The sequence below is a fragment of the Colias philodice genome, chromosome 3 (assembly GCF_061535455.1).
Source record: "Colias philodice isolate Cphi_HAF_F1 chromosome 3, ilColPhil1 Martin Lab GWU primary, whole genome shotgun sequence".
NCBI classification, from domain to species: Eukaryota; Metazoa; Arthropoda; class Insecta; order Lepidoptera; family Pieridae; genus Colias; species Colias philodice.
In genome coordinates, this window is record NC_143088.1 from 2,931,250 (window position 1) to 3,003,126 (window position 71,877).

At 34.9% G+C, this 71,877-nt stretch overlaps 8 protein-coding genes across 8 annotated transcripts; 6 read left to right on the plus strand and 2 right to left on the minus strand.

Annotated features, from left to right (window-relative positions):
- Positions 1–3,055: 3,055 nt before the first annotated feature.
- LOC149489452 (chymotrypsin-2-like) lies at positions 3,056–10,027 on the plus strand. The gene is made up of 5 exons (XM_089715050.1): positions 3,056–3,107; positions 4,041–4,425; positions 4,849–5,091; positions 8,696–8,855; positions 9,866–10,027. Exons 1-5 carry the CDS (start codon positions 3,056–3,058, stop codon positions 10,025–10,027), a joined length of 1,002 nt encoding a protein of 333 aa, XP_089571176.1.
- A 4,495-nt stretch (positions 10,028–14,522) lies between these two features.
- Positions 14,523–17,106, minus strand: LOC149489453 (chymotrypsin-2-like). Its single transcript, XM_089715051.1, has 4 exons — positions 17,055–17,106; positions 16,461–16,614; positions 15,998–16,130; positions 14,523–14,666 (listed from the first exon to the last, which is right to left on the minus strand). The coding sequence occupies exons 1-4, from the start codon at positions 17,104–17,106 to the stop codon at positions 14,523–14,525; spliced, it is 483 nt and encodes a 160-aa protein (XP_089571177.1).
- Positions 17,107–20,922: 3,816 nt separating this feature from the next.
- LOC149489454 (chymotrypsin-2-like) lies at positions 20,923–25,491 on the plus strand. Its single transcript, XM_089715053.1, has 5 exons — positions 20,923–20,974; positions 22,877–23,261; positions 23,685–23,931; positions 24,158–24,313; positions 25,330–25,491. Exons 1-5 carry the CDS (start codon positions 20,923–20,925, stop codon positions 25,489–25,491), a joined length of 1,002 nt encoding a protein of 333 aa, XP_089571179.1.
- A 3,627-nt stretch (positions 25,492–29,118) lies between these two features.
- Positions 29,119–34,437, plus strand: LOC149489455 (uncharacterized). Its single transcript, XM_089713099.1, has one exon. The coding sequence runs from the start codon at positions 31,508–31,510 to the stop codon at positions 33,449–33,451; it is 1,944 nt and encodes a 647-aa protein (XP_089569225.1). The 5' UTR covers positions 29,119–31,507; the 3' UTR covers positions 33,452–34,437.
- A 2,697-nt stretch (positions 34,438–37,134) lies between these two features.
- Positions 37,135–40,714, plus strand: LOC149489456 (chymotrypsin-2-like). Its single transcript, XM_089715054.1, has 5 exons — positions 37,135–37,186; positions 38,120–38,504; positions 38,928–39,174; positions 39,401–39,556; positions 40,553–40,714. Exons 1-5 carry the CDS (start codon positions 37,135–37,137, stop codon positions 40,712–40,714), a joined length of 1,002 nt encoding a protein of 333 aa, XP_089571180.1.
- A 2,989-nt stretch (positions 40,715–43,703) lies between these two features.
- On the minus strand, positions 43,704–46,647 carry LOC149489457 (uncharacterized). Its single transcript, XM_089715055.1, has 5 exons — positions 46,596–46,647; positions 46,002–46,155; positions 45,425–45,671; positions 45,039–45,100; positions 43,704–44,739 (listed from the first exon to the last, which is right to left on the minus strand). The coding sequence occupies exons 1-5, from the start codon at positions 46,645–46,647 to the stop codon at positions 43,704–43,706; spliced, it is 1,551 nt and encodes a 516-aa protein (XP_089571181.1).
- A 3,857-nt stretch (positions 46,648–50,504) lies between these two features.
- LOC149489458 (chymotrypsin-2-like) lies at positions 50,505–54,180 on the plus strand. Its single transcript, XM_089715056.1, has 5 exons — positions 50,505–50,556; positions 51,572–51,956; positions 52,380–52,626; positions 52,853–53,008; positions 54,019–54,180. The coding sequence occupies exons 1-5, from the start codon at positions 50,505–50,507 to the stop codon at positions 54,178–54,180; spliced, it is 1,002 nt and encodes a 333-aa protein (XP_089571182.1).
- Positions 54,181–66,678: 12,498 nt separating this feature from the next.
- Positions 66,679–70,272, plus strand: LOC149489459 (chymotrypsin-2-like). Its single transcript, XM_089715057.1, has 5 exons — positions 66,679–66,730; positions 67,664–68,048; positions 68,472–68,718; positions 68,945–69,100; positions 70,111–70,272. The coding sequence occupies exons 1-5, from the start codon at positions 66,679–66,681 to the stop codon at positions 70,270–70,272; spliced, it is 1,002 nt and encodes a 333-aa protein (XP_089571183.1).
- The last annotated feature ends 1,605 nt before the right edge of the window (positions 70,273–71,877 follow it).

Here is a 71,877-nt window from a genome sequence, read left to right on the forward strand (position 1 = left end):
ATAGGTATTTATAAAGTAAAATTTTAGTATTGTAATGAATTTTCATTGACACGAGAAAAAGATTAAGAATTAGATACTTTTAACTCGCAAAAAAGGTGGACATGGCTAACGACCAAATGGAAGGGACCAGTATTGGGAAAAAGAAAAGTTGGACGTCCACTCAAAAGGTGGGCTGTTGATGTTATAGAGATTGCGGGAAAGAATTGAATAAATAAAGGAATAGATAGAAACCTGTAGAAGAAAATGGAGGAGGCCTTTACGACGAGATCCATACCTCATTAAATAAATAAATCATACTAACATTAACTAACTAGAATAACAACATACTAACAATACTAATAATCATTTTAATTAATGTAAATTTGAGAGATATGGAATAAATAAGGTTTTATTATTTGTATTATTATAACTCTCATAAAACCCAAGAACGCTTTAATCGTTATCCCCACGGAAATTAGATGTTTCACCACGATAAAAAGTAGCCTACCTCAATATCTAGACAACCATCTTCGGACACAAAAATCATTAAAAATCCAGTACGATGTAAGAAATTATTATATTTAACACGCTTTCTTTTATTATCTTAAACTTCTTTAACACTCCTGTCAGTAAAAGCGAGCAAATATGACTTCATGGTGATTGAAGCTAAACAAAAATCGAATTAAAGGAGAATGGCGAACTCCCATAGGACTTTGGGCCTGATCGTTACACTGATGATTTATGTGGGGTTAAAGAAATAAAAATATACAGATTCTATAAATATAACAATTAAAGATCCTGTTCTATGGGATAGCAGAGATATTGAGCATGTAACGTCACTAAAATTGAGGTTAGGTTTGCTCGAGTTCAATGAATAGCTTTGTTTCTTTCTAAGTAGAGGTAAGTTTATATCCTATAATATACATTATTTAGATAAAGAGTGTAACAGAAGAACAGTTAGGTAATAGAGATATTGGATCGAATTTTTATTCTTTTAGAGTACCTACCAAAAGGGGAATAAGTACAATTTTAAGGGACTTTTAGGGCCGGCGCAGATATCATCATTGTCATACTATTATCGACATTGTTCTTAATAATATTCAATCTGAGCCGGCCCCTCATTGTAATTTCTCTATCTATCTGTCCATACTAATATTAAAAAGCTGAAGAACTTGCTAATCTCAGGAACTACGTGTCTGATTAGAAAAATTATTTCGGTGTTACATAGCCCATTTATCGAGAAAGGCTTATCATCACGCTAAGAACAACAGGAGCGGAGCACTGCGAGTAAAACCGCGGGGCAGAGCGAGTAGAATATGAAATTAATAGTACCTACTTGCATATTAATATTTTTCAAAATGCTTGTGAAGTCAACATAATATAATATGTACATAAGTGTTAAAATATTATGTGCTTACATTAATATTTATACGCTTGCTTGGAAATTAAGACGATTAGGTTTGGTAAGAGATGTATATTATCAAATCTTGATAATAAAATACCTGTTTGGAGAAAACAGATGTTCAATACTATAGAAATTGCCAAACAGTTCAATTATTACAATATCTAGGACCAAATCAATAGAGAAAAAAGTCGATTAACACCATTGCAGCGATTATTTTTTGTGTTAAAAAACAAAAGATATGACAAACCTCTAAATAAGAAAATAAATGAGTACACATATCGAAGGTTAGACTTTAAATTGTAAATGTTAAACCTCAATTGTAAATTGTAAATGTCCTTCTAGAAGAAGTCTCTGAATAATTAAATGTCTCAGGAGTTTGAGTTAATTAAAAAGTAAAAAAAGCCTAAAACAACTAATAATTTTCCATTTCATTTACTATCAAGATTAGAATTAAAATATGTAAATCATCTTACAATTTAAATTGTACATTCGCCCTTAAGGCTCATACATCATGCAAAATTTCCTCATAATCAAATAGTTCAGGATCCATCGCCCATTTTTGCAAGTGATTACTATCAAGCTAATTTTTCGTGAGTAGCTTTATTTTGATGAGACGCACAATAATTTCCTGTACGAAACTCTCGATTGTGGTAGCTAACAGAGGTAACAAGGATAAAATGTTTTGATTTGATGGTTCTCAAATATTTGTCGCGATATGCATCAATCCTCAGGCCTCAGGGACAATTGCAGCTCGGGCCGAAAATACCTAGAAAAATTACGCAAATTAGACGTTCCGTAGTCCCCTGTTTCCTCCTCCAAAACTGGACCGATTTAATTAAGTCTTTCATAATTTAGTAGAGAAAAGTATAAGCTATTTTCTTAGGTTTTGCTTATTTTATATAATGTTCAAAAATTAGTTTTATGGAAGACGGAACATAACGGAAAATCTGTCCTATTTCTTACGTTTTGAAAGATTCATATCTATTTTAATAATTATTTAGATATAACAAAAATGAAAACGTAGGAACATGGCTAAAGTTACTATATATTAATATTAAAAAATATATTGCTCTAGTGGCACAATCAAGAGAGGAAACAGGGAACTACGTTTGTATGGAAAAACGGCTCTTTTGTCTGCTCTAACATGTTCAACACTGATTGCAGCAAACTTCAAAACAAGTTAACAACTAAGAAATAATGATGAGGTAAATTATGAAACGTTCATACCTATATCAAAAAAATGTCAAATAAAGTTAAGAGATCGCGAAGCGCGAGACGAATCGCCTATTGTACATAATATTATGGATACATAATATAATATAGGCTTTGTGCCTTATTTTTGATGGTCCCGTTTAACCCTTTAGGTCCGCAACCCTTAAATATAAAAATGAAGCTTTTTCACTATAACATGTACTTAAGTACAAAGCTTAATTCAATTAATTTAGTTTATATAAAAAATATGGAAAATAAAAGATATCCTCTGTACAAAATTTAGCTTTGGAATGGTAAAACATTTTTTTAATTCGCTGCTGCTAAAATATACATAAGAATACAGAGACGTTAATTATAAAAATAATTTATCCAAACGTCGTGTGGATCCTTCCTTACTTTCAATAATCATATAAATTAGCAGAAAATTCGATTGCTACTATTAATCGAGCAGACATCACGATGTTGAAATTGTTTGTTGTATTCTTGCTATCAACAACTTGGATAGCAAATGGTAAGTCTTTTTTTTTATATATTTTATAAAATATATTGTTTTTTATGTTTAACTAGCTGCGCTCCGCGGTTTTACCCGCGTGGCTCCTCTCCTGTTGGTCTGAGCGTGATGATATATAGCCTATAGCCTTCCTCAATAAATAAGCTGTCTAATATCGAAAGAATTTTTCAAATCGGACCATTAGTTCCTGAGATAAGCGCGTTCAAACAAACAAACTCTTCAGCTTTATAAAATTAGTATAGATTGAACAGTGGAGATACTCACCATACTCGTATAAGTGTATGTCCTAAATTACTTTATATATTAAAATTTAAATTGCTTTCAATCGTAAATTTCAAAATAGGAACATATAGCTGCTACGAATTCAATTGCATCTATTCACTGAAATTAAAAAAATCTGTAAACTTTTTACTATGCTGTTTTTATAACCCGATCTTATTTTTATGGCAACCGTTTTGCTACTTGTTCCGAAACATATTTAAGTCGACCATATTAAAGAAAACAGTACAAATAAACAATACAATACTAACTATTCCCCCAAAATCCAATACTATTTTAAATAACTTAAAATTAAGATAATAAATTAAATTACAGTTGTTACTATTTCTAAACTAAAGCCGATTTTGAAAATTGCTTCACCAGAAGAATTCTGTATTCTGCAATTTCTTTTCCTCTCAAAATAAATATTTTACTAAAATTTTCACGTCTGTTTCTATTGGTTGAAGCGTGATGTCAAATATAAATTAAAACGTTCCTCCACAAATGGACTATCCAACCCAAAATATATTTTCAATTAGATCTACTTTTTTCTTGAGATGAGGGCGTTCAAACAACTATAACACTAATTCTTAAGTCAGTATCAGTGTACATCATTCCAGATATACAAAAAGTTATATTAAGGTTCGGATTATAAATTAATAAAATTGATTGCAGGGGCTACTCTACAAGGCGACGATAAAGTGGCACCTTTTAGCGAAGACAATAATGAAGACTCCGATACAGTAGCAGTAGCAGAAGGAATGGCTTCATTTGAAGACAACGGTGAAATTAGTAAAATACGTTCAATTGAAGCTAATGCTGAAGAAGACGATGACATAGCACCTCCTTATGAAGGCAACGGAGAAGGAGACGGTGAAGAAGTACCATTAATTAGCAACAATGAAGTCGACACTAAAATAGTTGGAGGTGAAAAAGCACCAGACGGAGCGTACCCACACCAAGTATCGCTGAAGAGAAGCACTTGGACGGAATTCCACTTCTGCGGCGGTTCCATCATCTATTCAAAATGGGTGTTGACAGCTGCCCATTGCATGAAAGAGTAAATATCATGAATAACAAAATATTATGTAGTGGAAATGAAATCATTTTTTTTACTATTGTACTAGATTTCCGATTTTCCGCCCGCGGCTACGCCCGCGTTTGCAAAGGAAAACCCGCATAGTTCCCGTTCTCGTGGGATTTCCGGGATAAAAACTATCCTATGTGTTAATCCAAGTTACCCTCTATATGTGTGCTAAATTTCATTGTAATCGGTTCAGTAGTTTTTACGTGAAAGAGTAACAAACATCCATACATCCTTACAAACTTTCGCCTTCATAATATGTATTAGATGCTTTCATCTTAATAAATAATACGGTAGATAATATCCTATCCTAGAACCTCTTCATACTTGAAAGATTGGAAATTCTAAAATAAGAAAAAAAAATAGTCAACTCATTTCTTATACATATTATTTCTGTAGTTTACAGGCTAAACAAATAACAGTAGTGGCTGGAACCAACAAACTTTCATCAGGCGGCTCCAGATATGAAGTGGACAAAATAGTAAATCATGAGAAATTTAATAGATCATCGTTGCGTAACGATATCGCACTTATTAGGACAAAAATTGAATTCGAGTTCGGCTCGAAAATCGCTCCCATACCCTTGCCATCAAAGGAAACCCCTGATCGAGCAAGAACCACAGCAATTGGATGGGGATACATTAACGTGAGTCGCTCATAATAATATATTCGATACTAAATTGCAATAAATTATATATATTTTTCAAACTCGTTATTGAGACTGACGTAAAGGATCTCAATCGAAAGAGTACCTCATAACCAGTTATTTAAATACTTCGTCAAATTGAGCTTTATGCAATGAAAATTTTCATTTTTATAGAAATTTTTATACCTGACAATGTCTACTATAAAATAAATATTTAATCTTTCAGAACCGTAAAGAAATCTTGAAGTGGGAGTCGAGCATGCTTCGGCACGAATTGGGCCAGCTCGCACCGGGGAAGTTACCACACTCCCACAGAAAACCGGCGTGAAATAGCAGCATGCAAGTGCTGCTGTGTTTCGTTCGGTGAGTGGGAGGTCCGGAGGCCCATCCTATTCCCCACCCATCCCTATCCCTTCCTTACTCCCATCGCTAATCCTTTCCTTATCTCTCTTATAACTGACATAATGGCAGCGGAATTAAATAGTATTGTACCCCAGGAGGGTACCAACCTTCGTATTGTTGGCGAATCCCTCCCTGAGCGTTCGCGCTCAGGCTGCCCTGCGTACTCTGGGGAGGGCAAAATCCCGCTCAAGAACACCAACAAACGCAAACGGGCTCGTAATTCTACGAATACGCCTTTACTATCAGTAGACTTTTGTAATGTGAGGGGCCTACATTCTAATCTTAATCCTGTCCATCACCACCTGGAGACGGCAAAGCCTGCCTTGTTGTTCCTAACGGAGACACAAATTTGTCCTCCCTCCGACACATCATATCTTTGCTACCCAGGTTATAAACTGGAGCACACTTTCATCCCTCGAGCTGGTGTGTGTGTGTTTGTGAGGGAAGATATTTGTTATCGTCGCCTTAGCGGTTTTGAAGGCACTAACCTGTCTGTAATCTGGCTCCGAGTGGATTGCGGTGACCATCCTCGCATCTACGCGTGCTTATATCGATCGCACAGTGGTGATGCTGAAACTAACCGCCTTATCGAGCACCTCCAAACAACGGCTGATGCAGTACTTGAGCAAATCCCTTCATCAGAAATCATTGTTTTGGGCGACTTTAATGCCCACCATATCCAATGGTTAAGCTCACGCATAACTGATCACGCGGGGAGAGCGGTTCACGATTTTGCGATGGCTTATGGTCTTACGCAACTAGTCACCTCAATTACGAGGTTGCCTGACATAGCTGACCATACACCCTCCATACTAGACCTTCTGCTGACCTCTCACCCGACTAATTATCAGGTTAACGTCGATGCCCCTCTTGGGACTTCAGACCACTGCCTGATTCGGAGCATAGTGCCAATCTTGCGTCTATCTCGTCCCCGGTCACTTGGGAGCCGTCGCGTTTGGCACTATAGGTCAGCGGATTGGGATGGGATGCGTGAATTTTTCGCATCGTACCCCTGGAAGCAAGTTTGTTTTGCACCTGATCCTAGCGACTACGCTGACTCAGTTGCTGATGTGGTGTTGCAGGGAATGGAACTGTTCGTACCAAACTCTGTAATCCCCATCGGCGGCAAGTCCCAGCCCTGGTATGGTCGCTCTTGCAAAATGGCATCCCGCCAGAAGCAAGAGAGTTTCCATGCCTGGGCAAATGCTATGTCTAAAAAGGATCCAAATGCTGGAGCTCTTAAAAAACAGTATAATTCTGCTTCCAGGGTCTATAAGAGGGAAATAGCCAAATCAAAGTCCGAGTTTATTGGCAGCATTGGTGAGAAACTTATACGCTACCCTTCTGGGAGCCGTGCTTTCTGGTCACTCGCCAAAGCTGTCCAAGGCAACTTCTGCAAGCCATCATTACCACCTTTGCGCCGGGGAGATGATACTTTAGCCCACTCCTCCAAAGAGAAAGCCGATCTTCTGGGTGCTCTCTTTGCATCTAATTCAACCATGGATGACGGAGAGAAAGTACCGCCTGCTATCTCGCGGTGCAAGAGTTCTATGCCTAATGTGCATTTCAGACAGAATGCTGTGCGAAAGGCTCTTCTCTGTCTCGAAACACACAAAGCGAGTGGGCCTGATGGTATCCCCGCCGTTGTTCTCAAAACATGTGCTCCGGAACTGGCACCGGTTTTCACAGAGCTGTTTCGGTACTCCTATAACATTGGCGTAGTCCCTGCTTCGTGGAAGATTGCCTCAGTACACCCGATCCCTAAAAAAGGCGATTGTTCTGATCCATGCAACTACAGACCTATCGCGATTACCTCTTTACTCTCGAAAGTGATGGAAAGCATCATTAACGGCCAACTTCTGGGTTATTTGGAAGAAAACCAGTTGATTAGTGACCGACAGTATGGCTTTCGCCATGGACGGTCAGCTGGTGATCTCCTAGTTTACTTAACCCATCGTTGGGCTACGGCAATCGAGAGTAAAGGGGAGGCCTTAGCGGTTAGTCTGGACGTTGCAAAAGCCTTCGATCGGGTGTGGCATCGGGCTCTTCTATCGAAACTTCCAGCCTATGGACTCACAGAGAAATTATGTAAGTGGATTGCCAGCTTTCTTACATCTCGTAGTATCCGGGTCTTGGTTGACGGTTCGAGCTCTGTACTACTGCCTGTCAACGCTGGCGTCCCTCAAGGCTGCGTCCTTTCACCCACACTGTTCTTACTGCATATCAATGACATGTTACAAATCAGTAACATTCATTGCTATGCAGATGACAGTACTGGAGATGCTATATATTCCGGCCGCCCAAATATTTCTCGAGAACACGTCAATGCAAACCGAAACATACTTGTGTCCAATATTGAGGCTCTCCTTGGTGAAGTCTCTGAGTGGGGTCGACAAAATCTTGTCCAATTTAACCCTAGCAAGACGCAAGTATGTTCATTCACAGCCAAGAAAACCCCATTTCTCACAGCTCCCTTATTTGAGAACACTCCCCTAACAATAAAGCCTAGTATCGGAATTCTTGGTGTCGATATATCTGATGACGTTCAGTTCCGCTATCATTTGGAAGGCAAAGCTACTATAGCTTCTAAAAAAATGGGCGTCCTTAATGGAGCGAAGCAGTATTTCAGGCCAGGCCATCTCTTGTTACTTTATAAAGCGCAAATACGGCCTCATATGGAATACTGCTCCCATCTCTGGGCCGGCGCCCCACAATATCAACTCCTTCCACTCGATAGCGTGCAACGAAGAGCCGTCAGAGTTATCGGCAACCGGGCACTTACTGATCGGCTGGATTCACTTGCTTTACGACGAGACGTCGCATCTTTATGCGTATTCTATCGTCTGTACAATGGAGAGTGTTCTGACGAGTTGTTTGAACTGATACCTGCCGCAGAATTCCACCATCGTTCTGCCCGACACAAGGCAAAGTTTCATGCTCACCACTTAGATCTTTGGCGTACGAGTACAGTGCGTTTTTCTCGTAACTTTTTACCACGCACTACCAAATTATGGAATAGCCTCCCCGCAGCGACATTTCCTAATGTCTACAACTTGAGTGTCTTCAAGAAGAGAGTGCACCTCCATCTCAAAAAGTCGGCAACGCAACTACAGAAACCCCTGTAGATGAATATGGGCGGTGGACTCGCTTACGATCAGGCGCTCCACAAGCCCGTTTGCCCACTCTAATATAAAAAAAAAAAAAAAAAAAAAAAATACCGGACGATTTACAAATGCTAACTATGTATACATTATCTTTGGGTGGATGTAAGATAGACTACCGGAAATTCCAGAATCAATATCCGTTATCAGAGAGCCAAATATGCGCAATATCGAGACCACGAGCAGCTACATGTTCGGTGAATAGTTTCTTTTGCCTTTTTCAGATTTAGTATAAAATTGTGACGTGGTCTGTACAGATATACTACCAATTCACAACAGCATATTTCATACAGCATATTTTAGACTATAGTACATATCCATATGGCTTGCTACATTATATCGATATATAAATTAAATTATAATTAAATAAATAAAATAAATAAATATTCAGGACAATTTTCACACACGGCACGATCTGATCCCATACTAAGCTTTCGCTTGTGTTATGGAAACCAGATGGCTGATAAACATACATAAATGTATATTATTTTTAAAATAAATACATAGATAATTAACGCCCAGACACAGAGCAAACATCTATGTTCATCACACAAATATTTGCCCCGGGTGGGAATCGAACCCACGACCTCTGGCTTGGAAGGCAGGGCCACTACCAACCAAGCCAACCGGTCAGTCAATTAATATATTAATTTAAACCACCACCGCTCAATATAAATAACTAGCTTACCGCCCGCGGCTTCGCCCGCTTTGTCTAAAACCTAATAAATTATATACTAAAACCTTCCTCTTGAATCACTCTATCTATTAAAGAAACCGCATCAAAATCCGTTGCGTAGTTTTAAAGATTGAAGCATACAAAGGGACATAGGGACAGAGAAAGCGACTTTGTTTTATACTATGTAGTGATAAATGAAAATGAAACAAAGTTATATACAGACTATCTGAAACATAGCAAACGATGAAACCGGCCCCGAACCAATTAATTAAAAAAAATTGTGAGGGCGCACAATTTAAATTATTTCTTCAAACTTATCATTCAAATAATTTTCACGACTTCGAGCTTTATTTTATTGAAGTGAAACTTTATTAGGCGCGTTGAGGGTAAAATTTTAAGGTCATGGCAATACCGTCACGTCATGGAGTAAAGCGATAATTTTGGTATCTTTTAATCTTGCCAAAGAAGTTTCACTTCTGACACGTGTGCTCGCACACCGCTCTTTTTTACTGTATAACTTTATGTTTCCAGGGTGACTCTGGCGGTCCTCTTATTGCTGATGCAAATGGTGAGATCATAGGCATTGTGTCTTTTAACGTTAAACCTTGTGGTCTAAACTATCCAGATGTATTCACCAAGGTGTATTCTTTCGTCGATTGGATAAAAGATAAAACTGGTAATAATAAGGAATGAATTTACCAGAATAAAGATATAGTAGCCATTATGTATTAATCAATGAATAAAATATAGGCATTTAATTCGATTTTTTTATTTCTTGATATCGAGGTTTATCCTGAAATTATGTTTTCTTTTTTGAAGTGAAGCTTCCTTAGGCTCGTTGAGAGTAAAATTTCAAAGTCGCTTCTTGACAATACCGTCACGTAATGGAGTAATGCGACGATTTTGGTGTCATTGAATCTTGCCAAAGAAGTTTCACTTCTGAAACGTACTTTTTTAGTTACGAGCTATTGTAAAGCTGTCGTAAGCATGCTTTTCTATTGTGTAACTCTTATTTACAGCCGACCCTCGGTGAGAGAGCTCTTTCACTATCTTTATAGCTATAAGCAAAAAGCTTTGATTTAAGGCTGCAGTCTAGCAAAATTGCGTTTTCAACAAGTTATTTGACAATTTTTTCCCGGCTAATGAAATGATAAACTGAATTTTTTTTTCTTGTTTAGTAATAGTGTTATATACGCAATGCGCGTGAATTTTTTCACATTTATAAAGTTACTTTATGTTACCTTAATCAGGCCTTCAAGATAAGTCTCTTTCCCCCAAAATCATTTCGAGCTAAGTTTGTGCACTCACTACGTTGCAACCGATTACAATTTACACAATCTGATCAGCGCATTATTATCCTTATATAGTCGTTATTAAAAACTGCTGAATACAATTGCCGAAAAACTTATGATTTTCTTAATTAGAACGTTATAAATTCATTAAATTTCACATTTTTTGCCTCACAAAATCGATTGATAAATACTGCTAAAAGTTATTTTTTCCATTAATTTATTTGAGTTGGTTGAAGACCAATGAGTATTAATCCTTAAAAAAAATTTTTTTTTTAATTTTGATAATTCTTTAAATATTAAAAAAATATTTAAAATAATAAGGAAAAATCCTAGCGAATTTCTTTAGTCGCGCTCCTTGGGCCGGAGCGTTATGACGTGTGTTCTACGCTCGATTTTCCTTCATACCGAAGTGAATGTTGCTCTACTTCATTAAATTTAATATTTTTGTTAATTGATTATTTTTATCTTAGTTTTGTGCAAATATTCGTATTTTTAAACATTTGATTTCGATATGGAAAATAAACGAAAAAAATACGCGTGTAACTACTAGAAAAAAAATTATCTTCGAACATAAAGTTAATGAAACCAAATAGATTGCAAAGGTGATTGGCAACAATTTCTTTATTTTACGGGGTGTCAGTAAAGGGATGTATATTTCTTTAAAACTAAAGTAAGCTCATAAATTTTCTTATAATATAATTTTTTTGAAGTTCCAAAAATGTTTATTTTTCGTTTGAGAAATACGAAATATAATATAAACTTGTATTGAGAACTTGAACTTCCCAAGTTCATCCGGGGAAATCCCCATACGGGGAAAATGATATGTTTACTCCAAAATTGATCCGAGGTGTTTTAATTTTTTCTTCTAGTCATTTTCAACGTAGCGGCATGTTGTTTGATTATTAATTTTGTAACTTAAATACAGGATGTTGGTTTTATATTCTGATCTTACAGACGCGCTGACAAATTTTGTCCACCATTTCTAGTTTAGTCTACCAACTCTAAGTACCAATATTAAAACGAATGGATTATCATCACATCATCAAAATTCAGTGGGGTTGAGAACTAAACAAACAGAAGTAACAGAGACGCGAAGAATAAAAAAAGAGGACGAACACGATAATTCGTTGATGCTTTCCCTTTTCGACGTATTGTTAGGGTACATCACCAATCTGCAAAAAACAAAACTGATGATTCCCAATTGCTGATTAAAAATGAAAAACAAATAATCGACAACAGTGGTGAAAATTTGCTGATCACAATGAAACATCCTTCAGTGGTAGCAGATTTACTCATTTCAAATGTATCGGTAAACAGCGTAAAGGAGAGGAGGACAGGAAAACATTATGAATGTGGATGGTGGATTGTATACAGGGTGTAATCGATAAGTATGTGCAGCCTGCAGGCAATTATGACGTTATTATTGCAGGTATCAAAAAACTTAAAACTGATATCGAAATTACTTTACCTAATGAGCAAAATGACAATAATAACTTTTTAAAAGTATAACGAGAAATATCTAAAAAATTTACTTTATACACTCCCATATCAAAAAGGGAAAATGGGACTAGTAGAAGTTAAATGTCTAATTCCGGCAAAAGACATGAATGCGGAAGATGCGGTTAAAAAAAATTTAATATTTGAAATACAATGCAAAAAATAACACTTTTGTCATAGATAAGAATCATGACTATTTTTTCCAAATTCAGGGACAACTAAACGTTGCAGAAGCAGAAGTCTGCTTATTTGCTGTTTGGACTGGAGTGAATCATTCGTTAAAAATAGAATATATAAAAAAAGTATGTAACGTTTAGGCAAAATAAAATGATGGACCATTATCAAGATTTTACATAAATTGCCTACTGTCAGAATTGATTGATTCGAGACTTCAGCATTCGATGCCCATCAAGGACCCATCCTATATCATTCAAGCGATTGAAAAAAAAGAGATAAATCCAGTGCAACCGATAAAGCATCAGAATGCTAGCAAAATATTTATTAGGTTTATCAATATAAATCTATATATTATACATAATATAATAAATCTGTAGAAGACGCGAAGACTGACATCCGCGCGGACGGAGTCGCGGGCGGAAGCTAGTCAGAAATAAATATCTTTTGTTTTCATTTGCGTATTTTTCTATTTTATAATTTTTTAACACAAACATTACATTTTTTTTATTAAATACAAAATTTGTTTATCCGTTTTATTAGTTAAACTGAACAACTTTCACTAAGAAACTTAGGTCGAAAAAAATGTATAGAGTTATGCATTTTGTATGGAAAGCTTATTTTTTTTTATATTTCGTCCAAATTTCTTTGTAAAAGTTGATCAGTTATATAAACATGAAGTTGAAGATATCAATAGAAAGTATTCGCAAATTTTGTGTACTGATAAAAAAAAATCACCCGGTGTAATTTTCACGAAAATTGTTTCAAATTGTCATTTTTGGTACTTATTACGAATATTAAATTATACGAATGATTTAATTTTTAAAAATTAAGTGGAGCAACTTTCCCTTAGTACATTTGTATTATTTACATATAGGATGACAGGATGCATTTGTTTGCACTACTAGACCAAGCCCTTAAGTGCACTAAAAGACAATAATAAACTTTTATATTATATAACTTTTTCTGGTAACCTATGAGTTCTTAACTCATCTGACACAATTTATTTATATGAAAGAAAAAGAAGAAAGCTCATCGCGAGCTTTAATAATCTATACTTAATATTATAAAGCTGAAGAGTTTGTTTGTTTGTTTTTGTTTGAACGCGCTAATCTCGGGAACTACTGGTCCGATTTGAAAAATTCTTTCGGTGAAAGATAGCCCATTTATCGAGGAAGGCTATAGGCTTATATACCATCAGGCTAAGACCAACAGGACCTGAGCCACGCGGGTGAAACAGCGCGGCACATCTAGTAATAGCATAAGCAGATACTCATATTTATATTTAAAATTCTAATAGATAGAATTATTACTATCCTTTGTATTTATTTACTTATTTATCGACATTAATTAATATCACAATAAAACAAATAACTATAATAAATAAACAATAAAAAACACACCTAACCCAACACATTCAATAAATCTAATAAGAAATACTATTATAAAGGTGAAAGTTTGTAAGGATGTATGGATGTATGGATGTATGGATGTATGGATGTATGGATGTATGGATGTTTGTTACTCTTTCACGTAAAAACTACTGAACAGATTACAATGAAATTTAGCACACATATAGAGGGTAACTTGGATTAACACATAGGATAGGTTTTATCCCGGAAATCCCACGGGAACGGGAACTATGCGGGTTTTCCTTTGAAAACGCAGGCGAAGCCGCGGGCGGAAATCTAGTAAGAAATAAGTAAAAGGAATAAAATGAGAAATCAAACAAATGAAGTAAAGAAGAATAAGGTATTTCCATAAATATGGTGCATTTCCACCAATAATGTGCGAGGAATGTGTTTGTAAATAACCAATCATATCGCTTCATTTGGTTTGAAGTTTGGAGCGATACCATTGGTTATTTATAAACACATTCCTCGCTACACACCCTCGCACATTATTGGTCGACATTACAGTCTACTGCTACGTCACTCATCACTTGAATCCATGTGACACTGATTTTCAGGGTTACCATGATATCATAGTAGAATTATTTCCAACTAGCGGACCGCCCCGGCTTCGCCCGTACATGTTTATGTTTTCCTCCCTATTAGAACCATCCTTCAAGGAATATTGTAATCAAAGACTTAGTGAAATTGGTTCAGCTGTTCCGGAGTTAGTGCATTTTGCGATTAAGTGATGGCGTTAGACGACCTATATAGTCGGCTCTTTTTCTACACTGGAAATAAAACTGCTTAAAGACGTCATGGTATGGGAGCAATTCAGTTCATCTTAGAACTGATCCAGCCTAAATACATGTACACATTCGTGGAGACATCTGGATAGCCGATACCACATGGCGTAACACCAAAAGATATGACACCCACCAGTCTTCCATTACATGCCAAAGGACCACCAGAATCACCCTGTAAATGATTATAAATCTCATAAATATCCAACAATTGCTGGCAGACTAAAATCTTTTAAAAAATGTATGTTATAAATTTATAAAGAATAGAAAAAATTCGATCACGAGGCGGGACTCGAACCCGCATCCTAGACACTCGTGTGACTGAGTTGGTTAGGCATCCGCCCCGGAATGGCGCGAAAGGATGCGGGTTCGAGTCCCGCCTCCTGATCGAATTTTTTTCTATTCTTTATAAATTTATACTTATAAAGCATTTGAATACCATAAAACCAAAATATCAATTTCAAAATTTATGTTCAATAACGCTCGTTTTTATATTTTTGTCTATTACTTAATACGAAGATAATATTATGATGAAAAAATTCAATCAAGATATTCTTAGGCTTGTTAAACGACCGAACTTACTCTCTGTTACTCGTGTCTCTGTTATTTAAATGGTATCACAATAAAATTAATATTCAAGGCAAAAAATATTTTAATAAAAGTAATTGTTTAAAAAAGTAATTAGTATTTTCTTATCTTTGACGTATAAAAACTGTTTAAATTAACTTTTTGGTTACATGACGAGCACTACATATATCATAAAAACAACGAGTGAGTTTACATAGCGGTTGCGTATGACCGATCCGACATAAAGTTACCTACTTTCTTTTAATATAGTCATCTCGTTTGAGATGGAAATCCTTCAACAACTAAATCTTGCGATTATTTGTTGGTAGAAGTAAAGGCAGGCTTTCATTGTTTATGGATTACTTACTTGACATTCGCCTCTACCAGGCCCAGCAGCTGCTGTACAAACTTGTTGTTCCGTCAGCGGTTGTATAGCCCGATATCTCTCTAAATCACTTCTGCATTGTTCTATCGATATTGTGTTCACATTCAGCATTTGTAATTGATCAGGACTAATCATGTCATCCTGAGAAAAACAAATTAAACAATGAATTAAAGGGTAATTTTTGCATGGAACTTTCCCATAATATCTAGGGATTCTGTTCAAGCCAAAGAGTTGCTTTACGTTGGTTTGCGAAAACATGCCCTTATTATTTTGTATCTCACTCCGTAATTATATGTTTCATGTTTCTCATTTCCATAATACTCAGGTACCACCAGATGGAAGGTACCCGGTATTTTAGAAGGCTTACGTGGGCACACAGATTCAACAGGCAGAAGCCCTTTGAGAGTTTTAATGTTACGGTGGTTAATATGAAAACTTACATCCGTGTATCCCCATCCTGATATGACACACGCCGTTCCAGCAGAGATATCAGAATCAGGTAATGGTATGGGAGCAATATTGTCGTTGAAACTGATCTCAGACAACAATTTAACTAAAGAAATATCGTTCTTTAAGGATCTGCTATTATAGTCTTCGTGGTTTATAAATTCTTGAGGTTGATATCTGGTGCCACCTGACCGGAGAGAGTTCGTGCCAACAACAATTGTAACGGAATCGGCTGGAAAACTAAAAAATTAAATGTGTAAAAATTAAAAATGAAAGTTATCTACGCTATATTTAATGTTTTCTATTGAATGAGTATACTTATATAATATATATTGAAATTTAAATCATGTTATTAATTTTAGTGTTTTCTCTGTTATTGTTAGTCTTTCTTGTTGTGATTTTGTCTTATCTAACTTTTACGGTTCTTTTGTTATGTCTATGTGTGTGTGTTGTGCTGTCCTTGATAAATAAATGTTTCTTTCTTTCTAAATTTTGATGGGAAATAACATTAATTTTAGATTAGATAGCTTCTACTTTGTCAGAATAACTCCTTGCTTCCTAATAACATACCTGCTTGTGCAATGAGCAGCTGTAAGTATCCACAAAGGTGCAATGACGGCTCCACCACAGAAATGATTGTCCAACCCGATTCTTCTAAATGATACTTGATATCTAAAAGCACCCTCCGGAGCGTCCTGCCCTCCAACTATTCTTGTACTAAGCCCTGTTTGGATGAAAATCTTAATATATATAAATCTCGTGTCACAATGTTTGCCCTCAATGGACTCCTAAACCACTTAACCGATTATAATAAAACTCGCACACCATATTGTGTAGTTCGATCCAACTTGAGAGATAGGATAGTTTAAACATGTAGGTACCACGGGCGAAGCCGGGGCGGACCGCTAGTACTTATTATATAGTTTGCTTAAAAGCAGATGATCTTAAGTAATCGATACAAAGAAAATAAAACAAATAGGTTTTGCTGGATATGTTACACACAATTCTAAACCGTATAACATTGTGAAAACTTGAAACGAAAAAATATTTAACTTCCCTTACTTTTATAAAGGAATTCTCTCATACACTATCTTATCAATAAGTTTGAACAAACTCAGTATTAATTAATGATATTTTAAACCTTTTAATATAAATTTTACTTACCCGCCTCCACCCAAGGTACAATAAAGAAACAAAAAATAATAATTTTAAACATCTTGATTGCTTCAGGAAAATATGTTTATTTGTTTTCAGCGAAATTGCTTTTGATATATACCATTTTGAATAAGTAAAGCTATGTTCACCTTTGTAAAACCGTTAAATACCCGTATAGAATATTAATTCAAATTCTACAATTTACATTACAGTATGGATTTTAATCAAATTTATCTTTCTATTAAATATTTTAAAGGTCAAGTTTTGTGTTCCAATCATATAATAGATCATCTATTTTAATAATTATTTATAATACATACAGATGCAATATTAGATGCTCACCATTAACGTAGGATAGAAGTAAAAATGGACCCATGAATGTGCCCTGAGGCACACCACTATAGAAAATACATATTATTATGAAAAAAAAATCTTACTCCATAACTGTGCACGAGCCTCTAATGCATTTCAAGAAAATTAAAAAACGCATTATTTACTGTTAACAGCCACAACATACAATCATTTATTTTTTGCGGGTAAATTGAAATTAAAAGTTTATTGTCTTCTTAATTTTCTTCTAAACTAGCTGCTCCGCGCGGTTTCACCCCCGTGGCTCCACCCCTGTTGGTCGTAGCGTGATGATATTATAGCCTATAACCTTCCTCGATAAATGGGCTATCTAACACCGAAATAATTTTTCAATATTAGTATAGATTCTATATTGAGTTCTGTAACTGGGAGGAAAAATTCATAGGTAGTTATAAAGTAAAATAATTTGGAAAATCCAAAAGTGCACGCCTCATAATTTTTTTTTAATAATTATTTATTCATTATTATTTTTGTTTATTTAATAACAATTAAACCACATCGAATCAGACCCTGAAAAATGAAAGGGTTCTATTCCTGAGCATAATCAAGCGTAAGAGAAAAAAAAAGACTCGATTAGTAAAGTATTTCGGTCGCTATCGTGTTAACAAGAAAATCCTCCGCACATACAGACACACGGACGTCCAAGACAGAACTTTTTTAAACTGTTTTTTAACTAGTTTAAATAACAAAAATGACATCAAAAATATCATGAATGTTAAAAATAGTGTTTTTTCTTAATATGTGTGTGTATGTATTATCTTACAAGTGCAATGTATGATACATAAAGACATTTTAAGTTTGAAAAATCAGATGTTTTGCGCGATGTGACAGTAGTACCCACCTCAACGCTTCGCTTATGAGGCGTGCAATATTAGTATTGTAATGAATTTTCATTGACACGAGAAAAAGATTAAGTATTAGATACTTATGATTCTCAAAAAACTCAAGAACGCTTTAATCGTAACTAAAGGGGACAGGACCCCACGGAAATTAAATGTTTCACCGCGATAAAAAGTAGCCTACCTCAATCTCTAGACAACCATCTTCAGACACATTAATCATTAAAAATCCAGTACGGTGTAAGAAATTATTATATTGAACACGCTAGGGATGTAACGATACCGATACCGATACCGATATATCAGCCGATATAATCGGCAAGCCGATATATCGGTATCGCCGATAGTAAAACAACCGATACCGATATCAAACAATTCAAAAAACCGCGCCCAATGAACGATGCGGGAGGCCGCCCGCGCGTGTGCACTTTGTTTTCTGAAAAAACTCTACCAATAGTAAACTTTTATTAGGTACTGATTGTATGTGTATTACTTAAAGTTTAACTGACTGTAAAATAATAATACTAAAATAAATGGTTTTGTTGTTTTTTGATTTGGCAATTTTATTTAAAAGAATACGATTAACAGTTGAGTCTCTGTTAAATGTTGGTAACTTTTTATGCATAATTCACCATTTATTTTTCTACCAAGCCATCGATATCGGTATCGGTATCGGTATCGCCGATACATTACTACAAATATCGGTATCTGTATCGTATCGGCAAAATCATGTATCGTTACATCCCTAGAACACGCTTTCTTTTATTATCTTAAACTTCTTACACTCCTGTCAGTAAAAGCGAGCAAATATGACTTCATGGTGATTGAAGCAAAACAAAAATGGAATTAAATTTACAATTTTAAGGCACTTTAAGGGCCGGCGCAGATATCATCATTTTCATACTATTATCGACATTGTTATATTCTATCTGAGCCGGCCCCTCATTGTAATTTATCTATGTATCTATACTAATATTATAAAGCTGAAGAGTTTGTTTGTTTGTTTGAACTTGCCAATCTCAGGAACTACGTGTATGATTGGAAAAATTATTACGCTATATTATAGCATCACGCTAAGAACAACAAGAGCGGAGCACTGCCTGTAAAACCGCGGGACAGAGCTAGTAAAGTATGGAATTAATAGTACCTACTTGTATACATCTTGCATATTAATATTTTTCAAAATGCTTGCGAAAGCGAAGTCAACATAATATAATATACCTACGTATAAGTATTGTAATGTAAATGTGTTAAAATATTATGTACTTAGGTACATTAATATTTATACACTTTCTTGGAAATTAAGACGATTAGTTTTGCAGCGATTATTTTTTTTTTAAGGATAATGTTAAAAACACAAAAGATATGACAAACCTCTAAATAAGAAAATAAATTAGTATATCGAAGGTTAGATTTTAAATTGTAAATGTTAAACCTCAATTATAAATTGTAAATATCCTTTTAGAAGAAGTCTCTTTTTAATTAAATGTCTCAGGGGTTTGAGTTAATTAAAAAGTAAAAAAAGCCTATTACAACTCAGGCTCATACATCATGCAAAATTTCCTCAAAATCAAATAGTTCAGGATCAATCGCCCATTTTTGCAAGTGATTACTATCAAGCTAATTTTTCGTGAGTAGCTTTATTTTGATGAGACGCCCAATAATTTCCTGTACGAAACTCTCGATTGTGGTAGCTAACAGAGGTAACAAGGATAAAATGTTTTGATTTGATGGTTCTCAAATATTTGTCGCGATATGCATCAAGCCAGGCCTCAGGGACAATTGCAGCTCGGGCCGAAAATACCTAGGAAAATTACGCAAATTAGACGTTCCGTAGTCCCCTGTTTCTTCCTCCAAAACTGGACCGATTTTATTACTTTTTTCATAATTTAGTAGAGAAAAGTATAGGCTATGTTCTTAGGTTTTGCTTATTTTTTATAATGTTCAAAAATTAGTTTTATGGAAGACGGAACATAACGGAAAATCTGTCCTATTTATTACGTTTTGAAAGATTCATATCTATTTTAATAATTATTTAGATATAACAAAAAGGAAAACAATATATTGCTCTTGTGGCACAATCAAGGGAGGAAACAGGGAACTACGTTTGTATGGAAAAACGGCTCTTTTGTCTGCTCTAACATGTTCAACACTGATTGCAGCAAACTTCAAAACAAGTTAACAACTAAGAAATAATGATGAGGTAAATTATGAAACGTTCATACCTATATCAAAAAAATGTCAAATAAAGTTAAGAGATCGCGAAGCGCGAGACGAATCGCCTATTGTACATAATATTATGGATACATAATATAATATAGGCTTTGTGCCTTATTTTTGATGGTCCCGTTTAACCCTTTAGGTCCGCAACCCTTAAATATAAAAATGAAGCTTTTTCACTATAACATGTACTTAAGTACAAAGCTTAATTCAATTAATTTAGTTTATATAAAAAATATGGAAAATAAAAGATATCCTCTGTACAAAATTTAGCTTTGGAATGGTAAAACATTTTTTTAATTCGCTGCTGCTAAAATATACATAAGAATACAGAGACGTTAATTATAAAAATAATGTATCCAAACGTCGTGTGGATCCTTCCTTACTTTCAATAATCATATAAATTAGCAGAAAATTCGATTGCTACTATTAATCGAGCAGACATCACGATGTTGAAATTGTTTGTTGTATTCTTGCTATCAACAACTTGGATAGCAAATGGTAAGTCTTTTTTTTTATATATTTTATAAAATATATTGTTTTTTATGTTTAACTAGCTGCGCTCCGCGGTTTCACCCGCGTGGCTCCTCTCCTGTTGGTCTGAGCGTGATGATATATAGCCTATAGCCTTCCTCAATAAATAAGCTGTCTAATATCGAAAGAATTTTTCAAATCGGACCATTAGTTCCTGAGATAAGCGCGTTCAAACAAACAAACTCTTCAGCTTTATAAAATTAGTATAGATTGAACAGTGGAGATACTCACCATACTCGTATAAGTGTATGTCCTAAATTACTTTATATATTAAAATTTAAATTGCTTTCAATCGTAAATTTTAAAATAGGAACATATAGCTGCTACGAATTCAATTGCATCTATTCACTGAAATTAAAAAAATCTGTAAACTTTTTACTATGCTGTTTTTATAACCCGATCTTATTTTTATGGCAACCGTTTTGCTACTTGTTCCGAAACATATTTAAGTCGACCATATTAAAGAAAACAGTACAAATAAACAATACAATACTAACTATTCCCCCAAAATCCAATACTATTTTAAATAACTTAAAATTAAGATAATTAATTAAATTACAGTTGTTACTATTTCTAAACTAAAGCCGATTTTGAAAATTGCTTCACCAGAAGAATTCTGTATTCTGCAATTTCTTTTCCTCTCAAAATAATTAATATTTTACTAAAATTTTCACGTCTGTTTCTATTGGTTGAAGCGTGATGTTAAATATAAATTAAAACGTTCCTCCACAAATGGACTATCCGACCCAAAATATATTTTCAATTAGATCTACTTTTTTCTTGAGATGAGGGCGTTCAAACAACTATAACACTAATTCTTAAGTCAGTATCAGTGTACATCATTCCAGATATACAAAAAGTTATATTAACCCTAGAACCGTACCCATATTAAAATTTCATTAACGGTACCCAGGGGTACAAGTGTACCCCTATGAAAAAAACAAGATTACAAAAAGATTATTAACTTTTATTAAATGTTGACTTATTAAGGTCATCTTAACATTCATTTAGGTCCTAATAATTTAATTTATCATGGCATTTTTATATTTTTTTACAATTTACACACACTTTACGTTGGTGATCAAAATGTATTAATAGTTTTCACTTCCTGCACTGTGTGCGGGACTGACGGAATTTTAACGTGGATATTCACAGTTACATCTCAGATTTTGAAACAGCAGTGGTCCCTGCAGTTATTGGTAATTGTTGTCCTAAAATATCTCCATTACTTATTTGTAGAGACATTGGCAAAGTTATGTACTGAAATCGTTCTCCTAGGTGAAGTTCTTTATAATAAAAAATTAAAATTTTTTCGTCAGGTTCATATTTTGATGCCTCACCAAGTACCAGCTCTTCTTGTTATTCCACCTCCCACAAAAAATCAAAATTCATCCATCATTTGCCATCAAAAAAAGAAAATGAATAACTCAAGGTATTCAAATCATGCAGCAAATCATAAATTTGTTGAAAATACAAATTCCTACACTATTTAACAATAGCAGTATGTATATAACATGAATGTAAAGTAAACTTATAATTGTACATTAAATTTATCAATAAAATATATAAAATAAAACGACCAAAAGGCGAAAAAATAAAATAAATGAACCTTAAAATACTTACGTTCGTAGTACCCAGGGGTACTGGAGTACCCCGACAGGTTCGTACGACGTGTTCTCAATAGCTTGACCACTGATCGAATACGGTATCTACGTGGCTCCTCATCCCCGACAAATACACGAACGCGCAAAAGAAACCGTTGTTTAGAAAAAAAGATATAGAAGATTTTCTGAATTTTTTTTCATTTGTACCCCAGGGTACGGTTCTAGGGTTAAGGTTCGGATTATAAATTAATAAAATTGATTGCAGGGGCTACTCTACAAGGCGACGATAAAGTGGCACCTTTTAGCGAAGACAATAATGAAGACTCCGATACAGTAGCAGTAGCAGAAGGAATGGCTTCATTTGAAGACAACGGTGAAATTAGTAAAATACGTTCAATTGAAGCTAATGCTGAAGAAGACGATGACATAGCACCTCCTTATGAAGGCAACGGAGAAGGAGACGGTGAAGAAGTACCATTAATTAGCAACAATGAAGTCGACACTAAAATAGTTGGAGGTGAAAAAGCACCAGACGGAGCGTACCCACACCAAGTATCGCTGAAGAGAAGCACTTGGACGGAATTCCACTTCTGCGGCGGTTCCATCATCTATTCAAAATGGGTGTTGACAGCTGCCCATTGCATGAAAGAGTAAATATCATGAATAACAAAATATTATGTAGTGGAAATGAAATCATTTTTTTTACTATTGTACTAGATTTCCGATTTTCCGCCCGCGGCTACGCCCGCGTTTGCAAAGGAAAACCCGCATAGTTCCCGTTCTCGTGGGATTTCCGGGATAAAAACTATCCTATGTGTTAATCCAAGTTACCCTCTATATGTGTGCTAAATTTCATTGTAATCGGTTCAGTAGTTTTTACGTGAAAGAGTAACAAACATCCATACATCCTTACAAACTTTCGCCTTCATAATATGTATTAGATGCTTTCATCTTAATAAATAATACGGTAGATAATATCCTATCCTAGAACCTCTTCATACTTGAAAGATTGGAAATTCTAAAATAAGAAAAAAAAATAGTCAACTCATTTCTTATACATATTATTTCTGTAGTTTACAGGCTAAACAAATAACAGTAGTGGCTGGAACCAACAAACTTTCATCAGGCGGCTCCAGATATGAAGTGGACAAAATAGTAAATCATGAGAAATTTAATAGATCATCGTTGCGTAACGATATCGCACTTATTAGGACAAAAATTGAATTCGAGTTCGGCTCGAAAATCGCTCCCATACCCTTGCCATCAAAGGAAACCCCTGATCGAGCAAGAACCACAGCAATTGGATGGGGATACATTAACGTGAGTCGCTCATAATAATATATTCGATACTAAATTGCAATAAATTATATATATTTTTCAAACTCGTTATTGAGACTGACGTAAAGGATCTCAATCGAAAGAGTACCTCATAACCAGTTATTTAAATACTTCGTCAAATTGAGCTTTATGCAATGAAAATTTTCATTTTTATAGAAATTTTTATACCTGACAATGTCTACTATAAAATAAATATTTAATCTTTCAGAACCGTAAAGAAATACCGGACGATTTACAAATGCTAACTATGTATACATTATCTTTGGGTGGATGTAAGATAGACTACCGGAAATTCCAGAATCAATATCCGTTATCAGAGAGCCAAATATGCGCAATATCGAGACCACGAGCAGCTACATGTTCGGTGAATAGTTTCTTTTGCCTTTTTCAGATTTAGTATAAAATTGTGACGTGGTCTGTACAGATATACTACCAATTCACAACAGCATATTTCATACAGCATATTTTAGACTATAGTACATATCCATATGGCTTGCTACATTATATCGATATATAAATTAAATTATAATTAAATAAATTATATATATTATTATAAATATTCAGGACAATTTTCACACACGGCACGATCTGATCCCATACTAAGCTTTCGCTTGTGTTATGGAAACCAGATGGCTGATAAACATACATAAATGTATATTATTTTTAAAATAAATACATAGATAATTAACGCCCAGACACAGAGCAAACATCTATGTTCATCACACAAATATTTGCCCCGGGTGGGAATCGAACCCACGACCTCTGGCTTGGAAGGCAGGGCCACTACCAACCAAGCCAACCGGTCAGTCAATTAATATATTAATTTAAACCACCACCGCTCAATATAAATAACTAGCTTACCGCCCGCGGCTTCGCCCGCTTTGTCTAAAACCTAATAAATTATATACTAAAACCTTCCTCTTGAATCACTCTATCTATTAAAGAAACCGCATCAAAATCCGTTGCGTAGTTTTAAAGATTGAAGCATACAAAGGGACATAGGGACAGAGAAAGCGACTTTGTTTTATACTATGTAGTGATAAATGAAAATGAAACAAAGTTATATACAGACTATCTGAAACATAGCAAACGATGAAACCGGCCCCGAACCAATTAATTAAAAAAAATTGTGAGGGCGCACAATTTAAATTATTTCTTCAAACTTATCATTCAAATAATTTTCACGACTTCGAGCTTTATTTTATTGAAGTGAAACTTTATTAGGCGCGTTGAGGGTAAAATTTTAAGGTCATGGCAATACCGTCACGTCATGGAGTAAAGCGATAATTTTGGTATCTTTTAATCTTGCCAAAGAAGTTTCACTTCTGACACGTGTGCTCGCACACCGCTCTTTTTTACTGTATAACTTTATGTTTCCAGGGTGACTCTGGCGGTCCTCTTATTGCTGATGCAAATGGTGAGATCATAGGCATTGTGTCTTTTAACGTTAAACCTTGTGGTCTAAACTATCCAGATGTATTCACCAAGGTGTATTCTTTCGTCGATTGGATAAAAGATAAAACTGGTAATAATAAGGAATGAATTTACCAGAATAAAGATATAGTAGCCATTATGTATTAATCAATGAATAAAATATAGGCATTTAATTCGATTTTTTTATTTCTTGATATCGAGGTTTATCCTGAAATTATGTTTTCTTTTTTGAAGTGAAGCTTCCTTAGGCTCGTTGAGAGTAAAATTTCAAAGTCGCTTCTTGACAATACCGTCACGTAATGGAGTAATGCGACGATTTTGGTGTCATTGAATCTTGCCAAAGAAGTTTCACTTCTGAAACGTACTTTTTTAGTTACGAGCTATTGTAAAGCTGTCGTAAGCATGCTTTTCTATTGTGTAACTCTTATTTACAGCCGACCCTCGGTGAGAGAGCTCTTTCACTATCTTTATAGCTATAAGCAAAAAGCTTTGATTTAAGTGCACTAAAAGACAATAATAAACTTTTATATTATATAACTTTTTCTGGTAACCTATGAGTTCTTAACTCATCTGACACAATTTATTTATATGAAAGAAAAAGAAGAAAGCTCATCGCGAGCTTTAATAATCTATACTTAATATTATAAAGCTGAAGAGTTTGTTTGTTTGTTTTTGTTTGAACGCGCTAATCTCGGGAACTACTGGTCCGATTTGAAAAATTCTTTCGGTGAAAGATAGCCCATTTATCGAGGAAGGCTATAGGCTTATATACCATCAGGCTAAGACCAACAGGACCTGAGCCACGCGGGTGAAACAGCGCGGCACATCTAGTAATAGCATAAGCAGATACTCATATTTATATTTAAAATTCTAATAGATAGAATTATTACTATCCTTTGTATTTATTTACTTATTTATCGACATTAATTAATATCACAATAAAACAAATAACTATAATAAAAAACACACCTAACCCAACACATTCAATAAATCTAATAAGAAATACTATTATAAAGGTGAAAGTTTGTAAGGATGTATGGATGTATGGATGTATGGATGTATGGATGTATGGATGTTTGTTACTCTTTCACGTAAAAACTACTGAACAGATTACAATGAAATTTAGCACACATATAGAGGGTAACTTGGATTAACACATAGGATAGGTTTTATCCCGGAAATCCCACGGGAACGGGAACTATGCGGGTTTTCCTTTGAAAACGCAGGCGAAGCCGCGGGCGGAAATCTAGTAAGAAATAAGTAAAAGGAATAAAATGAGAAATCAAACAAATGAAGTAAAGAAGAATAAGGTATTTCCATAAATATGGTGCATTTCCACCAATAATGTGCGAGGAATGTGTTTGTAAATAACCAATCATATCGCTTCATTTGGTTTGAAGTTTGGAGCGATACCATTGGTTATTTATAAACACATTCCTCGCTACACACCCTCGCACATTATTGGTCGACATTATAGTCTACTGCTACGTCACTCATCACTTGAATCCATGTGACACTGATTTTCAGGGTTAGGTCAGGGTTAGTCAAATAAGTTTTGCTGGATATGTTACCCAAAATTCTAAACCGTATAACATTGTGAAAACTTGAAACGAAAAAAAAATTAACTTTCCTTATTTCATAAAGGAATTCTCTCATTCACTATCTTATCAATAAGTTTCAACAAATTCAGTATTAATTAATGATATTTGAAACCTTTTAATATTAATTTTACTTACCCGCCTCCACCCAAGGTACAATAAAGAAAGAAAAAATAATAATTTTAAACATCTTGATTGCTTCAGGAAAATACGTTTATTTGTTTTCAGCGAAATTGTTTTTAATATATACCATTTTGAATATGTAAAGCTATGTTCATTGTTAACCTTTGTAAAACCGTTAAATACCAGTATAAAATATTTCAAATTCTTCAATTTTATATCACTATGGATTTTAATCAAATTTCTCTTCCTGTTAAATTTAAAGGTAAAGTTTTTATTCCAATCGCATAATGGATTATCCTATTTTTATCATTAGCTATAACACATACAGATATAATATCAGACGCTAACCATTAATGTATGATAAAAGTAAAAATGGACCCATGAATGTGCCCTGAGGCACACCACTATAGAAAATACATATTATTATGAAAAAAAAATCTTACTGCATAATTGTGCACGAGCCTCTATAGCATTTCAAGAAAATTAAAAAAACGCATTATTTACTGTTAACAGCAACAACATACAATTGTTTATTTTGTGCGTGTAAATTTAAATTAAAAGTTTATTGTCTTCTTAATTATTGATATATATTGAGTTCTGTAACTGAAAGGAAAAATTGCATAGGTATTTATAAAGTAAAATTTTAGTATTGTAATGAATTTTCATTGACACGAGAAAAAGATTAAGAATTAGATACTTTTAACTCGCAAAAAAGGTGGACATGGCTAACGACCAAATGGAAGGGACCAGTATTGGGAAAAAGAAAAGTTGGACGTCCACTCAAAAGGTGGGCTGTTGATGTTATAGAGATTGCGGGAAAGAATTGAATAAATAAAGGAATAGATAGAAACCTGTAGAAGAAAATGGAGGAGGCCTTTACGACGAGATCCATACCTCATTAAATAAATAAATCATACTAACATTAACTAACTAGAATAACAACATACTAACAATACTAATAATCATTTTAATTAATGTAAATGGTAACGCCAATATAATTAAAATAGTAAATGTAGAAATTAAATGTTTATTATTTTGTGGTGTGTTCCTTCATCCTTCCCTACATACGAGCACAACCAATCATCGCGTGGTCACTAACCACGTGACACGTCCAATAAGACGTGAACGCGACGTGCTTGTCGCTGCAGTCAGTCGAGTTCGCTCCGTTCCTTCGCGAGGTTCGGGACTCGGCCACCGCCGGAGAGCTTCCACGAGGCTCTCTAGATCATCAGGCATTGTGCCCTTGTAACACCACCGGGGTATCCCGTGCCCCGGCCCTTGGTCGCGCTCACCGCCGCGTGTGTGTTTGTGTGGAGTGTGGGACTGGACGCCGTTCTTGCCCGCCGCGAGCTGGAGGACCCTGACCGCGTGGCGGCGCGTGTGTTCTGGACGCTACTCCCTCCGACGAGGTACGTGCCGTGTGTATCCTGTCTATCCCTCTTTGCTAACACCACGTAGATCTGAATACAGTCCACTTTCATATCGAGAATATATTTACGTATATTTTTATATTGGCGCGACCATTGAGTGGTACCTTCGACCCGGATAGTAACCATAGAGTGGTACCTTCGACCCGGATAGTAACCATTGTTTGGTCATTCCGTATAAATACCTGATGATTCCACCGCCCTTGTTAGGATACTCATTGTGTAGGCCCTAATAAGCGATTAGTAGTATCTTCAATGCGAAATACTATATAATATACCGCATATAATAGAACGACAATGCGTCTTCTACTATTCATATAAAATATATTTTAAACCCGCCCTTATTAGGATACTCATTGTAGGCCCTAATAAGCGATTTAATAGTACATTCATTGTGAAATAACTATAATATACCGCATAGATCGACATTGCGTCATCTATTATTTTTTGCTTAAAATATATTTTATTCCGCCCGTAACATTAAGTTACGCGTATATTATTATTAAAATAGTTAATTAAAACTATATTCATATCGTTTATCCGCAGTTATAACGCTAAAATCATTATAAATCGAACATAATATTTCATCATATTTATTTATCCGCTACCCGCGCTCGAAATTTATAACGTTATCTAGGTCATTCCGCGATCCGCTGTTATAATCCGACCATATTGAAAATTCATACTCGGTTCATATTACGCTTGCGTCGCTGACCTACTTTATTTAGTCGTATTACTTGTTATTGTAACTTGTATTGTAACATTCTCTGTTTGAATATATACTTTTGTTATTAAAAATGCCGCCTAAGAAAATGACTAAGTTACCTGATAGTGACGCTTCGGATGTTAATGATTCGGAAGATATAAATGATTCGCAGTTATCCATGTTATTAGCTAAACGCGAAGTTATATTCGAAATGGTGCAACAAATGTATGATTTGTCTTTAAACGTTCGTAACAACGCCTCGCTTATGGAAAGTTTCCTTGACGAGTCCGCGCAGATAGAATCATTACGTGAAAGATTTGAAAAGTGTTTAGACGAATACAATACTCGCTTATTATTATTAACACCTACCGCGAAACCTGATTATAAAAGCCTCGTTGCATTCGAGTCTTTATATAGCAGAGTTATAAGAATTAAATCGCAATATTCGCAACCAAGTCCGTCACACGGAGATATTAATAATTTGCATAAAAATAGGCCTAAATTACCGCCTATCGAATTAGTACCATTTTCGGGTGATATTCGCTCATTTCCGCTGTTTCTTTCGAATTTTGAATCAGTTGTTCATAACAATCCCGGCCTTACAGATGCCGAGCGTTTATATTATTTACTAGGTAAATTAACGGGGAAGGCCACAACTGTTATAGCTGGTATAACCCCCTCCGCTGAAAATTATAATTTAATTTTACAAACTTTAAAAAATAAATATGATGATAAACGTATGTTAGTTTCCGCGTATTTAAATCAAATGTTTGATTTTAAACCTTTGCATTGTGCGTCCGCAACAAACTTTGATTTATTTACTGATAACTTTATTAGCGCAGTGCGCGCCTTACAGAATATAAAGTTAGATAATATTACAGATTTAATGATTGTTCATATCGCGTTGAAGAAGTTAGACTCAGATACTGTTCGCGCTTTCGAGACTAAGTTTGGTAGTGAAATGCCTACTTTTGATAACTTAGTTCAATTTATTCAAACTCGTGCGAAGGTATTAGAACGCATTCATCCTTCCACAAATTCGGGAATAAATAAACCGCCTCGAAAGAATAATTATAACCGCAGTTTAAATAATACTTCTTCCGCACCGCCTAAGACGTATCAGTCTTACGTAACAACCGCTGATTCCGCTTATAGTTGTCTTTGTAAAAATATTACGCATCAACATTTATTTAAATGTTCAAGTTTTCATAAAATGAGTCCGCAGGAACGTTTGAAATACGTAAAGGATAGAAACGCGTGTATAAATTGTCTCAGTATAAAACATCGAGTTTCTAGTTGTTCGTCTAATTTTAATTGCCGCATTTGTAAATTAAAACATCATACGATGTTACATTTGAAACGCGAATCTTCCATTCCCGCGCCTGCGTCTCACCCCCCGCCGCGCAGCACACCGCCGTTGCCTGCGCCGTCACCGCCGTCCGCGTCGGGCGAGTGCGTCCGCTCCGACATTGCGCTATGTACCGCTAGCTATACAGCTGATACTGATAACGCATTTCAATGCAACGCGCCCGCGAATAAACAATGTACTATTTTATTATCAACCGCTGAAGTCGTATCTTATAATTGTAAAGGCGAACGGCTTGTTATTCGCGCGCTTTTAGATTCCGCTTCGCAAAGTCACTTCATTACGAATGAATGTTGTGAACGTTTAGGTATTAAACCGCAGAAAACCGAACGTACTATTATTAAGGGGTTCGGTGGTTCAGAAAAAATTGTAAATAGTAATTCCGTAAATATAAAATTTTATTCACGTCTTGACAACAACATATCTTTTAATATTTCACCGCTAGTTGTTGATCATGTTACGGATTTACTACCTACCGCTGTTATAGACACTTCTGTCTTATCGCATATTTCGCATTTACCGCTCGCAGATGAGAGTTTTGGTACGCCAAATAAAATCGATTTATTAATCGGTGCTTCTCTGTTCCCTCATCTGCTTCTCCCCGACGTAGTTCATGCATCTCGTGACTCGTCGGCGCCCGCTGCATTGCGCACGGTGTTAGGCTATGTAATAATGGGTTCAGTACCCACCATACCTAACATACATAAACCGCCCTTGACGTGTTGTCACGTTCAAGAGACCGCCGCTATTGACTCATTAGTCAGGCGTTTTTGGGAGCTCGAGGAGCTTCCTACCGCACCGCCCGTTCAACATCCCGATGATGTTGAATGTGAAGAATATTATAAATTAACTACAACCCGCGACCCCGTGAGTGGTAGATATATTGTTTCGCTTCCATTTAAGGATGATTTCTTCACTCTCGGTGACTCATTTAATATTGCCCGCAAAACGTTTCATATGCCTCGAAAGAAAGCTTCAAGCTTCACCTAAATTAAGGTTGGCATATGATGACGTCATAAAAGATTATCTAACGAAAAATTATATTTCACCCGCGCCTCCGTATGATCCGCGTGACCCTACACCTATTTATATTATACCGCATCACGCTGTTCTGCGCGAGGATAAATCGTCGACTAAGCTGCGCATGGTTTTAGATGCTAGCATGCCAACTTCTGGAAGCCAGCGTTCGTTGAATGACCTTCTGCATGTTGGGCCGAATTTACAAGGCAATTTGTTTACAATAATTTTAGGTTTTCGTCTCCACGCGATTGCCATGACCGCCGATTGCCGCCAACAGTTTCTGCAGATATTCGTGCGTGAGCTTGATCGTCGTTTTCAATGTTTTTTATATCGTTTCAGCCCGCAGGATCCGCTACTTCTTTATCAATTTAATCGAGTTTGCTTCGGCATCAAGTCTAGTCCTTATCATGCACTACGCACGGTAAGACAGCTCGTAGAAGATGACGGCGCGAAATATCCGCTCGCGAGTGGCATTGCGTCTTCCTCGTTGTATATGGATGATATCGCCTTCTCTATTCCCACGGAATGTGAAGCAGTTTCCGCGTCGCAGCAGCTCATCGATTTGTATAGGGGAGCTCAGTGGGATCTAGTTAAATGGAATAGTAATAGTAAAAATGTGTTAGATAATCTTCCCGCTTCGCACAAACTTTTACCCTCCGCGGTGGAGTTTGATAAGACCGTGCAACATAAATTACTTGGTCTGCATTGGTCTACTGTTCATAATTGTTTTTATTTTAAAATTACCGCTCCCGCCGATGTGATGTGCACTAAGCACTCCATCTTGTCAATTACCGCCCGTCTGTGGGACATGATGGGCTTCGTTGCTCCCACAGTCGTGTATAACATCCCATCAAATAATTTCTACCATGTTTCTGGTATTGAAAATCCCGCTGATATTCTTTCGCGTGGCATTACGCCACAAAATCTCGTACCGCACCCTCTGTGGTTCCACGGACCCCAGTGGGCTCGTTCGGACCCATCTGATTGGCCTCTTAGGAGTCTCGATGGTGAGTCTATCGCAGACATTCCCGAACGAAAATTATTAGCGCACACTGTGTGCCCGCCTATAAAGCATTGCGCTTTATACGATACCGCCCTTCGCGTCTCGTCGCGTCGTGTATTTTATATTTATAGGTTCCTTATATTATTAACCCGCCGCGGTGTTATGATGACCGTAGAGGAACCTAATTTCGCTGAGAATAAAATTATTCCCGCCCTGCAAAATGAATATTTTGCAGAGGAGTATTACAATATACTCTATTATAAACTTTATTCGCAGGCTTTCAACCGCTTGAAGCCTTTTATTCGCAACAGACTTATCCTCATCGGACGTCTAAGCGATTCCGCCCTGGAATGTGCACATAAGCATCCAGTGATATTACCGCGCAATGATCACATAATTATCATGATCATTGATTATTATCATATTAAATATATGTATATCATAACGCATTTGTTTCGTGTTATTTTAAATACCGCGCTTTTATTAGCTTTACCCGCGCCGCAAGTCAAATCTGATCACGTCAGTTTGCTTGATAGGCATTCGCTACTGGACAAGTTAGTTCAGTCGTTTTGGAAACGTTGGAGAATGGAATACTTACACGGTTTGCAGGTTAGGCAGAAATGGAATACGCCTTCGACACCTATTACTCCTGGAACGGTCGTGGTTGTAATAAATGATAATGCACCGCCCCTAACCTGGCCTTTAGCCGTCGTAGAGAAAGTACATCCTTCAAAGGACGACGTCGCGCGCGTTTGTACAGTTAGAACCGCCAAGGGAACTTACCTTCGCCCGGTCGTTCGTTTATGTCCGCTTCCAAGACAATAGTTATATCGCATTAGTATATTACCGCAGTTAGTTAAGTTTAATTTTAAGTTTTGCACCGCTTTCGTTTATAATTTCTTAGTTATAATACCGCCGTGACTTTAGGAATTTTTTTACACCCCGCTCGCTTTACGCGATCCTAGAGTCATAGAATTTGTTAGTTGTAATACCGCCGTGACTTTAGGAATTTTTATACACCGCTCGCATTACGCGATCCTAGAGTCATAGAATTAGTTAGTTATATTTCCGCCGTGACTTTTAGGATTTTTTATTATCCCGCTTGCATTTTGCGCTCCTAGAGCCATAGAATTTGTTATTTATATTACCGCCGTGGCTCTTAGGACTTTTATTAACCCGCGCGCATTATGCGATCCTAGAGTCATAGTTTTTCGCTGTATCTTATGATTGGTTTTAAATGGTGACCCATTTAGGGCGGGTGGATATGGTAACGCCAATATAATTAAAATAGTAAATGTAGAAATTAAATGTTTATTATTTTGTGGTGTGTTCCTTCATCCTTCCCTACATACGAGCACAACCAATCATCGCGTGGTCACTAACCACGTGACACGTCCAATAAGACGTGAACGCGACGTGCTTGTCGCTGCAGTCAGTCGAGTTCGCTCCGTTCCTTCGCGAGGTTCGGGACTCGGCCACCGCCGGAGAGCTTCCACGAGGCTCTCTAGATCATCAGGCATTGTGCCCTTGTAACACCACCGGGGTATCCCGTGCCCCGGCCCTTGGTCGCGCTCACCGCCGCGTGTGTGTTTGTGTGGAGTGTGGGACTGGACGCCGTTCTTGCCCGCCGCGAGCTGGAGGACCCTGACCGCGTGGCGGCGCGTGTGTTCTGGACGCTACTCCCTCCGACGAGGTACGTGCCGTGTGTATCCTGTCTATCCCTCTTTGCTAACACCACGTAGATCTGAATACAGTCCACTTTCATATCGAGAATATATTTACGTATATTTTTATATTGGCGCGACCAGTAAATTTGAGAGATATGGAATAAATAAGGTTTTATTATTTGTATTATTATAACTCTCATAAAACCCAAGAACGCTATCTTTATCCCCACGGAAATTAGATGTTTCACCACGATAAAAAGTAGCCTACCTCAATATCTAGACAACCATCTTCGGACACAAAAATCATTAAAAATCCAGTACGATGTAAGAAATTATTATATTTAACACGCTTTCTTTTATTATCTTAAACTTCTTTAACACTCCTGTCAGTAAAAGCGAGCAAATATGACTTCATGGTGATTGAAGCTAAACAAAAATCGAATTAAAGGAGAATGGCGAACTCCCATAGGACTTTGGGCCTGATCGTTACACTGATGATTTATGTGGGGTTAAAGAAATAAAAATATACAGATTCTATAAATATAACAATTAAAGATCCTGTTCTATGGGATAGCAGAGATATTGAGCATGTAACGTCACTAAAATTGAAGTTAGGTTTGTTCGAGTTCAATGAATAGCTTTGTTTCTTTCTAAGTAGAGGTAAGTTTATATCCTATAATATACATTATTTAGATAAAGAGTGTAACAGAAGAACAGTTAGGTAATAGAGATATTGGATCGAATTTTTATTCTTTTAGAGTACCTACCAAAAGGGGAATAAGTACAATTTTAAGGGACTTTTAGGGCCGGCGCAGATATCATCATTGTCATACTATTATCGACATTGTTCTTAATAATATTCAATCTGAGCCGGCCCCTCATTGTTATTTCTCTATCTATCTGTCCATACTAATATTAAAAAGCTGAAGAACTTGCTAATCTCAGGAACTACGTGTCTGATTAGAAAAATTATTTCGGTGTTACATAGCCCATTTATCGAGAAAGGCTTATCATCACGCTAAGAACAACAGGAGCGGAGCACTGCGAGTAAAACCGCGGGGCAGAGCGAGTAGAATATGAAATTAATAGTACCTACTTGCATATTAATATTTTTCAAAATGCTTGTGAAGTCAACATAATATAATATGTACATAAGTGTTAAAATATTATGTGCTTACATTAATATTTATACGCTTGCTTGGAAATTAAGACGATTAGGTTTGGTAAGAGATGTATATTATCAAATCTTGATAATAAAATACCTGTTTGGAGAAAACAGATGTTCAATACTATAGAAATTGCCAAACAGTTCAATTATTACAATATCTAGGACCAAATCAATAGAGAAAAAAGTCGATTAACACCATTGCAGCGATTATTTTTTGTGTTAAAAAACAAAAGATATGACAAACCTCTAAATAAGAAAATAAATGAGTACACATATCGAAGGTTAGACTTTAAATTGTAAATGTTAAACCTCAATTGTAAATTGTAAATGTCCTTCTAGAAGAAGTCTCTGAATAATTAAATGTCTCAGGAGTTTGAGTTAATTAAAAAGTAAAAAAAGCCTAAAACAACTAATAATTTTCCATTTCATTTACTATCAAGATTAGAATTAAAATATGTAAATCATCTTACAATTTAAATTGTACATTCGCCCTTAAGGCTCATACATCATGCAAAATTTCCTCATAATCAAATAGTTCAGGATCCATCGCCCATTTTTGCAAGTGATTACTATCAAGCTAATTTTTCGTGAGTAGCTTTATTTTGATGAGACGCCCAATAATTTCCTGTACGAAACTCTCGATTGTGGTAGCTAACAGAGGTAACAAGGATATTTTTTTTTTATTTGATGTTTTTCAAATATTTGTCGCGATATGCATCAAGCCAGGCCTCAGGGACAATTGCAGCTCGGGCCGAAAATACCTAGGAAAATTACGCAAATTAGACGTTCCGTAGTCCCCTGTTTCCTCCTCCAAAACTGGACCGATTTAATTAATTCTTTCATAATTTAGTAGAGAAAAGTATAAGCTATTTTCTTAGGTTTGGCTTATTTTATATAATGTTCAAAAATTAGTTTTAAGGAAGACGGAACATAACGGACAATCTGCCCTATTTCTTACGTTTTGAAAGATTCATATCTATTTTAATAATTATTTAGATATAACAAAAATGAAAACGTAGGAACATGGCTAAAGTTACTATAGATTAATAGTAAAAAATATATTGCTCTAGTGGCACAATCAAGGGAGGAACAGGGAACTACGTTTGTATGGAAAAACGGCTCTTTTGTCTGCTCTTAACATGTTCAATACTGATTGCAGTGAACTTCAAAACAAGTTAACAACTAAGAAATAATGATGAGGTAAATTATGAAACGTTTATAGTTTATACCTATATCAAAAAAATGTCAAATAAAGTTAAGAGATCGCGAAGCGCGAGACGAATCGCCTATTGTACATAATATTATGGATACATAATATAATATAGGCTTTGTGCCTTATTTTTGATGGTCCCGTTTAACCCTTTAGGTCCGCAACCCTTGAATATAAAAATTAAGCTTTTTCACTATAACATGTACTTAAGTACAAAGCTTAATTCAATTAATTTAGTTTATATAAAAAATATGGAAAATAAAAGATATCCTCTGTACAAAATTTAGCTTTGGAATGGTAAAACATTTTTTTAATTCGCTGCTGCTAAAATATACATAAGAATACAGAGACGTTAATTATAAAAATAATTTATCCAAACGTCGTGTGGATCCTTCCTTACTTTCAATAATCATATAAATTAGCAGAAAATTCGATTGCTACTATTAATCGAGCAGACATCACGATGTTGAAATTGTTTGTTGTATTCTTGCTATCAACAGCTTGGATAGCAAATGGTAAGTCTTTTTTTTTATATATTTTATAAAATATATTGTTTTTTATGTTTAACTAGCTGCGCTCCGCGGTTTCACCCGCGTGGCTCCTCTCCTGTTGGTCTGAGCGTGATGATATATAGCCTATAGCCTTCCTCAATAAATAAGCTGTCTAATATCGAAAGAATTTTTCAAATCGGACCATTAGTTCCTGAGATAAGCGCGTTCAAACAAACAAACTCTTCAGCTTTATAAAATTAGTATAGATTGAACAGTGGAGATACTCACCATACTCGTATAAGTGTATGTCCTAAATTACTTTATATATTAAAATTTAAATTGCTTTCAATCGTAAATTTTAAAATAGGAACATATAGCTGCTACGAATTCAATTGCATCTATTCACTGAAATTAAAAAAATCTGTAAACTTTTTACTATGCTGTTTTTATAACCCAATCTTATTTTTATGGCAACCGTTTTGCTACTTGTTCCGAAACATATTTAAGTCGACCATATTAAAGAAAACAGTACAAATAAACAATACAATACTAACTATTCCCCCAAAATCCAATACTATTTTAAATAACTTAAAATTAAGATAATTAATTAAATTACAGTTGTTACTATTTCTAAACTAAAGCCGATTTTGAAAATTGCTTCACCAGTAGAATTCTGTATTCTGCAATTTCTTTTCCTCTCAAAATAAATATTTTACTAAAATTTTCACGTCTGTTTCTATTGGTTGAAGCGTGATGTTAAATATAAATTAAAACGTTCCTCCACAAATGGACTATCCAACCCAAAATATATTTTCAATTAGATCTACTTTTTTCTTGAGATGAGGGCGTTCAAACAACTATAACACTAATTCTTAAGTCAGTATCAGTGTACATCATTCCAGATATACAAAAAGTTATATTAAGGTTCGGATTATAAATTAATAAAATTGATTGCAGGGGCTACTCTACAAGGCGACGATAAAGTGGCACCTTTTAGCGAAGACAATAATGAAGACTCCGATACAGTAGCAGTAGCAGAAGGAATGGCTTCATTTGAAGACAACGGTGAAATTAGTAAAATACGTTCAATTGAAGCTAATGCTGAAGAAGACGATGACATAGCACCTCCTTATGAAGGCAACGGAGAAGGAGACGGTGAAGAAGTACCATTAATTAGCAACAATGAAGTCGACACTAAAATAGTTGGAGGTGAAAAAGCACCAGACGGAGCGTACCCACACCAAGTATCGCTGAAGAGAAGCACTTGGACGGAATTCCACTTCTGCGGCGGTTCCATCATCTATTCAAAATGGGTGTTGACAGCTGCCCATTGCATGAAAGAGTAAATATCATGAATAACAAAATATTATGTAGTGGAAATGAAATCATTTTTTTTACAATTGTACTAGATTTCCGATTTTCCGCCCGCGGCTACGCCCGCGTTTGCAAAGGAAAACCCGCATAGTTCCCGTTCTCGTGGGATTTCCGGGATAAAAACTATCCTATGTGTTAATCCAAGTTACCCTCTATATGTGTGCTAAATTTCATTGTAATCGGTTCAGTAGTTTTTACGTGAAAGAGTAACAAACATCCATACATCCTTACAAACTTTCGCCTTCATAATATGTATTAGATGCTTTCATCTTAATAAATAATACGGTAGATAATATCCTATCCTAGAACCTCTTCATACTTGAAAGATTGGAAATTCTAAAATAAGAAAAAAAAATAGTCAACTCATTTCTTATACATATTATTTCTGTAGTTTACAGGCTAAACAAATAACAGTAGTGGCTGGAACCAACAAACTTTCATCAGGCGGCTCCAGATATGAAGTGGACAAAATAGTAAATCATGAGAAATTTAATAGATCATCGTTGCGTAACGATATCGCACTTATTAGGACAAAAATTGAATTCGAGTTCGGCTCGAAAATCGCTCCCATACCCTTGCCATCAAAGGAAACCCCTGATCGAGCAAGAACCACAGCAATTGGATGGGGATACATTAACGTGAGTCGCTCATAATAATATATTCGATACTAAATTGCAATAAATTATATATATTTTTCAAACTCGTTATTGAGACTGACGTAAAGGATCTCAATCGAAAGAGTACCTCATAACCAGTTATTTAAATACTTCGTCAAATTGAGCTTTATGCAATGAAAATTTTCATTTTTATAGAAATTTTTATACCTGACAATGTCTACTATAAAATAAATATTTAATCTTTCAGAACCGTAAAGAAATACCGGACGATTTACAAATGCTAACTATGTATACATTATCTTTGGGTGGATGTAAGATAGACTACCGGAAATTCCAGAATCAATATCCGTTATCAGAGAGCCAAATATGCGCAATATCGAGACCACGAGCAGCTACATGTTCGGTGAATAGTTTCTTTTGCCTTTTTCAGATTTAGTATAAAATTGTGACGTGGTCTGTACAGATATACTACCAATTCACAACAGCATATTTTAGACTATAGTACATATCCATATGGCTTGCTACATTATATCGATATATAAATTAAATTATAATTAAATAAATAAAATAAATAAATATTCAGGACAATTTTCACACACGGCACGATCTGATCCCATACTAAGCTTTCGCTTGTGTTATGGAAACCAGATGGCTGATAAACATACATAAATGTATATTATTTTTAAAATAAATACATAGATAATTAACGCCCAGACACAGAGCAAACATCTATGTTCATCACACAAATATTTGCCCCGGGTGGGAATCGAACCCACGACCTCTGGCTTGGAAGGCAGGGCCACTACCAACCAAGCCAACCGGTCAGTCAATTAATATATTAATTTAAACCACCACCGCTCAATATAAATAACTAGCTTACCGCCCGCGGCTTCGCCCGCTTTGTCTAAAACCTAATAAATTATATACTAAAACCTTCCTCTTGAATCACTCTATCTATTAAAGAAACCGCATCAAAATCCGTTGCGTAGTTTTAAAGATTGAAGCATACAAAGGGACATAGGGACAGAGAAAGCGACTTTGTTTTATACTATGTAGTGATAAATGAAAATGAAACAAAGTTATATACAGACTATCTGAAACATAGCAAACGATGAAACCGGCCCCGAACCAATTAATTAAAAAAAATTGTGAGGGTGCACAATTTAAATTATTTCTTCAAACTTATCATTCAAATAATTTTCACGACTTCGAGCTTTATTTTATTGAAGTGAAACTTTATTAGGCGCGTTGAGGGTAAAATTTTAAGGTCATGGCAATACCGTCACGTCATGGAGTAAAGCGATAATTTTGGTATCTTTTAATCTTGCCAAAGAAGTTTCACTTCTGACACGTGTGCTCGCACACCGCTCTTTTTTACTGTATAACTTTATGTTTCCAGGGTGACTCTGGCGGTCCTCTTATTGCTGATGCAAATGGTGAGATCATAGGCATTGTGTCTTTTAACGTTAAACCTTGTGGTCTAAACTATCCAGATGTATTCACCAAGGTGTATTCTTTCGTCGATTGGATAAAAGATAAAACTGGTAATAATAAGGAATGAATTTACCAGAATAAAGATATAGTAGCCATTATGTATTAATCAATGAATAAAATATAGGCATTTAATTCGATTTTTTTATTTCTTGATATCGAGGTTTATCCTGAAATTATGTTTTCTTTTTTGAAGTGAAGCTTCCTTAGGCTCGTTGAGAGTAAAATTTCAAAGTCGCTTCTTGACAATACCGTCACGTAATGGAGTAATGCGACGATTTTGGTGTCATTGAATCTTGCCAAAGAAGTTTCACTTCTGAAACGTACTTTTTTAGTTACGAGCTATTGTAAAGCTGTCGTAAGCATGCTTTTCTATTGTGTAACTCTTATTTACAGCCGACCCTCGGTGAGAGAGCTCTTTCACTATCTTTATAGCTATAAGCAAAAAGCTTTGATTTAAGTGCACTAAAAGACAATAATAAACTTTTATATTATATAACTTTTTCTGGTAACCTATGAGTTCTTAACTCATCTGACACAATTTATTTATATGAAAGAAAAAGAAGAAAGCTCATCGCGAGCTTTAATAATCTATACTTAATATTATAAAGCTGAAGAGTTTGTTTGTTTGTTTTTGTTTGAACGCGCTAATCTCGGGAACTACTGGTCCGATTTGAAAAATTCTTTCGGTGAAAGATAGCCCATTTATCGAGGAAGGCTATAGGCTTATATACCATCAGGCTAAGACCAACAGGACCTGAGCCACGCGGGTGAAACAGCGCGGCACATCTAGTAATAGCATAAGCAGATACTCATATTTATATTTAAAATTCTAATAGATAGAATTATTACTATCCTTTGTATTTATTTACTTATTTATCGACATTAATTAATATCACAATAAAACAAATAACTATAATAAATAAACAATAAAAAACACACCTAACCCAACACATTCAATAAATCTAATAAGAAATACTATTATAAAGGTGAAAGTTTGTAAGGATGTATGGATGTATGGATGTATGGATGTATGGATGTATGGATGTATGGATGTTTGTTACTCTTTCACGTAAAAACTACTGAACAGATTACAATGAAATTTAGCACACATATAGAGGGTAACTTGGATTAACACATAGGATAGGTTTTATCCCGGAAATCCCACGGGAACGGGAACTATTCGGGTTTTCCTTTGAAAACGCAGGCGAAGCCGCGGGCGGAAATCTAGTAAGAAATAAGTAAAAGGAATAAAATGAGAAATCAAACAAATGAAGTAAAGAAGAATAAGGTATTTCCATAAATATGGTGCATTTCCACCAATAATGTGCGAGGAATGTGTTTGTAAATAACCAATCATATCGCTTCATTTGGTTTGAAGTTTGGAGCGATACCATTGGTTATTTATAAACACATTCCTCGCTACACACCCTCGCACATTATTGGTCGACATTACAGTCTACTGCTACGTCACTCATCACTTGAATCCATGTGACACTGATTTTCAGGGTTACCATGATATCATAGTAGAATTATTTCCAACTAGCGGACCGCCCCGGCTTCGCCCGTACATGTTTATGTTTTCCTCCCTATTAGAACCATCCTTCAAGGAATATTGTAATCAAAGACTTAGTGAAATTGGTTCAGCTGTTCCGGAGTTAGTGCATTTTGCGATTAAGTGATGGCGTTAGACGACCTATATAGTCGGCTCTTTTTCTACACTGGAAATAAAACTGCTTAAAGACGTCATGGTATGGGAGCAATTCAGTTCATCTTAGAACTGATCCAGCCTAAATACATGTACACATTCGTGGAGACATCTGGATAGCCGATACCACATGGCGTAACACCAAAAGATATGACACCCACCAGTCTTCCATTACATGCCAAAGGACCACCAGAATCACCCTGTAAATGATTATAAATCTCATAAATATCCAACAATTGCTGGCAGACTAAAATCTTTTAAAAAATGTATGTTATAAATTTATAAAGAATAGAAAAAATTCGATCACGAGGCGGGACTCGAACCCGCATCCTAGACACTCGTGTGACTGAGTTGGTTAGGCATCCGCCCCGGAATGGCGCGAAAGGATGCGGGTTCGAGTCCCGCCTCCTGATCGAATTTTTTTCTATTCTTTATAAATTTATACTTATAAAGCATTTGAATACCATAAAACCAAAATATCAATTTCAAAATTTATGTTCAATAACGCTCGTTTTTATATTTTTGTCTATTACTTAATACGAAGATAATATTATGATGAAAAAATTCAATCAAGATATTCTTAGGCTTGTTAAACGACCGAACTTACTCTCTGTTACTCGTGTCTCTGTTATTTAAATGGTATCACAATAAAATTAATATTCAAGGCAAAAAATATTTTAATAAAAGTAATTGTTTAAAAAAGTAATTAGTATTTTCTTATCTTTGACGTATAAAAACTGTTTAAATTAACTTTTTGGTTACATGACGAGCACTACATATATCATAAAAACAACGAGTGAGTTTACATAGCGGTTGCGTATGACCGATCCGACATAAAGTTACCTACTTTCTTTTAATATAGTCATCTCGTTTGAGATGGAAATCCTTCAACAACTAAATCTTGCGATTATTTGTTGGTAGAAGTAAAGGCAGGCTTTCATTGTTTATGGATTACTTACTTGACATTCGCCTCTACCAGGCCCAGCAGCTGCTGTACAAACTTGTTGTTCCGTCAGCGGTTGTATAGCCCGATATCTCTCTAAATCACTTCTGCATTGTTCTATCGATATTGTGTTCACATTCAGCATTTGTAATTGATCAGGACTAATCATGTCATCCTGAGAAAAACAAATTAAACAATGAATTAAAGGGTAATTTTTGCATGGAACTTTCCCATAATATCTAGGGATTCTGTTCAAGCCAAAGAGTTGCTTTACGTTGGTTTGCGAAAACATGCCCTTATTATTTTGTATCTCACTCCGTAATTTATTTATTTATTTATTTATTTATTTATTTATTCATCTTTGACTTACAGTACAAAACATACCAACACGCACAAAGATAACAATGATTACAAAGTTTGACTTAAAAATAAGGTACAATTAGAGACAAACGATACAATATTAACATTAAACAGGTCCATTTCAGATTTAGCACGTAAGAATTTATTCAACAAATTGAGTGCATGATGAGTGGGTGCACTCCAAGCGGCTCGCGTCCGGAGCAGGCTCTCCGCGAACAGCGGCCGCGAGCGCCACTGCACGGAGCAGGTCGGTGCCCACACACCACAGGCCCCCAGTGCCACGGGATTGTCAATTTTGTTATTTAACAGCAGATAATAATGAACCATAAGCGCGCGCTCGCGTCGTAGCTCCAGTGTATCCATTCCAACCATCCCCGTAACGTACAAGGATGGATATAAGTAGGGATAATATCCATACATCTTGCGGAAAAGGCATCTTGAGAATTTGCGTTGGATTTTCTCTATCATTAACGTGTAAATTTTTTCATGTGGGCTCCACACGATAGCGTTATATTCGAGCTTACTACGTACAAATGCATAATAAAGGCTAATGATAACAGTTTTGTCATTAAAACGAGCAGTCTGCCTAAAAATAAATCCAAGGGCTTTATATGCATTCTGGCAAAGATCAATTATGTGGTCATTAAAACTTAAGGTACGATCGAATAATACGCCTAAATCACGTATCGAATTCTCTCTAGCTACAATCTTATCCGAAACTTTATAGCCATAAAGATGTGGGGATTTACTCCTAGTAAAAGTCATTACTTTACATTTTGCCTCATTAAGATCTAAACGGTTGATTTTACTCCATTCACAGACGCTATTTATATCGTTTTGTAATGCCTGACAATCCTCAATACTTCCTATAGCCAAGTATAATTTGAGATCGTCGGCAAACATAAGACACTGGGAAGAACTAATAACATCTGGAAGATCGTTGATCATTACCAGAAATTGAGTAGGGCCGAGGGTACTGCCTTGACTTATACCAGAATTTATTGCATATGGATCTGAACGGTAACTACCAAGTTGTACAAATTGAAAACGATCCCGGAGGTAGTCTGCAAAATATTTTACCAGCCTGGGAGTGAAACCAATCATAGAAAATTTACGCAAAAGGACGTCATTATCTACGCGATCGAACGCTTTTTTAAAGTCGAAATAACTGACATCGATTTGTTTTTTCCGATCTAAGTTTTTAGAAGCGTAGTCGACGAAATTTATTAAATTTGTTGATGTTGATCTACGGGCACGAAAACCGTGCTGGCAATCCGATAATCGAGAACTTATTTGTTGTGAGACGTGATTATTTAAAATAATTTCAAGTAGCTTAGCAAAAGTAGATAGCACCGCGATAGGTCTATAGTTCTCAATGCTCACTTTGGAGCCACTCTTTGGAACTGGTGTAACACGCGAAGTTTTCCATACGGTAGGATACGTATCTGTTTGGAGTGACAAATTAAATATATAGTGAAGAGGTTCAATAAAAATTGATATACAGTCTTTAATAATGAACGGAGGTATATTATCCGGACCTGCTGCCGAATGCGGTTTAAGGCGCCGAATTGCAAGCTTTATATCAGATTTTGAAATGTAATCAATAGAAATACGTAATTATATGTTTCATGTTTCTCATTTCCATAATACTCAGGTACCACCAGATGGAAGGTACCCGGTATTTTAGAAGGCTTACGTGGGCACACAGATTCAACAGGCAGAAGCCCTTTGAGAGTTTTAATGTTACGGTGGTTAATATGAAAACTTACATCCGTGTATCCCCATCCTGATATGACACACGCCGTTCCAGCAGAGATATCAGAATCAGGTAATGGTATGGGAGCAATATTGTCGTTGAAACTGATCTCAGACAACAATTTAACTAAAGAAATATCGTTCTTTAAGGATCTGCTATTATAGTCTTCGTGGTTTATAAATTCTTGAGGTTGATATCTGGTGCCACCTGACCGGAGAGAGTTCGTGCCAACAACAATTGTAACGGAATCGGCTGGAAAACTAAAAAATTAAATGTGTAAAAATTAAAAATGAAAGTTATCTACGCTATATTTAATGTTTTCTATTGAATGAGTATACTTATATAATATATATTGAAATTTAAATCATGTTATTAATTTTAGTGTTTTCTCTGTTATTGTTAGTCTTTCTTGTTGTGATTTTGTCTTATCTAACTTTTACGGTTCTTTTGTTATGTCTATGTGTGTGTGTTGTGCTGTCCTTGATAAATAAATGTTTCTTTCTTTCTAAATTTTGATGGGAAATAACATTAATTTTAGATTAGATAGCTTCTACTTTGTCAGAATAACTCCTTGCTTCCTAATAACATACCTGCTTGTGCAATGAGCAGCTGTAAGTATCCACAAAGGTGCAATGACGGCTCCACCACAGAAATGATTGTCCAACCCGATTCTTCTAAATGATACTTGATATCTAAAAGCACCCTCCGGAGCGTCCTGCCCTCCAACTATTCTTGTACTAAGCCCTGTTTGGATGAAAATCTTAATATATATAAATCTCGTGTCACAATGTTTGCCCTCAATGGACTCCTAAACCACTTAACCGATTATAATAAAACTCGCACACCATATTGTGTAGTTCGATCCAACTTGAGAGATAGGATAGTTTAAACATGTAGGTACCACGGGCGAAGCCGGGGCGGACCGCTAGTACTTATTATATAGTTTGCTTAAAAGCAGATGATCTTAAGTAATCGATACAAAGAAAATAAAACAAATAGGTTTTGCTGGATATGTTACACACAATTCTAAACCGTATAACATTGTGAAAACTTGAAACGAAAAAATATTTAACTTCCCTTACTTTTATAAAGGAATTCTCTCATACACTATCTTATCAATAAGTTTGAACAAACTCAGTATTAATTAATGATATTTTAAACCTTTTAATATAAATTTTACTTACCCGCCTCCACCCAAGGTACAATAAAGAAACAAAAAATAATAATTTTAAACATCTTGATTGCTTCAGGAAAATATGTTTATTTGTTTTCAGCGAAATTGCTTTTGATATATACCATTTTGAATAAGTAAAGCTATGTTCACCTTTGTAAAACCGTTAAATACCCGTATAGAATATTAATTCAAATTCTACAATTTACATTACAGTATGGATTTTAATCAAATTTATCTTTCTATTAAATATTTTAAAGGTCAAGTTTTGTGTTCCAATCATATAATAGATCATCTATTTTAATAATTATTTATAATACATACAGATGCAATATTAGATGCTCACCATTAACGTAGGATAGAAGTAAAAATGGACCCATGAATGTGCCCTGAGGCACACCACTATAGAAAATACATATTATTATGAAAAAAAAATCTTACTCCATAACTGTGCACGAGCCTCTAATGCATTTCAAGAAAATTAAAAAACGCATTATTTACTGTTAACAGCCACAACATACAATCATTTATTTTTTGCGTGTAAATTGAAATTAAAAGTTTATTGTCTTCTTAATTTTCTTCTAAACTAGCTGCTCCGCGCGGTTTCACCCCCGTGGCTCCACCCCTGTTGGTCGTAGCGTGATGATATTATAGCCTATAACCTTCCTCGATAAATGGGCTATCTAACACCGAAATAATTTTTCAATATTAGTATAGATTCTATATTGAGTTCTGTAACTGGGAGGAAAAATTCATAGGTAGTTATAAAGTAAAATAATTTGGAAAATCCAAAAGTGCACGCCTCATAATTTTTTTTTAATAATTATTTATTCATTATTATTTTTGTTTATTTAATAACAATTAAACCACATCGAATCAGACCCTGAAAAATGAAAGGGTTCTATTCCTGAGCATAATCAAGCGTAAGAGAAAAAAAAAGACTCGATTAGTAAAGTATTTCGGTCGCTATCGTGTTAACAAGAAAATCCTCCGCACATACAGACACACGGACGTCCAAGACAGAACTTTTTTAAACTGTTTTTTAACTAGTTTAAATAACAAAAATGACATCAAAAATATCATGAATGTTAAAAATAGTGTTTTTTCTTAATATGTGTGTGTATGTATTATCTTACAAGTGCAATGTATGATACATAAAGACATTTTAAGTTTGAAAAATCAGATGTTTTGCGCGATGTGACAGTAGTACCCACCTCAACGCTTCGCTTATGAGGCGTGCAATATTAGTATTGTAATGAATTTTCATTGACACGAGAAAAAGATTAAGTATTAGATACTTATGATTCTCAAAAAACTCAAGAACGCTTTAATCGTAACTAAAGGGGACAGGACCCCACGGAAATTAAATGTTTCACCGCGATAAAAAGTAGCCTACCTCAATCTCTAGACAACCATCTTCAGACACATTAATCATTAAAAATCCAGTACGGTGTAAGAAATTATTATATTGAACACGCTAGGGATGTAACGATACCGATACCGATACCGATATATCAGCCGATATAATCGGCAAGCCGATATATCGGTATCGCCGATAGTAAAACAACCGATACCGATATCAAACAATTCAAAAAACCGCGCCCAATGAACGATGCGGGAGGCCGCCCGCGCGTGTGCACTTTGTTTTCTGAAAAAACTCTACCAATAGTAAACTTTTATTAGGTACTGATTGTATGTGTATTACTTAAAGTTTAACTGACTGTAAAATAATAATACTAAAATAAATGGTTTTGTTGTTTTTTGATTTGGCAATTTTATTTAAAAGAATACGATTAACAGTTGAGTCTCTGTTAAATGTTGGTAACTTTTTATGCATAATTCACCATTTATTTTTCTACCAAGCCATCGATATCGGTATCGGTATCGGTATCGCCGATACATTACTACAAATATCGGTATCTGTATCGTATCGGCAAAATCATGTATCGTTACATCCCTAGAACACGCTTTCTTTTATTATCTTAAACTTCTTACACTCCTGTCAGTAAAAGCGAGCAAATATGACTTCATGGTGATTGAAGCAAAACAAAAATGGAATTAAATTTACAATTTTAAGGCACTTTAAGGGCCGGCGCAGATATCATCATTTTCATACTATTATCGACATTGTTATATTCTATCTGAGCCGGCCCCTCATTGTAATTTATCTATGTATCTATACTAATATTATAAAGCTGAAGAGTTTGTTTGTTTGTTTGAACTTGCCAATCTCAGGAACTACGTGTATGATTGGAAAAATTATTACGCTATATTATAGCATCACGCTAAGAACAACAAGAGCGGAGCACTGCCTGTAAAACCGCGGGACAGAGCTAGTAAAGTATGGAATTAATAGTACCTACTTGTATACATCTTGCATATTAATATTTTTCAAAATGCTTGCGAAAGCGAAGTCAACATAATATAATATACCTACGTATAAGTATTGTAATGTAAATGTGTTAAAATATTATGTACTTAGGTACATTAATATTTATACACTTTCTTGGAAATTAAGACGATTAGTTTTGCAGCGATTATTTTTTTTTTAAGGATAATGTTAAAAACACAAAAGATATGACAAACCTCTAAATAAGAAAATAAATTAGTATATCGAAGGTTAGATTTTAAATTGTAAATGTTAAACCTCAATTATAAATTGTAAATATCCTTTTAGAAGAAGTCTCTTTTTAATTAAATGTCTCAGGGGTTTGAGTTAATTAAAAAGTAAAAAAGCCTATTACTACTCAGGCTCATACATCATGCAAAATTTCCTCAAAATCAAATAGTTCAGGATCAATCGCCCATTTTTGCAAGTGATTACTATCAAGCTAATTTTTCGTGAGTAGCTTTATTTTGATGAGACGCCCAATAATTTCCTGTACGAAACTCTCGATTGTGGTAGCTAACAGAGGTAACAAGGATAAAATGTTTTGATTTGATGGTTCTCAAATATTTGTCGCGATATGCATCAAGCCAGGCCTCAGGGACAATTGCAGCTCGGGCCGAAAATACCTAGGAAAATTACGCAAATTAGACGTTCCGTAGTCCCCTGTTTCTTCCTCCAAAACTGGACCGATTTTATTACTTTTTTCATAATTTAGTAGAGAAAAGTATAGGCTATGTTCTTAGGTTTTGCTTATTTTTTATAATGTTCAAAAATTAGTTTTATGGAAGACGGAACATAACGGAAAATCTGTCCTATTTCTTACGTTTTGAAAGATTCATATCTATTTTAATAATTATTTAGATATAACAAAAATGAAAACGTAAGAACATGGCTAAAGTTACTATAGATTAATAGTAAAAAATATATTGCTCTAGTGGCACAATCAAGGGAGGAAACAGGGAACTACGTTTGTATGGAAAAACGGCTCTTTTGTCTGCTCTTAACATGTTCAATACTGATTGCAGTGAACTTCAAAACAAGTTAACAACTAAGAAATAATGATGAGGTAAATTATGAAACATTTATACCTATATCAAAAAAAATGTCAAATAAAGTTAAGAGATCGCGAAGCGCGAGACGAATCGCCTATTGTACATAATATTATGGATACATAATATAATATAGGCTTTGTGCCTTATTTTTGATGGTCCCGTTTAACCCTTTAGGTCCGCAACCCTTGAATATAAAAATTAAGCTTTTTCACTATAACATGTACTTAAGTACAAAGCTTAATTCAATTAATTTAGTTTATATAAAAAATATGGAAAATAAAAGATATCCTCTGTACAAAATTTAGCTTTGGAATGGTAAAACATTTTTTTAATTCGCTGCTGCTAAAATATACATAAGAATACAGAGACGTTAATTATAAAAATAATTTACCCAAACGTCGTGTGGATCCTTCCTTACTTTCAATAATCATATAAATTAGCAGAAAATTCGATTGCTACTATTAATCGAGCAGACATCACGATGTTGAAATTGTTTGTTGTATTCTTGCTATCAACAACTTGGATAGCAAATGGTAAGTCTTTTTTTTTATATATTTTATAAAATATATTGTTTTTTATGTTTAACTAGCTGCGCTCCGCGGTTTCACCCGCGTGGCTCCTCTCCTGTTGGTCTGAGCGTGATGATATATAGCCTATAGCCTTCCTCAATAAATAAGCTGTCTAATATCGAAAGAATTTTTCAAATCGGACCATTAGTTCCTGAGATAAGCGCGTTCAAACAAACAAACTCTTCAGCTTTATAAAATTAGTATAGATTGAACAGTGGAGATACTCACCATACTCGTATAAGTGTATGTCCTAAATTACTTTATATTAAAATTTAAATTGCTTTCAATCGTAAATTTTAAAATAGGAACATATAGCTGCTACGAATTCAATTGCATCTATTCACTGAAATTAAAAAAATCTGTAAACTTTTTACTATGCTGTTTTTATAACCCGATCTTATTTTTATGGCAACCGTTTTGCTACTTGTTCCGAAACATATTTAAGTCGACCATATTAAAGAAAACAGTACAAATAAACAATACAATACTAACTATTCCCCCAAAATCCAATACTATTTTAAATAACTTAAAATTAAGATAATTAATTAAATTACAGTTGTTACTATTTCTAAACTAAAGCCGATTTTGAAAATTGCTTCACCAGAAGAATTCTGTATTCTGCAATTTCTTTTCCTCTCAAAATAAATATTTTACTAAAATTTTCACGTCTGTTTCTATTGGTTGAAGCGTGATGTCAAATATAAATTAATCCATCAGTCCTCGGAATCACAGACACAATAGAAAATCTATTGTGTCGCGCCCCGATCGGGGCTTACGGTGGTCAATGGGTTAAAACGTTCCTCCACAAATGGACTATCCAACCCAAAATATATTTTCAATTAGATCTACTTTTTTCTTGAGATGAGGGCGTTCAAACAACTATAACACTAATTCTTAAGTCAGTATCAGTGTACATCATTCCAGATATACAAAAAGTTATATTAAGGTTCGGATTATAAATTAATAAAATTGATTGCAGGGGCTACTCTACAAGGCGACGATAAAGTGGCACCTTTTAGCGAAGACAATAATGAAGACTCCGATACAGTAGCAGTAGCAGAAGGAATGGCTTCATTTGAAGACAACGGTGAAATTAGTAAAATACGTTCAATTGAAGCTAATGCTGAAGAAGACGATGACATAGCACCTCCTTATGAAGGCAACGGAGAAGGAGACGGTGAAGAAGTACCATTAATTAGCAACAATGAAGTCGACACTAAAATAGTTGGAGGTGAAAAAGCACCAGACGGAGCGTACCCACACCAAGTATCGCTGAAGAGAAGCACTTGGACGGAATTCCACTTCTGCGGCGGTTCCATCATCTATTCAAAATGGGTGTTGACAGCTGCCCATTGCATGAAAGAGTAAATATCATGAATAACAAAATATTATGTAGTGGAAATGAAATCATTTTTTTTACTATTGTACTAGATTTCCGATTTTCCGCCCGCGGCTACGCCCGCGTTTGCAAAGGAAAACCCGCATAGTTCCCGTTCTCGTGGGATTTCCGGGATAAAAACTATCCTATGTGTTAATCCAAGTTACCCTCTATATGTGTGCTAAATTTCATTGTAATCGGTTCAGTAGTTTTTACGTGAAAGAGTAACAAACATCCATACATCCTTACAAACTTTCGCCTTCATAATATGTATTAGATGCTTTCATCTTAATAAATAATACGGTAGATAATATCCTATCCTAGAACCTCTTCATACTTGAAAGATTGGAAATTCTAAAATAAGAAAAAAAAATAGTCAACTCATTTCTTATACATATTATTTCTGTAGTTTACAGGCTAAACAAATAACAGTAGTGGCTGGAACCAACAAACTTTCATCAGGCGGCTCCAGATATGAAGTGGACAAAATAGTAAATCATGAGAAATTTAATAGATCATCGTTGCGTAACGATATCGCACTTATTAGGACAAAAATTGAATTCGAGTTCGGCTCGAAAATCGCTCCCATACCCTTGCCATCAAAGGAAACCCCTGATCGAGCAAGAACCACAGCAATTGGATGGGGATACATTAACGTGAGTCGCTCATAATAATATATTCGATACTAAATTGCAATAAATTATATATATTTTTCAAACTCGTTATTGAGACTGACGTAAAGGATCTCAATCGAAAGAGTACCTCATAACCAGTTATTTAAATACTTCGTCAAATTGAGCTTTATGCAATGAAAATTTTCATTTTTATAGAAATTTTTATACCTGACAATGTCTACTATAAAATAAATATTTAATCTTTCAGAACCGTAAAGAAATACCGGACGATTTACAAATGCTAACTATGTATACATTATCTTTGGGTGGATGTAAGATAGACTACCGGAAATTCCAGAATCAATATCCGTTATCAGAGAGCCAAATATGCGCAATATCGAGACCACGAGCAGCTACATGTTCGGTGAATAGTTTCTTTTGCCTTTTTCAGATTTAGTATAAAATTGTGACGTGGTCTGTACAGATATACTACCAATTCACAACAGCATATTTCATACAGCATATTTTAGACTATAGTACATATCCATATGGCTTGCTACATTATATCGATATATAAATTAAATTATAATTAAATAAATAAAATAAATAAATATTCAGGACAATTTTCACACACGGCACGATCTGATCCCATACTAAGCTTTCGCTTGTGTTATGGAAACCAGATGGCTGATAAACATACATAAATGTATATTATTTTTAAAATAAATACATAGATAATTAACGCCCAGACACAGAGCAAACATCTATGTTCATCACACAAATATTTGCCCCGGGTGGGAATCGAACCCACGACCTCTGGCTTGGAAGGCAGGGCCACTACCAACCAAGCCAACCGGTCAGTCAATTAATATATTAATTTAAACCACCACCGCTCAATATAAATAACTAGCTTACCGCCCGCGGCTTCGCCCGCTTTGTCTAAAACCTAATAAATTATATACTAAAACCTTCCTCTTGAATCACTCTATCTATTAAAGAAACCGCATCAAAATCCGTTGCGTAGTTTTAAAGATTGAAGCATACAAAGGGACATAGGGACAGAGAAAGCGACTTTGTTTTATACTATGTAGTGATAAATGAAAATGAAACAAAGTTATATACAGACTATCTGAAACATAGCAAACGATGAAACCGGCCCCGAACCAATTAATTAAAAAAAATTGTGAGGGCGCACAATTTAAATTATTTCTTCAAACTTATCATTCAAATAATTTTCACGACTTCGAGCTTTATTTTATTGAAGTGAAACTTTATTAGGCGCGTTGAGGGTAAAATTTTAAGGTCATGGCAATACCGTCACGTCATGGAGTAAAGCGATAATTTTGGTATCTTTTAATCTTGCCAAAGAAGTTTCACTTCTGACACGTGTGCTCGCACACCGCTCTTTTTTACTGTATAACTTTATGTTTCCAGGGTGACTCTGGCGGTCCTCTTATTGCTGATGCAAATGGTGAGATCATAGGCATTGTGTCTTTTAACGTTAAACCTTGTGGTCTAAACTATCCAGATGTATTCACCAAGGTGTATTCTTTCGTCGATTGGATAAAAGATAAAACTGGTAATAATAAGGAATGAATTTACCAGAATAAAGATATAGTAGCCATTATGTATTAATCAATGAATAAAATATAGGCATTTAATTCGATTTTTTTATTTCTTGATATCGAGGTTTATCCTGAAATTATGTTTTCTTTTTTGAAGTGAAGCTTCCTTAGGCTCGTTGAGAGTAAAATTTCAAAGTCGCTTCTTGACAATACCGTCACGTAATGGAGTAATGCGACGATTTTGGTGTCATTGAATCTTGCCAAAGAAGTTTCACTTCTGAAACGTACTTTTTTAGTTACGAGCTATTGTAAAGCTGTCGTAAGCATGCTTTTCTATTGTGTAACTCTTATTTACAGCCGACCCTCGGTGAGAGAGCTCTTTCACTATCTTTATAGCTATAAGCAAAAAGCTTTGATTTAAGTGCACTAAAAGACAATAATAAACTTTTATATTATATAACTTTTTCTGGTAACCTATGAGTTCTTAACTCATCTGACACAATTTATTTATATGAAAGAAAAAGAAGAAAGCTCATCGCGAGCTTTAATAATCTATACTTAATATTATAAAGCTGAAGAGTTTGTTTGTTTGTTTTTGTTTGAACGCGCTAATCTCGGGAACTACTGGTCCGATTTGAAAAATTCTTTCGGTGAAAGATAGCCCATTTATCGAGGAAGGCTATAGGCTTATATACCATCAGGCTAAGACCAACAGGACCTGAGCCACGCGGGTGAAACACCGCGGCACATCTAGTAATAGCATAAGCAGATACTCATATTTATATTTAAAATTCTAATAGATAGAATTATTACTATCCTTTGTATTTATTTACTTATTTATCGACATTAATTAATATCACAATAAAACAAATAACTATAATAAATAAACAATAAAAAACACACCTAACCCAACACATTCAATAAATCTAATAAGAAATACTATTATAAAGGTGAAAGTTTGTAAGGATGTATGGATGTATGGATGTATGGATGTATGGATGTATGGATGTATGGATGTTTGTTACTCTTTCACGTAAAAACTACTGAACAGATTACAATGAAATTTAGCACACATATAGAGGGTAACTTGGATTAACACATAGGATAGGTTTTATCCCGGAAATCCCACGGGAACGGGAACTATGCGGGTTTTCCTTTGAAAACGCAGGCGAAGCCGCGGGCGGAAATCTAGTAAGAAATAAGTAAAAGGAATAAAATGAGAAATCAAACAAATGAAGTAAAGAAGAATAAGGTATTTCCATAAATATGGTGCATTTCCACCAATAATGTGCGAGGAATGTGTTTGTAAATAACCAATCATATCGCTTCATTTGGTTTGAAGTTTGGAGCGATACCATTGGTTATTTATAAACACATTCCTCGCTACACACCCTCGCACATTATTGGTCGACATTACAGTCTACTGCTACGTCACTCATCACTTGAATCCATGTGACACTGATTTTCAGGGTTACCATGATATCATAGTAGAATTATTTCCAACTAGCGGACCGCCCCGGCTTCGCCCGTACATGTTTATGTTTTCCTCCCTATTAGAACCATCCTTCAAGGAATATTGTAATCAAAGACTTAGTGAAATTGGTTCAGCTGTTCCGGAGTTAGTGCATTTTGCGATTAAGTGATGGCGTTAGACGACCTATATAGTCGGCTCTTTTTCTACACTGGAAATAAAACTGCTTAAAGACGTCATGGTATGGGAGCAATTCAGTTCATCTTAGAACTGATCCAGCCTAAATACATGTACACATTCGTGGAGACATCTGGATAGCCGATACCACATGGCGTAACACCAAAAGATATGACACCCACCAGTCTTCCATTACATGCCAAAGGACCACCAGAATCACCCTGTAAATGATTATAAATCTCATAAATATCCAACAATTGCTGGCAGACTAAAATCTTTTAAAAAATGTATGTTATAAATTTATAAAGAATAGAAAAAATTCGATCACGAGGCGGGACTCGAACCCGCATCCTAGACACTCGTGTGACTGAGTTGGTTAGGCATCCGCCCCGGAATGGCGCGAAAGGATGCGGGTTCGAGTCCCGCCTCCTGATCGAATTTTTTTCTATTCTTTATAAATTTATACTTATAAAGCATTTGAATACCATAAAACCAAAATATCAATTTCAAAATTTATGTTCAATAACGCTCGTTTTTATATTTTTGTCTATTACTTAATACGAAGATAATATTATGATGAAAAAATTCAATCAAGATATTCTTAGGCTTGTTAAACGACCGAACTTACTCTCTGTTACTCGTGTCTCTGTTATTTAAATGGTATCACAATAAAATTAATATTCAAGGCAAAAAATATTTTAATAAAAGTAATTGTTTAAAAAAGTAATTAGTATTTTCTTATCTTTGACGTATAAAAACTGTTTAAATTAACTTTTTGGTTACATGACGAGCACTACATATATCATAAAAACAACGAGTGAGTTTACATAGCGGTTGCGTATGACCGATCCGACATAAAGTTACCTACTTTCTTTTAATATAGTCATCTCGTTTGAGATGGAAATCCTTCAACAACTAAATCTTGCGATTATTTGTTGGTAGAAGTAAAGGCAGGCTTTCATTGTTTATGGATTACTTACTTGACTTACTTACTTGGCCTCTACCAGGCCCAGCAGCTGCTGTACAAACTTGTTGTTCCGTCAGCGGTTGTATAGCCCGATATCTCTCTAAATCACTTCTGCATTGTTCTATCGATATTGTGTTCACATTCAGCATTTGTAATTGATCAGGACTAATCATGTCATCCTGAGAAAAACAAATTAAACAATGAATTAAAGGGTAATTTTTGCATGGAACTTTCCCATAATATCTAGGGATTCTGTTCAAGCCAAAGAGTTGCTTTACGTTGGTTTGCGAAAACATGCCCTTATTATTTTGTATCTCACTCCGTAATTATATGTTTCATGTTTCTCATTTCCATAATACTCAGGTACCACCAGATGGAAGGTACCCGGTATTTTAGAAGGCTTACGTGGGCACACAGATTCAACAGGCAGAAGCCCTTTGAGAGTTTTAATGTTACGGTGGTTAATATGAAAACTTACATCCGTGTATCCCCATCCTGATATGACACACGCCGTTCCAGCAGAGATATCAGAATCAGGTAATGGTATGGGAGCAATATTGTCGTTGAAACTGATCTCAGACAACAATTTAACTAAAGAAATATCGTTCTTTAAATGTGTGTGTGTTGTGCTGTCCTTGATAAATAAATGTTTCTTTCTTTCTAAATTTTGATGGGAAATAACATTAATTTTAGATTAGATAGCTTCTACTTTGTCAGAATAACTCCTTGCTTCCTAATAACATACCTGCTTGTGCAATGAGCAGCTGTAAGTATCCACAAAGGTGCAATGACGGCTCCACCACAGAAATGATTGTCCAACCCGATTCTTCTAAATGATACTTGATATCTAAAAGCACCCTCCGGAGCGTCCTGCCCTCCAACTATTCTTGTACTAAGCCCTGTTTGGATGAAAATCTTAATATATATAAATCTCGTGTCACAATGTTTGCCCTCAATGGACTCCTAAACCACTTAACCGATTATAATAAAACTCGCACACCATATTGTGTAGTTCGATCCAACTTGAGAGATAGGATAGTTTAAACATGTAGGTACCACGGGCGAAGCCGGGGCGGACCGCTAGTACTTATTATATAGTTTGCTTAAAAGCAGATGATCTTAAGTAATCGATACAAAGAAAATAAAACAAATAGGTTTTGCTGGATATGTTACACACAATTCTAAACCGTATAACATTGTGAAAACTTGAAACGAAAAAATATTTAACTTCCCTTACTTTTATAAAGGAATTCTCTCATACACTATCTTATCAATAAGTTTGAACAAACTCAGTATTAATTAATGATATTTTAAACCTTTTAATATAAATTTTACTTACCCGCCTCCACCCAAGGTACAATAAAGAAACAAAAAATAATAATTTTAAACATCTTGATTGCTTCAGGAAAATATGTTTATTTGTTTTCAGCGAAATTGCTTTTGATATATACCATTTTGAATAAGTAAAGCTATGTTCACCTTTGTAAAACCGTTAAATACCCGTATAGAATATTAATTCAAATTCTACAATTTACATTACAGTATGGATTTTAATCAAATTTATCTTTCTATTAAATATTTTAAAGGTCAAGTTTTGTGTTCCAATCATATAATAGATCATCTATTTTAATAATTATTTATAATACATACAGATGCAATATTAGATGCTCACCATTAACGTAGGATAGAAGTAAAAATGGACCCATGAATGTGCCCTGAGGCACACCACTATAGAAAATACATATTATTATGAAAAAAAAATCTTACTCCATAACTGTGCACGAGCCTCTAATGCATTTCAAGAAAATTAAAAAACGCATTATTTACTGTTAACAGCCACAACATACAATCATTTATTTTTTGCGTGTAAATTGAAATTAAAAGTTTATTGTCTTCTTAATTTTCTTCTAAACTAGCTGCTCCGCGCGGTTTCACCCCCGTGGCTCCACCCCTGTTGGTCGTAGCGTGATGATATTATAGCCTATAACCTTCCTCGATAAATGGGCTATCTAACACCGAAATAATTTTTCAATATTAGTATAGATTCTATATTGAGTTCTGTAACTGGGAGGAAAAATTCATAGGTAGTTATAAAGTAAAATAATTTGGAAAATCCAAAAGTGCACGCCTCATAATTTTTTTTTAATAATTATTTATTCATTATTATTTTTGTTTATTTAATAACAATTAAACCACATCGAATCAGACCCTGAAAAATGAAAGGGTTCTATTCCTGAGCATAATCAAGCGTAAGAGAAAAAAAAAGACTCGATTAGTAAAGTATTTCGGTCGCTATCGTGTTAACAAGAAAATCCTCCGCACATACAGACACACGGACGTCCAAGACAGAACTTTTTTAAACTGTTTTTTAACTAGTTTAAATAACAAAAATGACATCAAAAATATCATGAATGTTAAAAATAGTGTTTTTTCTTAATATGTGTGTGTATGTATTATCTTACAAGTGCAATGTATGATACATAAAGACATTTTAAGTTTGAAAAATCAGATGTTTTGCGCGATGTGACAGTAGTACCCACCTCAACGCTTCGCTTATGAGGCGTGCAATATTAGTATTGTAATGAATTTTCATTGACACGAGAAAAAGATTAAGTATTAGATACTTATGATTCTCAAAAAACTCAAGAACGCTTTAATCGTAACTAAAGGGGACAGGACCCCACGGAAATTAAATGTTTCACCGCGATAAAAAGTAGCCTACCTCAATCTCTAGACAACCATCTTCAGACACATTAATCATTAAAAATCCAGTACGGTGTAAGAAATTATTATATTGAACACGCTAGGGATGTAACGATACCGATACCGATACCGATATATCAGCCGATATAATCGGCAAGCCGATATATCGGTATCGCCGATAGTAAAACAACCGATACCGATATCAAACAATTCAAAAAACCGCGCCCAATGAACGATGCGGGAGGCCGCCCGCGCGTGTGCACTTTGTTTTCTGAAAAAACTCTACCAATAGTAAACTTTTATTAGGTACTGATTGTATGTGTATTACTTAAAGTTTAACTGACTGTAAAATAATAATACTAAAATAAATGGTTTTGTTGTTTTTTGATTTGGCAATTTTATTTAAAAGAATACGATTAACAGTTGAGTCTCTGTTAAATGTTGGTAACTTTTTATGCATAATTCACCATTTATTTTTCTACCAAGCCATCGATATCGGTATTGGTATCGGTATCGCCGATACATTACTACAAATATCGGTATCTGTATCGTATCGGCAAAATCATGTATCGTTACATCCCTAGAACACGCTTTCTTTTATTATCTTAAACTTCTTACACTCCTGTCAGTAAAAGCGAGCAAATATGACTTCATGGTGATTGAAGCAAAACAAAAATGGAATTAAATTTACAATTTTAAGGCACTTTAAGGGCCGGCGCAGATATCATCATTTTCATACTATTATCGACATTGTTATATTCTATCTGAGCCGGCCCCTCATTGTAATTTATCTATGTATCTATACTAATATTATAAAGCTGAAGAGTTTGTTTGTTTGTTTGAACTTGCCAATCTCAGGAACTACGTGTATGATTGGAAAAATTATTACGCTATATTATAGCATCACGCTAAGAACAACAAGAGCGGAGCACTGCCTGTAAAACCGCGGGACAGAGCTAGTAAAGTATGGAATTAATAGTACCTACTTGTATACATCTTGCATATTAATATTTTTCAAAATGCTTGCGAAAGCGAAGTCAACATAATATAATATACCTACGTATAAGTATTGTAATGTAAATGTGTTAAAATATTATGTACTTAGGTACATTAATATTTATACACTTTCTTGGAAATTAAGACGATTAGTTTTGCAGCGATTATTTTTTTTTTTAAGGATAATGTTAAAAACACAAAAGATATGACAAACCTCTAAATAAGAAAATAAATTAGTATATCGAAGGTTAGATTTTAAATTGTAAATGTTAAACCTCAATTATAAATTGTAAATATCCTTTTAGAAGAAGTCTCTTTTTAATTAAATGTCTCAGGGGTTTGAGTTAATTAAAAAGTAAAAAAAGCCTATTACAACTCAGGCTCATACATCATGCAAAATTTCCTCAAAATCAAATAGTTCTGGATCAATCGCCCATTTTTGCAAGTGATTACTATCAAGCTAATTTTTCGTGAGTAGCTTTATTTTGATGAGACGCCCAATAATTTCCTGTTCGAAACTCTCAATTGTGGTAGCTAACAGAGGTAACAAGGATATTTTTTTTTTATTTGATGTTTTTCAAATATTTGTCGCGATATGCATCAAGCCAGGCCTCAGGGACAATTGCAGCTCGGGCCGAAAATACCTAGGAAAATTACGCAAATTAGACGTTCCGTAGTCCCCTGTTTCTTCCTCCAAAACTGGACCGATTTTATTACTTTTTTCATAATTTAGTAGAGAAAAGTATAGGCTATGTTCTTAGGTTTTGCTTATTTTTTATAATGTTCAAAAATTAGTTTTATGGAAGACGGAACATAACGGAAAATCTGTCCTATTTCTTACGTTTTGAAAGATTCATATCTATTATAACAAAAATGAAAACGTAGGAACATGGCTAAAGTTACTATAGATTAATAGTAAAAAATATATTGCTCTAGTGGCACAATCAAGGGAGGAAACAGGGAACTACGTTTGTATGAAAAAACGGCTCTTTTGTCTGCTCTAACATGTTCAACACTGATTGCAGCAAACTTCAAAACAAGTTAACAACTAAGAAATAATGATGAGGTAAATTATGAAACGTTTATACCTATATCAAAAAAATGTCAAATAAAGTTAAGAGATCGCGAAGCGCGCGACGAATCGCCTATTGTACACATTGAGATAATATTAATAATGGAGTAGACACCACGAACAAAATCTGTGCGCCAAGATGGCGGCGCGGGGCGCGCGAATGACGGCTAGACAGTCATAGATTATGCGATGTCACTGACTCACCGCTCTAGAGGCGACACTTTGTTTCATTCTGTCTATTTTATTGGGTGCCACTCCTTACATGCACGTTGACTTGAAATTTTCTTTGTACTTGCTTAATATTATATTTTATTTTTAATATTATATTTTATTTTTATATTTTATTTTTATTATATTTTTAATAATTTGACGAATATAATTGTAATTTTAAATTTGTAATTTATTGTAATACTTTTCGTGGTATATAATCAATGTTATTAAGTTCTTTTAATTTTTTTAACTAATATTTTTTAATAAATTGACGAATTGTAATTGTAATAAATATTTTGAACGCTGTAATTTCCTGTAATTAAAGGTGCGGAAGACCATGTACTTAAATAATTAGATGTAACAAATGTAATCTGTATCCTTTGTTGGAAATTCTAAATAAATAAATAAATAAATAATTAAATAAATATTTATTTTAGATATAAACTGACTTTACTACGCGGGGCTAACAATATCTGGCATATAATATAGGATGAGGAGGTTCAGTCAGGGCTTTGGGAAGTTTCATTCCTTACAAATTGAGCCTTTTTTAGAAAAAAAATAAAAGTCGTGTAATTTTGTACAAAATGTTTATTTAGTTCATCATCCTTAGAACATGTTCCCACTGCTGGAATCAGGCCATAATCCGCCACGCTGGCCAAGTGCGGGTTGGTGGATGCCACATGTCGTGGAACTTTGATTCTTTCACATGTCGGTTTCCTCACGATGTTCTGCTTCACCGTTTCGAGCAGTAATGATGTTATAACATGCGCAGATAAATTGAAAAATCTATTTATTTCCTGCGCGCTCGCCTGGTCTCGAACCCTCGACTTATCGAGTCCGAGATTCTCACCACTGAGCCATCCCTGCTGTTGTTATTTATATTTGTGTGATGAACATAGATGTTTGTCTGTGTCTGGGTGTTAATTATGTATATAAGTATTTATTTAAAATTATATAATATGTAAGTTTTTCAGCCATCTGGTTTCCATAACACAAGCGAAATCTTAGTATGGGATAAGATCGTATGAAAATTGTTCTGAAATATTTATTTATTTATTTAGTTACCTTGAAACAATATAAGTTTTGTTAACTTTTGTCGCTTTGTTATATGATTATTAGTCTGAGTTGCTTCGTGTTTCAAGCGAATCATGGTGTATCTATTTATAATGGCCCGCATCAAATGCACTCGGTGGTTTAAAGTGCTTGGTTGATGAAACGAATGTTGTACCAAAGATGTAAATACCTCCTTATCAATAAAATATTCTAAAGTATTGACAGTAATATAGCTAAAATAGTGTTTAGAAGCGAGTTTGATTTGTTGCTTTGAAATTTTTCGTATGACTGTTTCTGTGGCGATACATATTTTATACACGTCATCTTTTGAGTATGTCAAGCCACCCATATCTTTGATACTTATTAGCTTATGATGCGGCAACCTTGCTGTTGTGCTCAAACTATCCACACAAACTTCGCATTTTAATGACTTTGTCAAAATCCTGGAAATGTAGCCAGATATGTATCCGACTATCAATTGGGAACTAAATGAAATTTGTTGGCAATCGAGTATATCTGCAAAAATTTTACAGTTGTTCTCGGCTTCTATATCAGACTCTAAGCAGCGAGTAGCCGATAAAATTTCGTATTCCTCGTCATCGTGTCTGTTCATGTGTGTGGTGCTATTTATTACGTCAGTTGAAGAGTTGTGCAAAATACTGAAATTGTCTAATGGAATACAATTGCCTGTAAAAGATGAGCGAAGTTCTAAGTGATTTAATGTCTTTTTATAAGCAGCTCGCAATTGCAAAATATTGGGGTTATTGTTGTATCCACCATGTTGTCTGATGACACCAAAATACAATTCTAAGTGGTCCTGGCTGAGTCGATACGTCGAAATATAACTCATAATTTGTTTGTCCTCGACTGCATTTTGATACAATGTTTTCAGAGATTCTATGCAAATGATGGCGCCAATAAACCCTGTTTTATTTGCTGATTCCACAATTTTCTGTTTTGAAATTGATAGTGTGATACGAGGCGCAAAATTTTTTCTTTTAATCACTCTTCTATATTTTATGTGAAATTCCAAATTCAGGATGTACTTCTTTACTTTGTCCAGAAATTCAAATACTGCCGATTTATTTTGTGTATCAATTGGCCGTTTGAATCCATAAAAGTGAAACTTTCTCGAATTCATTGTGTCAAAAAAGTTATTCATTATTTCTAAAAAATTTACAGTTGCTGACGAGTCAAAGAACTGCGACGATTTCAATACCTGATCGCATAGTAGCAACGCTTTTGCTACACTGATACTCAATAATTGCGTAGCAAGCTTAACCTTCATTATCTGGTTGCGAAAGTGGAGGTGGCGTTGTGTTAGTTTGTTACCAAATCTGAGACCCTCTTTTGTTTGAAGTTTATTCAAATTGATCAATAGCTGCCATCTAATTTTCTTGCCATCTTCATCAATAAATAGTCTCTTCCTTTCAAAAGTATTTCTTATCAATTTAATAACATGGCATGCATCAAGAAATATACATACCTTCTCTTGAGTACTCGGGTGCGGAAAATGGGTCACAAAATTATTTGGGTCGGTTAAGTCACAACCTAGAATGTTAGCAGTCGATAGATTTGTGGAGCATCCATCAAATGTAACGCTTAGTACTGTAACTCCAGCGTCATGACATTTCCGTAAGCAGGTTGTAATTAAATTTGCCTTTGTTTCAGCAGTTATGCCTGCTATTAAAAAGTAGCCCACAGGGAGCTTCCAATTTTCAGTCAGCGATACCAACATAAATATTAAGGCCTGCGATGCTACGTTATCGTCAACGTCACCTTCTTGAGGGCCTGCTCCAAAATTGACGGCACCGAGTGTCTGTTGGTTGTGAAACAATTTTTGTTTACGGATAGCCATTTCGTCGAAGACTAAATTACACACAAGAGATTTGTCACCTGATTTAAATTTCAGTTTAAGAGCTTCGAACGCTTCATTAGTAAATCCTGGCTCAGCATCAAACGTACCATACCATCGACAGAGAGTCCTTGGATGTGGAAGGACGTTATTGTAAACATTTCTCACATATTTGTAAGCCGCTGGCGAATAGTAATTTAGAGTCAATGCAAACTTACGTAGTGCAGGTGTATATTTTAAAGAATTTCTATTCTGTTTATTTGTTCCAATTAGTTTTTTTTGTATTTCCACCAATTCTGCTTTATCCATCAAATTATTTTCGGCTATTCCATCGAGTGAAAATTTAGCTTTAAGAGATTTAACAAGAAGGGTCAGAGATTCGCATTTCATCTTTAAATGTCTGTTTTGACGTTGAACTTTCTTAAATTTATTTGTCAACTTTTTTTTTGCCAGAGTTATATCATGTATTTTTCTTTTCAGAACAATTTTTCTTGGTGTATCGAAAATAGATTCAGACTCGCTAACAGACTCAGAAATTGCTTGCATTGTTCCAGCACTATTGTAGCACACCTTCGGCTAAAATAAATATAACATAATGTTAGTGGTGGCTAAAATAACATTTTATTTGTTATTCAAATCCGTAAAATTTTATTATGATTACTAACATCAATACAAGGAACAGCAGACTTCTTTAGAAAACGCCTTCCCGTTTTTGTGGTATATTTATCCTCATCGCGAAAATGCAATGAACAGACGCAAGTTCTATCGGATGGTAACCAGGTTTCTTCACTGCGGTTGTTTTGGACAAATTTTATCCACTTTTCCCTTTCTTCACGGCCCAGACATGGAAACCTTGAATAGAAAAAATATTAATTACTTGTCCGCCCCGGCTTCGCCCGTGGTACATATTTCGCAATAAAAAGTAGCCTATGTTCTTTCTCAGGGTCTAAAGATTGTCTGTGCCAAATTTCATCAAAATCGGTCCAGTAGTTTATGAGCCTATTCATTACAATCAAACAAACAAACAAAGTTTTCCTCTTTATAATATTAGTGCAGATAAATAAATAATAATTAAATTATACGTTCAAGTCAGTAGCTTATACAATATCAATTAAAAACTTGATTAAAATCAATTAACAAAAAAAAATTGGTGATTAAGTAATTGATTTTCATATTTCATGATTTCACCTTTTTTCAATTAACAACCAGTCTATGCTTTTCTAAATATGTAAAATTATTATTTTATACTATAAAAATATACGCCAGCAAATATTACTAACAACCATTCTAACAACACTTATTTCATGCCCAATGTCATATCTTAAATTTTTAATCTATGACAAAATGTCGCCCGCCAAAAATTTTGCTCTAACTAAGTTTTAAAAATTATTATCTAGTTACTTACTGATGAAAAGTTATTCCTTTGCACTTTTCCGTATTCTTAGAATTATTTGTGCAATATCTTAACACACACGTAGGCATATTTGATGCGTTTCACTTTAAAACAAATAAAAAATGAGCGTGACGTTCGCGCCAATGAGCGAGCAAGCGACTGAGTGCAGTTACGTCAGATGACGTATGTTGAGTGGAACATAAGTGATGTAGGCGGTATCGACTCCATTATTAATATTATCTCAATGATTGTACATAATATTATGGATACATAATATAATATAGGCTTTGTGCCTTATTTTTGATGGTCCCGTTTAACCCTTTAGGTCCGCAACCCTTAAATATAAAAATGAAGCTTTTTCACTATAACATGTACTTAAGTACAAAGCTTAATTCAATTAATTTAGTTTATATAAAAAATATGGAAAATAAAAGATATCCTCTGTACAAAATTTAGCTTTGGAATGGTAAAACATTTTTTTAATTCGCTGCTGCTAAAATATACATAAGAATACAGAGACGTTAATTATAAAAATAATTTATCCAAACGTCGTGTGGATCCTTCCTTACTTTCAATAATCATATAAATTAGCAGAAAATTCGATTGCTACTATTAATCGAGCAGACATCACGATGTTGAAATTGTTTGTTGTATTCTTGCTATCAACAACTTGGATAGCAAATGGTAAGTCTTTTTTTTTATATATTTTATAAAATATATTGTTTTTTATGTTTAACTAGCTGCGCTCCGCGGTTTTACCCGCGTGGCTCCTCTCCTGTTGGTCTGAGCGTGATGATATATAGCCTATAGCCTTCCTCAATAAATAAGCTGTCTAATATCGAAAGAATTTTTCAAATCGGACCATTAGTTCCTGAGATAAGCGCGTTCAAACAAACAAACTCTTCAGCTTTATAAAATTAGTATAGATTGAACAGTGGAGATACTCACCATACTCGTATAAGTGTATGTCCTAAATTACTATATATATTAAAATTTAAATTGCTTTCAATCGTAAATTTCAAAATAGGAACATATAGCTGCTACGAATTCAATTGCATCTATTCACTGAAATTAAAAAAATCTGTAAACTTTTTACTATGCTGTTTTTATAACCCGATCTTATTTTTATGGCAACCGTTTTGCTACTTGTTCCGAAACATATTTAAGTCGACCATATTAAAGAAAACAGTACAAATAAACAATACAATACTAACTATTCCCCCAAAATCCAATACTATTTTAAATAACTTAAAATTAAGATAATTAATTAAATTACAGTTGTTACTATTTCTAAACTAAAGCCGATTTTGAAAATTGCTTCACCAGAAGAATTCTGTATTCTGCAATTTCTTTTCCTCTCAAAATAAATATTTTACTAAAATTTTCACGTCTGTTTCTATTGGTTGAAGCGTGATGTCAAATATAAATTAAAACGTTCCTCCACAAATGGACTATCCAACCCAAAATATATTTTCAATTAGATCTACTTTTTTCTTGAGATGAGGGCGTTCAAACAACTATAACACTAATTCTTAAGTCAGTATCAGTGTACATCATTCCAGATATACAAAAAGTTATATTAAGGTTCGGATTATAAATTAATAAAATTGATTGCAGGGGCTACTCTACAAGGCGACGATAAAGTGGCACCTTTTAGCGAAGACAATAATGAAGACTCCGATACAGTAGCAGTAGCAGAAGGAATGGCTTCATTTGAAGACAACGGTGAAATTAGTAAAATACGTTCAATTGAAGCTAATGCTGAAGAAGACGATGACATAGCACCTCCTTATGAAGGCAACGGAGAAGGAGACGGTGAAGAAGTACCATTAATTAGCAACAATGAAGTCGACACTAAAATAGTTGGAGGTGAAAAAGCACCAGACGGAGCGTACCCACACCAAGTATCGCTGAAGAGAAGCACTTGGACGGAATTCCACTTCTGCGGCGGTTCCATCATCTATTCAAAATGGGTGTTGACAGCTGCCCATTGCATGAAAGAGTAAATATCATGAATAACAAAATATTATGTAGTGGAAATGAAATCATTTTTTTTACTATTGTACTAGATTTCCGATTTTCCGCCCGCGGCTACGCCCGCGTTTGCAAAGGAAAACCCGCATAGTTCCCGTTCTCGTGGGATTTCCGGGATAAAAACTATCCTATGTGTTAATCCAAGTTACCCTCTATATGTGTGCTAAATTTCATTGTAATCGGTTCAGTAGTTTTTACGTGAAAGAGTAACAAACATCCATACATCCTTACAAACTTTCGCCTTCATAATATGTATTAGATGCTTTCATCTTAATAAATAATACGGTAGATAATATCCTATCCTAGAACCTCTTCATACTTGAAAGATTGGAAATTCTAAAATAAGAAAAAAAAATAGTCAACTCATTTCTTATACATATTATTTCTGTAGTTTACAGGCTAAACAAATAACAGTAGTGGCTGGAACCAACAAACTTTCATCAGGCGGCTCCAGATATGAAGTGGACAAAATAGTAAATCATGAGAAATTTAATAGATCATCGTTGCGTAACGATATCGCACTTATTAGGACAAAAATTGAATTCGAGTTCGGCTCGAAAATCGCTCCCATACCCTTGCCATCAAAGGAAACCCCTGATCGAGCAAGAACCACAGCAATTGGATGGGGATACATTAACGTGAGTCGCTCATAATAATATATTCGATACTAAATTGCAATAAATTATATATATTTTTCAAACTCGTTATTGAGACTGACGTAAAGGATCTCAATCGAAAGAGTACCTCATAACCAGTTATTTAAATACTTCGTCAAATTGAGCTTTATGCAATGAAAATTTTCATTTTTATAGAAATTTTTATACCTGACAATGTCTACTATAAAATAAATATTTAATCTTTCAGAACCGTAAAGAAATACCGGACGATTTACAAATGCTAACTATGTATACATTATCTTTGGGTGGATGTAAGATAGACTACCGGAAATTCCAGAATCAATATCCGTTATCAGAGAGCCAAATATGCGCAATATCGAGACCACGAGCAGCTACATGTTCGGTGAATAGTTTCTTTTGCCTTTTTCAGATTTAGTATAAAATTGTGACGTGGTCTGTACAGATATACTACCAATTCACAACAGCATATTTCATACAGCATATTTTAGACTATAGTACATATCCATATGGCTTGCTACATTATATCGATATATAAATTAAATTATAATTAAATAAATAAAATAAATAAATATTCAGGACAATTTTCACACACGGCACGATCTGATCCCATACTAAGCTTTCGCTTGTGTTATGGAAACCAGATGGCTGATAAACATACATAAATGTATATTATTTTTAAAATAAATACATAGATAATTAACGCCCAGACACAGAGCAAACATCTATGTTCATCACACAAATATTTGCCCCGGGTGGGAATCGAACCCACGACCTCTGGCTTGGAAGGCAGGGCCACTACCAACCAAGCCAACCGGTCAGTCAATTAATATATTAATTTAAACCACCACCGCTCAATATAAATAACTAGCTTACCGCCCGCGGCTTCGCCCGCTTTGTCTAAAACCTAATAAATTATATACTAAAACCTTCCTCTTGAATCACTCTATCTATTAAAGAAACCGCATCAAAATCCGTTGCGTAGTTTTAAAGATTGAAGCATACAAAGGGACATAGGGACAGAGAAAGCGACTTTGTTTTATACTATGTAGTGATAAATGAAAATGAAACAAAGTTATATACAGACTATCTGAAACATAGCAAACGATGAAACCGGCCCCGAACCAATTAATTAAAAAAAATTGTGAGGGCGCACAATTTAAATTATTTCTTCAAACTTATCATTCAAATAATTTTCACGACTTCGAGCTTTATTTTATTGAAGTGAAACTTTATTAGGCGCGTTGAGGGTAAAATTTTAAGGTCATGGCAATACCGTCACGTCATGGAGTAAAGCGATAATTTTGGTATCTTTTAATCTTGCCAAAGAAGTTTCACTTCTGACACGTGTGCTCGCACACCGCTCTTTTTTACTGTATAACTTTATGTTTCCAGGGTGACTCTGGCGGTCCTCTTATTGCTGATGCAAATGGTGAGATCATAGGCATTGTGTCTTTTAACGTTAAACCTTGTGGTCTAAACTATCCAGATGTATTCACCAAGGTGTATTCTTTCGTCGATTGGATAAAAGATAAAACTGGTAATAATAAGGAATGAATTTACCAGAATAAAGATATAGTAGCCATTATGTATTAATCAATGAATAAAATATAGGCATTTAATTCGATTTTTTTATTTCTTGATATCGAGGTTTATCCTGAAATTATGTTTTCTTTTTTGAAGTGAAGCTTCCTTAGGCTCGTTGAGAGTAAAATTTCAAAGTCGCTTCTTGACAATACCGTCACGTAATGGAGTAATGCGACGATTTTGGTGTCATTGAATCTTGCCAAAGAAGTTTCACTTCTGAAACGTACTTTTTTAGTTACGAGCTATTGTAAAGCTGTCGTAAGCATGCTTTTCTATTGTGTAACTCTTATTTACAGCCGACCCTCGGTGAGAGAGCTCTTTCACTATCTTTATAGCTATAAGCAAAAAGCTTTGATTTAAGTGCACTAAAAGACAATAATAAACTTTTATATTATATAACTTTTTCTGGTAACCTATGAGTTCTTAACTCATCTGACACAATTTATTTATATGAAAGAAAAAGAAGAAAGCTCATCGCGAGCTTTAATAATCTATACTTAATATTATAAAGCTGAAGAGTTTGTTTGTTTGTTTTTGTTTGAACGCGCTAATCTCGGGAACTACTGGTCCGATTTGAAAAATTCTTTCGGTGAAAGATAGCCCATTTATCGAGGAAGGCTATAGGCTTATATACCATCAGGCTAAGACCAACAGGACCTGAGCCACGCGGGTGAAACAGCGCGGCACATCTAGTAATAGCATAAGCAGATACTCATATTTATATTTAAAATTCTAATAGATAGAATTATTACTATCCTTTGTATTTATTTACTTATTTATCGACATTAATTAATATCACAATAAAACAAATAACTATAATAAATAAACAATAAAAAACACACCTAACCCAACACATTCAATAAATCTAATAAGAAATAAGAAATACTATTATAAAGGTGAAAGTTTGTAAGGATGTATGGATGTATGGATGTATGGATGTATGGATGTATGGATGTTTGTTACTCTTTCACGTAAAAACTACTGAACAGATTACAATGAAATTTAGCACACATATAGAGGGTAACTTGGATTAACACATAGGATAGGTTTTATCCCGGAAATCCCACGGGAACGGGAACTATGCGGGTTTTCCTTTGAAAACGCAGGCGAAGCCGCGGGCGGAAATCTAGTAAGAAATAAGTAAAAGGAATAAAATGAGAAATCAAACAAATGAAGTAAAGAAGAATAAGGTATTTCCATAAATATGGTGCATTTCCACCAATAATGTGCGAGGAATGTGTTTGTAAATAACCAATCATATCGCTTCATTTGGTTTGAAGTTTGGAGCGATACCATTGGTTATTTATAAACACATTCCTCGCTACACACCCTCGCACATTATTGGTCGACATTACAGTCTACTGCTACGTCACTCATCACTTGAATCCATGTGACACTGATTTTCAGGGTTACCATGATATCATAGTAGAATTATTTCCAACTAGCGGACCGCCCCGGCTTCGCCCGTACATGTTTATGTTTTCCTCCCTATTAGAACCATCCTTCAAGGAATATTGTAATCAAAGACTTAGTGAAATTGGTTCAGCTGTTCCGGAGTTAGTGCATTTTGCGATT

Excerpts from the sequence above, each read along its gene's own strand:
- LOC149489458 (XM_089715056.1), top strand. The coding sequence starts at position 50,505 with ATGTTGAAATTGTTTGTTGTATTCTTGCTATCAACAACTTGGATAGCA. Across the intron at positions 51,957-52,379 it reads GCTGCCCATTGCATGAAAGA|TTTACAGGCTAAACAAATAA; the intron begins GTAAATATCATG and ends TTATTTCTGTAG. Across the intron at positions 53,009-54,018 it reads CACGAGCAGCTACATGTTCG|GGTGACTCTGGCGGTCCTCT; the intron begins GTGAATAGTTTC and ends TTATGTTTCCAG.
- LOC149489457 (XM_089715055.1), bottom strand. The coding sequence starts at position 46,647 with ATGTTTAAAATTATTATTTTTTGTTTCTTTATTGTACCTTGGGTGGAG. Across the intron at positions 46,156-46,595 it reads TGTACCTTGGGTGGAGGCGG|GGCTTAGTACAAGAATAGTT; the intron begins GTAAGTAAAATT and ends TCATCCAAACAG. Across the intron at positions 44,740-45,038 it reads TTCCAAAGAGTGGCTCCAAA|GCTGGTAAAATATTTTGCAG; the intron begins GTGAGCATTGAG and ends TTTCACTCCCAG.
- LOC149489455 (XM_089713099.1), top strand. The coding sequence starts at position 31,508 with ATGATTTCTTCACTCTCGGTGACTCATTTAATATTGCCCGCAAAACGT.
- LOC149489459 (XM_089715057.1), top strand. The coding sequence starts at position 66,679 with ATGTTGAAATTGTTTGTTGTATTCTTGCTATCAACAACTTGGATAGCA. Across the intron at positions 68,049-68,471 it reads GCTGCCCATTGCATGAAAGA|TTTACAGGCTAAACAAATAA; the intron begins GTAAATATCATG and ends TTATTTCTGTAG. Across the intron at positions 68,719-68,944 it reads TTGGATGGGGATACATTAAC|AACCGTAAAGAAATACCGGA; the intron begins GTGAGTCGCTCA and ends TTAATCTTTCAG.
- LOC149489453 (XM_089715051.1), bottom strand. The coding sequence starts at position 17,106 with ATGTTTAAAATTATTATTTTTTGTTTCTTTATTGTACCTTGGGTGGAG. Across the intron at positions 16,131-16,460 it reads GCTGCTCATTGCACAAGCAG|TTTTCCAGCCGATTCCGTTA; the intron begins GTATGTTATTAG and ends TTAATTTTTTAG. Across the intron at positions 14,667-15,997 it reads TAAAGAACGATATTTCTTTA|GGTGATTCTGGTGGTCCTTT; the intron begins GTTAAATTGTTG and ends AATCATTTACAG.
- LOC149489454 (XM_089715053.1), top strand. The coding sequence starts at position 20,923 with ATGTTGAAATTGTTTGTTGTATTCTTGCTATCAACAACTTGGATAGCA. Across the intron at positions 23,262-23,684 it reads GCTGCCCATTGCATGAAAGA|TTTACAGGCTAAACAAATAA; the intron begins GTAAATATCATG and ends TTATTTCTGTAG. Across the intron at positions 23,932-24,157 it reads TTGGATGGGGATACATTAAC|AACCGTAAAGAAATACCGGA; the intron begins GTGAGTCGCTCA and ends TTAATCTTTCAG.
- LOC149489452 (XM_089715050.1), top strand. The coding sequence starts at position 3,056 with ATGTTGAAATTGTTTGTTGTATTCTTGCTATCAACAACTTGGATAGCA. Across the intron at positions 5,092-8,695 it reads GCAATTGGATGGGGATACAT|AAAAAAAAAAAAAAAAATAC; the intron begins TAACGTGAGTCG and ends AATATAAAAAAA. Across the intron at positions 8,856-9,865 it reads CACGAGCAGCTACATGTTCG|GGTGACTCTGGCGGTCCTCT; the intron begins GTGAATAGTTTC and ends TTATGTTTCCAG.
- LOC149489456 (XM_089715054.1), top strand. The coding sequence starts at position 37,135 with ATGTTGAAATTGTTTGTTGTATTCTTGCTATCAACAGCTTGGATAGCA. Across the intron at positions 38,505-38,927 it reads GCTGCCCATTGCATGAAAGA|TTTACAGGCTAAACAAATAA; the intron begins GTAAATATCATG and ends TTATTTCTGTAG. Across the intron at positions 39,557-40,552 it reads CACGAGCAGCTACATGTTCG|GGTGACTCTGGCGGTCCTCT; the intron begins GTGAATAGTTTC and ends TTATGTTTCCAG.